Here is a 72,089-nt window from a genome sequence, read left to right on the forward strand (position 1 = left end):
GATTCACTTGTTGGTTCCGCAGTTGTTGTCGGGGATTCAGTTGTTAGGGATTCAGTTGTTGCTTCTGAAGTTGGTGGGGATTCGCTTGTTGCTTCTGAAGTTGTTGGTAGGGATGCAGTTGGTATTTCTGCAGTTGTCGGTGATTCAGTTGTTGCTTCCACAGTTGTTGCGGATCCAGTTGTTGTTTGCTCTGTAGTCTGGGATTCAGTTGTTGGGGATTCACTTGTTGGAGATTCAGTTGCAGTTAGTTGTGTTGTTGTTGTTTGGGATTCAGTTGTTGGTTCTGCAGTCGTTTTTTGCGATTCACTTGTTGCTTCTGCAGTTGTTGGGGATTCAGTTGTTTCCACAGTTGCCGAGGATTCACTGGTTGGCTCTGCAGTTGTTGTTAGGGATGCAGTTGTTACTTCCACAGTTGGTAGGATTTCAGTTGTTGTTTGCTCTGTAGTCGGGGATTCAGTTGTTGTTGGGGATTCACTTGTTGCTTCTGAAGTTGTTGGGGATTCAGTTGTTGTTTGCTCTATAGTCAGGGATTCAGTTTTTGTTGAGGATCCACTTGTTGCTTCTGAAGTTGTTGGGGATTCACTTGTTGCTTCTGAAGTTGTTGGGGATTCATTTGTTAGTTCTGCAGTGGTCAAGGATTCAGTTGTTGTTGGTTCTTTAGTTATTGCTGTGGATTCACTTGTTAGCTCTGCTGTTGTTGCTGAGGATTTACTAGTTGTTGGTTCTGCAGTTGTTGTTTGGGATTCACTTGTTGTAGGGGATTCAGTTGTTGGTTCTGCAGTTGTTGTAGGAGATTCAGTTGTAGGGGATTCAGTTATTGCTTCTTCAGTTGTTGTCGGGGATTCCTTTGTTGGTTCTGAAGTTGTTGGCAATTGAGTTATTTCCACAGTTGTCGAGGATTCACTGGTTGGCTCTGCAGTTGTTTGGGATTCACTTATTGTTGGTTCTGTAGTTGTTGGTTCTGCGGTTGTTGTTGGTGATTCAGTTGTTGGTTCTGCAGTTGTTGTCGGGGATTCGGTTGTTGCTTCTGAAGTTGTTGAGGATTCACTTGTTGGCTGTGCAGTTGTTGGTGATTCACTTGTTGGGGATTCAGTTGTTGCTTCTGAAGTTGTTAGGATTTCAGTTGTTGTTTGCTCTGTAGTCGGGGATTCAGTTGTTGTTAGAGATTCACTTGCTGTTAGTTCTGCAGTTGATGGTAGGGATGCAGATGTTATTTCTGCAGTTGACAGTGATTCAGTTGTTGCTTCCATAGTTGTTGAGGATTCACTTCTTGCATCTGCAGTTGTTTGGGATTCACTTGTTGGTTCCGCAGTTGTTGTCGGGGATTCAGTTGTTAGGGATTCAGTTGTTGCTTCTGAAGTTGGTGGGGATTCGCTTGTTGCTTCTGAAGTTGTTGGTAGGGATGCAGTTGGTATTTCTGCAGTTGTCGGTGATTCAGTTGTTGCTTCCACAGTTGTTGCGGATCCAGTTGTTGTTTGCTCTGTAGTCTGGGATTCAGTTGTTGGGGATTCACTTGTTGGAGATTCAGTTGCAGTTAGTTGTGTTGTTGTTGTTTGGGATTCAGTTGTTGGTTCTGCAGTCGTTTTTTGCGATTCACTTGTTGTTGCTTCTGCAGTTGTTGGGGATTCAGTTGTTTCCACAGTTGCCGAGGATTCACTGGTTGGCTCTGCAGTTGTTGTTAGGGATGCAGTTGTTACTTCCACAGTTGTTAGGATTTCAGTTGTTGTTTGCTCTGTAGTCGGGGATTCAGTTGTTGTTGGGGATTCACTTGTTGCTTCTGAAGTTGTTGGGGATTCAGTTGTTCTTTGCTCTATAGTCAGGGATTCAGTTTTTGTTGAGGATCCACTTGTTGCTTCTGAAGTTGTTGGGGATTCACTTGTTGCTTCTGAAGTTGTTGGGGATTCACTTGTTAGTTCTGCAGTGGTCAAGGATTCAGTTGTTGTTGGTTCTTTAGTTATTGCTGTGGATTCACTTGTTAGCTCTGTTTTTGTTGTTGATGATTTACTAGTTGTTGGTTCTGCAGTTGTTGTTTGGGATTCACTTGTTGTAGGGGATTCAGTTGTTGGTTCTGCAGTTGTTGTAGGAGATTCAGTTGTAGGGGATTCAGTTATTGGTTCTGCAGTTGTTGTCCGGGATTCCGTTGTTGGTTCTGAAGTTGTTGGGAATTGAGTTATTTCCACAGTTGTCGAGGATTCACTGGTTGGCTCTGCAGTTGTTTGGGATTCACTTGTTGTTGGTTCTGTAGTTGTTGCTGGTTCTGCGGTTGTTGCTGGTGATTCAGTTGTTGGTTCTGCAGTTGTTGTCGGGGATTCGGTTGTTGCTTCTGAAGTTGTTGAGGATTCACTTGTTGGCTGTGCAGTTGTTGGTGATTCACTTGTTGGGGATTCAGTTGTTGCTTCTGAAGTTGTTAGAATTTCAGTTGTTGTTTGCTCTGTAGTCGGGGATTCAGTTGTTGTTTGAGATTCACTTGCTGTTAGTTCTGCAGTTGATGGTAGGGATGCAGATGTTATTTCTGCAGTTGACAGTGATTCAGTTGTTGCTTCCATAGTTGTTGAGGATTCACTTTTTGCCTCTGCAGTTGTTTGGGATTCACTTCTTGTTGATTCTGCAGTTGTTAGGGATGCAGTTGTTTGTTCTGCAGTCGTTGTTGGTTCTGCAGTTGTTGTTGGTGATTCACTTGTTGATTCTGCAGTTGTTGTCGGGGATTCAGTTGTTAGGGATTCAGTTGTTGCTTCTGAAGTTGTTGGGGATTCGCTTGTTGCTTCTGAAGTTGTTGGTAGGGATGCAGTTGGTATTTCTGCATTTGTCAGTGATTCAGTTGTTGCTTCCACAGTTGTTGCGGATCCAGTTGTTGTTTGCTCTGTAGTCGGGGATTCAGTTGTTGGGGATTCACTTGTTGGAGATTCAGTTGCAGTTAGTTGTGTTGTTGTTTGGGATTCAGTTGTTGGTTCTCTAGTCGTTTTTTGTGATTCACTTGTTGTTGCTTCTGCAGTTGTTGGGGATTCAGTTGTTTCCACAGTTGTCGAGGATTCACTGGTTGGCTCTGCAGTTGTTGTTAGGGATGCAGTTGTTACTTCCACAGTTGTTAGGATTTCAGTTGTTGTCTGCTCTTTAGTCGGGGATTCAGTTGTTGTTGGGGATTCACTTGTTGGTTCTGAAGTTGTTGGGGGTTCAGTTGTTGCTTCTGACGTTGTTGGGGATTCACTTGTTAGTTCTGCAGTTGTTGTCGGGGATTCGGTTGTTGGGGATTCAGTTGTTGCTTCTGAAGTTGTTAGGATTTCAGTTGTTGTTTGCTCTGTAGGCGGGGATTCAGTTATTTTTGGGGATTCACTTGTTGTTGGTTTTGCAGTGGTTGGGGATTCAGTTGTTTCCACAGTTGTTGATAATTCACTTGTTGCTTCTGAAGTTGTTGGGGATTCAATTGTTGTTTGCTCTATAGTCTGGGATTCAGTTGTTGTTGGGGATTCACTTGTTGGTGGTTCTCCAGTCGATGTAGAGGATTCAATTGTTGATTCTGCAGTCGTTGTTGGTTCTGCAGTTGGTGTTGGGGATTCACTTGTTAGTTCTGCAGTGGTCAAGGATTCAGTTATTGTTGGTTCTTTGGTTATTGCTGTGGATGCACTTGTTAGCTCTGCTGTTGTTGCTGAGGATTTACTAGTTGTTGATTCTGCAGTTGTTGTAGGGGATTCACTTGTTGTAGGGGATTCAGTTGTTGGTTCTGCAGATGTTGTAGGAGATTCAGTTGTAGGGGATTCAGTTGTTGGTTCTGCACTTGTTGTCGGGGAATCCGTTGTTAGTTCTGAAGTTGTTGGGGATTGAGATATTTCCACAGTTGTCAAGGATTCGCTTGTTGGCTGCACAGTTGTTGGGGATTCAGTTGTTGCTTCTGCAGTTGTTGTCGGGGATTCTGTTGCTGGTTCTGAAGTTGTTGGGGATTGAGTTATTTCCACAGTTGTCGAGGATTCACTGGTTGGCTCTGCAGTTGTTGTTGGTGATTCACTTGTTGCTTCTGAAGTTGTTGGCGATTCACTTGTTGCTTCTGAAGTTGTTAGGATTTCAGTTGTTGATTGCACTATAGTCGGGGATTCAGTTGTTGTTGGTGATTCACTTGTTGTTGGTTCTGCAGTTGGGGATTCAGTTGTTTCCACAGTTGTTAAGGATTCACTTGTTGGTGGTTCTCCAGTCGATGTAGGGGATTCAATTGTTGGCTCTGCAGTCGTTGTTGGTTCTGCAGTTGGTGTTGGGGATTCACTTGTTGGTTCTGCAGTGGTCAAGGATTCAGTTGTTGTTGGTTCTTTAGTTATTGCTGTGGATTCACTTGTTAGCTCTACTGTTGTTGTTGAGGATTTACTAGTTGTTGGTTCTGCAGTTGTTGTAGGGGATTCACTTGTTGGTTCTGAAGTTGTTGGGAATTGAGTTATTTCCACAGTTGCCGAGGATTCACTGGTTGGCTCTGCAGTTGTTTGGGATTTACTTGTTGTTGGTTCTGTAGTTGTTGTTGGTTCTGCGGTTGTTGCTGGTGATTCAGTTGTTGGTTCTGCAGTTGTTGTCGGGGATTCGGTTGTTGCTTCTGAAGTTGTTGAGTATTCACTTGTTGGCTGTGCAGTTGTTGGGGATTCAGTTGTTGCTTCTGAAGTTGTTAGGATTTCAGTTGTTTGCTCTGTAGGCGGGGATTCAGTTATTGTTGGGGATTCACTTGTTGGTTTTGCAGTGGTTGGGGATTCAGTTGTTTCCTCAGTTGTTGATGATTCACTTGTTGCTTCTGAAGTTGTTGGGGATTCAATTGTTGTTTGCTCTATAGTCGGGGATTCAGTTGTTGGAGATTCAGTTGTAGTTAGTTGTGTTGTTGTTGTTTGGGATTCAGTTGTTGGTTCTGCAGTCGTTTTTTGCGATTCACTTGTTCTTGGTTCTGCAGTTGTTGTTAGGGATGCAGTTGTTACTTCCACAGTTGTTAGGATTTCAGTTGTTGTCTGCTCTGTAGTCGGGGATTCAGTTGTTGTTGGGGATTCACTTGTTGATTCTGCAGTTGTTGGGGATTCAGTTGTTGTTTGCTCTATAGTCAGGGATTCAGTTTTTGTTGAGGATCCACTTGTTGCTTCTGAAGTTGTTGGGGATTCACTTGTTAGTTCTGCAGTTTTCAAGGATTCAGTTATTGTTGGTTCTGTAGTTATTGCTGTGGATTCACTTGTTAGCTCTGATTTTGTTGCTGAGGATTTACTAGTTGTTGGTTCTGCAGTTGTTGTTGGGGATTCACTTGTTGTAGGGGATTCATTTGTTGGTTCTGCAGTTGTTGTAGGAGATTCAGTTGTTGGTTCTGCAGTTGTTGTCGGGGATTCCGTTGTTGGTTCTGAAGTTGTTGGGAATTGAGTTATTTGCACAGTTGTCGAGGATTCACTGGTTGGCTCGGCAGTTGTTTGGGATTCACTTGTTGTTGGTTCTGTGGTTGTTGCTGGTGATTCACTTGTTGGTTCTGCAGTTGTCGGGGATTCGGTTGTTGCCTCTGAAATTGTTGAGGTTTCACTTGTTGGCTGTGCAGTTGTTGGGGATTCACTTGTTGGGGATTCAGTTGTTGCTTCTGAAGTTGTTAGGATTTCAGTTGTTGTTTGCTCTGTAGTTGGGGATTCAGTTTTTGTTAGAGATTCACTTGCTGTTAGTTCTGCAGTTGATGGTAGGGATGCAGTTGTTATTTCTGCAGTTGACAGTGATTCAGTTGTTGCTTCCATAGTTGTTGAGGATTCACTTCTTGCCTCTGCAGTTGTTTGGGATTCACTTGTTGTTGATTCTGCAGTTGTTAGGGATGCAGTTGTTTGTTCTGCAGTCGTTGTTGGTTCTGCAGTTGTTGTTGGTGATTCACTTGTTGGTTCTGCAGTTGTTGCCGGGGATTCAGTTGTTAGGGATTCAGTTGTTGCTTCTGAAGTTGTTGGGGATTTGCTTGTTGCTTCTGAAGTTGTTGGTAGGGATGTAGTTGGTATTTCTGCAGTTGTCGGTGATTCAGTTGTTGCTTCCACAGTTGTTGCGGATCCAGTTGTTATTTGCTCTGTAGTCTGGGATTCAATTGTTGGGGATTCAGTTGTTGGAGATTCAGTTGCAGTTAGTTGTGTTGTTGTTGTTGTTGTTTTGGATTCAGTTGTTGGTTCTGCAGTTGTTGGGGATTCAGTTGTTGGAGATTCAGTTGCAGTTAGTTGTGTTGTTGTTGTTGTTTTGGATTCAGTTGTTGGTTCTGCAGTTGTTGGGGATTCAGTTGTTTCCACAGTTGTCGAGGATTCACTGGTTGGCTCTGCGGTTGCTGTTGGTGATTCACTTGTTGGTTCTGCAGTTATTGTCGGGGATTCAGTTGTTACTTCCACAGTTGTTGAGGATTCACTTGTTGGCTGTGCAGTTGTTGGGGATTCACTTGTTGGGGATTCAGTTGTTGCTTCTGAAGTTGTTAGGATTTCAGTTGTTGTTTGCTCTGTAGTCGGGGATTCAGTTGTTGTTGGGGATTCACTTGTTGTTGGTTTTGCAGTTGTTGGGGTTTCAGTTGTTTCCACAGTTTTTGAGGATTCACTTGTTGCTTCTGAAGTTGTTGCGGATTCACTTGTTGCTGCTGAAGTTGTTGGGGATTCACTTGTTGTTGACTCTATAGTCAGGGATTCAGTTTTTGTTGAGGATCCACTTGTTGTTTCTGAAGTTGTTGGGGATTCACTTGTTGCTTCTGACGTTGTTGGGGATTCAGTTGTTGTTTGCTCTGTAGTCAGGGACTCAGTTTTTGTTGAGGATTCACTTGTTGTTGGTTCTCCAGTCGTTGTAGGGGATTCAGTTGTTGGTTCTGCAGTCGTTGTTGGTTCTGCATTTGATGTTGGGGATTCACTTTTTAGTTCTGCAGTGGTCAAGGATTCAGTTATTGTTGGTTCTTTAGTTATTGCTGTGGATTCACTTGTTAGCTCTGTTTTTGTTGTTGAGGATTTACTAGTTGTTGGTTCTGCAGTTGTTGTAGGGGATTCACTTGTTGTAGGGGATTCGCTTGTTGTAGGGGATTCAGTTGTTGGTTCTGCAGATGTTGTAGGAGATTCAGTTGTTGGTTCTGCAGTTGTTGTCGGGGATTCCGTTGTTAGTTCTGAAGTTGTTGGGGATTGAGATATTTCTACAGTTGTCGAGGATTCACTTGTTGGCTGTGCAGTTGTTGGGGATGCAGTTGTTGTTTGTTCTGTAGTCGGGGATTCAGTTGTTGTTGAGGATTCACTTGTTGTTGGTTCTCCAGTTGTTTGTTCTGCAATTGTTGTTGGGGAATCACTTGTTGTAGGGGATTCAGTTGTTGGTTCTGCAGTGGTCAAGGATTCAGTTGTTGTTGGTTCTTTAGTTATTGCTGTGGATTCACTTGTTGTTGGTTCTGCAGTTGATGGGGAATCAGTTGTTTCCACAGTTGTTGCGGATTCACTTGTTGCTTGTGAAGTTCTTGGGGATTCACTTGTTGTTTGCTCTGTAGTAGGGGATTCAGTTTTTGTTGAGAATCCACTTGTTGTTGGTTCTGCAGTCGTTGTTGGTTCTGCAGTTGGTGTTAGAGATTCACTTGTTAGTTCTGCAGTGGTCAAGGATTCAGTTATTGTTGGTTCTTTAGTTATTGCTGTGGATTCACTTGTTAGCTCTGTTTTTGTTGTTGAGGATTTACTAGTTGTTGATTCTGCAGTTGTTGTAGGGGATTCACTTGTTGTAGAGGATTCAGTTGTTGGTTCTGCAGATGTTGTAGGGGATTCAGTTGTTGGTTCTGCAGTTGTTATCGGGGATTCCGTTGTTGGTTCTGAAGTTGTTGGGGATTGAGTTATTTCCACAGTTGTCGAGGATTCACTTGTTGGCTGTGCAGTTGTTTGGGATTCACTTGTTGGTTCTGTAGTTGTTGTCGGGGATTCGGTTGTTACTTCCACAGTTGTTGATGATTCACTTGTTGGCTGTGCAGTTGTTGGGGATTCACTTGTTGCTTCTGAAGTTATTAGGGATTCAGTTGTTGTTTGCTCTGTAGTCGGGGATTCAGTTTTTGTTGGGGATTCACTTATTGTTGGTTCTGTAGTTGTTGTTAGGGATGCAGTTGTTGTTGGTGATTCACTTGTTAGTTCTGCAGTTGTCGAGGATTCAGTTGTTAGGGATTCAGTTGTTGCTTCTGAAGTTGTTGGGGATTCACTTGTTGCTTCTGAAGTTGTTGGTAGGGATGCAGTTGTTATTTCTGCAGTTGTCGGTGATTCAGTTGTTGCTTCCATAGTTGTTGAGGATTCACTTCTTGCCTCTGCAGTTGTTGGAGATTCACTTGTTGTTGATTCTGCAGTTGTTTTTGAGGATTCACTTGTAGTTGGTTCTGCAGTTGTAGGTGATTCAGTTGTTGGTTCCACAGTTGTTGTGGATCCAGTTGTTGTTTGCTCTGTCGTCGGGGATTCAGTTGTTGGGGATTCAGTTGCAGTTAGTTGTGTTGTTGTTTGGGATTCAGTTGTTGGTTCTGCAGTCGTTTTTTGCGATTCACTTGTTGTTGGTTCTGAAGTTGTTGGGGATTCAGTTGTTTCCACAGTTGTCGAGGATTCACTGGTTGGCTCTGCAGTTGTTGTTTGGGATTCACTTGTTGTTTGTTCTGCAGTCGTTGTTGGTTCTGCGGTTGTTCTTGGTGATTCACTTGTTGGTTCTGCAGTTATTGTCGGGGATTCAGTTGTTACTTCCACAGTTGTTGAGGATTCACTTGTTGGCTGTGCAGTTGTTGGGGATTCACTTGTTGGGGATTCACTTGTTGCTTCTGAAGTTGTTAGGATTTCAGTTGTTGTTTGCACTGTAGTCGGGGATTCAGTTGTTGTTGGGGATTCATTTGTTGTTGGTTCTGCAGTTGATGGGGAATCAGTTGTTTCCACAGTTGTTGCGGATTCACTTGTTGCTTCTGAAGTTCTTGGGGATTCACTTGTTGTTTGCTCTGTAATAGGGGATTCAGTTTTTGTTGAGGATTCACTTGTTGCTTCTGAAGTTCTTGGGGATTCACTTGTTGTTTGCTCTGTAGTAGGGGATTCAGTTTTTGTTGAGGATTCACTTGTTGCTTCTGAATTTGTTGGGGATTCAGTTTTTGTTGGGGATTCACTTGTTGGTTCTCCAGTCGTTATAGGGGATTCAGTTGTTGGTTCTGCAGTTGTTGTAGGAGATTCAGTTTTAGTTGTTGGTTCTGCAATTGTTGTCGGGGATTCCGTTGTTGGTTCTGAAGTTGCTGTGGATTCAGTTATTGGGGATTCACTTGCAGTTGGTTCTGAAGTTATTGTTAGAGCTTCAGTTTTTGTTGTATCTACTGTTGTCCAATAATCAGTTGTTGTTAGGTGTTCAGTGGTTGACACTTCACTTGTTGACATATCTGTTGCTGTTGATGAAGCATAAATACAAATGTTATTTTTTAATTTATACCTGTAGTTCAGCTTTATTTTTCAATCTACATCCTCATTCATCATCACGAGCTAAGATCTATGTATTGCTGGATAAAAACCTCCCAATGTTTTTACCATTCTTAACGTTATTGCAAAGCCACATCGTTCCATCTCCAAGCTATTAAATCTCGATATCCCTGGTGTTTCCTCTCCCTTAACTGCCATTCCTTCACTATTCTCGCCCATTGCTCATTAACTTTTCTCTTGATTTCACCTGCCCAAGATCACTTGCTTTTCTGGATAGCTCATATTTTGTATTGAATATAATATAGCCTACCTTTCACCATTTGTTCAATGTTATTTGTTACTGTCCATGCTTCTGATTCTTGTCATAGCATTAGGTGAAAACTTAATTTTTGAATACGCTGGTATGTTGCTTTTAATTATTAAAAAAATATTGTTCCGAAATTTCTCTAACCTGCTCTCACTCACCTTTTTTTTATCTATCTTCAATAACTTCCCTCGATGTACAGGATCCTCTCTTTGTACTACACATCACAGTGATCATCACCCGTGACTTGAAGACTAATAGCCGTTTGCAGGCCAGATGCTGCGTGAGTCACTTTCAAAAGTGTTAAGATGACATGTGATAGTGTTCTGAGACACCCTGGCACATGGGGCACTACATCATAATAAATCATTCTCATATAATTAATATCGCCTGTGTTCTCCTGACTATTATTCTCTTTTGTTCAGTGAACTTGTGGTATGTGACTTTAGGTTTGGTCATATTTATCTTCATCTTAACTCTTCAGCTTTCCATGTTATATGTACACTTTCACAACCATTCTGATTCATAATTAGTTTATTTTGGGTTAGGTGGTGTAGTTGGTATAAGGCCAATTTTAACTATAACCCTTCATCACCCGACAGAGCAAATCAAATCAATGTTTCACATGGGAAAATATGCCAATTAATTTGGGTTTTCAGCAAAACTGGAGGAATGTTGAGAGATAAGTGAAATGTTTTATTTACAGTGTTTCAGATGAGACTATGTTCAGCATCATCAGCTGTTAACAAAAGCCCAGCTCTCAGCTTTCCTTGATTAGGTCTTCAGTAATTTAAATTGTTAATTTCCATTGGTTGTTAAAATAACTATGTCATCACCGAACTTATGCAAAGCTTACAAATGCGAATAACAAACCCCTAACACAGTGGCCAATACACTGTGGCGTTAAAAGGAAGACTAAATAGACACCGTTTCGGGCAATGGCCTCTTCATGCCATAGAGATAGAGAAGACAGAGAGAGATATCTTGGATGAGAGTTGGAGACTTTACATCATGCACAGTCAGGTTAATTCAACAAATGCTGCTGAAATTACAAGGAATTATTGGAAACAGCACCCCATTTGTAGAGATAAATGGATCTCATTAAACCATCTCTTATCATCAGTGCATGTATACCGTCAGTGACTGCGCCTCCCCTTTACCCCACCTCTCCGCAATAGGAATAAAGCCGACTGCTCGAGCCACTATTATTTGTGGATTGGGGAAATTATTCTTCTCTTAAAGACCCAGACTTGGGTGTACATTCCATGAGCAGAGTAACATTACACTCATAAAGACAACAACCCTTCCTAATATAAAAATCTAATATAGATATAAAATATAAGAATAGGTTTTCCCCTGTTAGTTTTGTTGCCAGAAAAAAATGGGAAAAAAATATTACGTATAAACACACTATTTTTATCATGATATTTTAGTATAAGGTATTCAGAGCTACCAAAGTCAGTAGCTTCCTGCTCCAATGAGCATCGAGGCATTGGTGCTCATCTCCCGTTTACAGTTCTGAGAAAGTGGTGGGAATTCCTTATTCCATTGCAGAGCCCAGTCTGGCCATAGGACAGCCAGTGTGGACTTCTTGCCCTTCAGAATGTTGGGTCATATACTGCAGACATCTCCTTGTCGGCATCCTGAAGCGTAGCCCTCTTCTCAGGGATGGCCCAGAAGGCTGCGAGGCAATCATCAAGAACCCGTAGGTAAAGCTCTCAACGCCTCCTCCTCCGTCCAGCCGACGGACCGGTACTCTGCTACAAACCGGCGGGTGAAGCCACTCCAATACCCCGCCACCACCGCCGTACATTCTCTAATCAAAGGCAATCTTCGTGGTTGCTCGGTGGCCCCTCACCTCGCCGCCCGAGTTGACATCGCCACCGCTGCTTCAGGCGTCCCCTCACGTGACCCTGTCAACGCTTGTCCCATCAATCATCATTAGCAACCACGAAGGTCCCACATTACCCTAACATGGCATTTTGACTGCAGGTATTGTGGTTAATGCAGACATGAATCCTCGTAAAAAGGTTTCAGTTTTGTTGCCAGAAAAAAGGGGAAAACCCCTATTATTACGTTTTGGTACTGGCAAAGGAGGTCTAATGATGGCCCTGCCTGTTCCCGTTACGTTCATTAGTAACCATGGTCCCGGGGAGCCGTACTGTCCCTACATCACCCCGTACTGTCCTTACATATGTATAATTATTATATAATTGTTAAACCGTTGTGCTTTATGCCCGTTTGCCTCTTTAAGATAATGAATTAGTCATTTCCCTCAAAACGTTAATTACAGCATATTTCCCTATCATATTTGCTTGTTTCATATGCGAACGAGTTTTTATAATCATGTAAGCTACGTAAGAATGTTATTCTTAATGCTTAAATAAACATTACATCTTTAATATGCCGTATAGATTTAAAGCTTTCGTGACTGCATGAATGACTCTTTGGTTCTTTCGGTAAAGTCACGTGACAAAGAGTAATGCTGTACGGACTTAAAATCTAGAAGACTTTAACAGCGTTAAATGTTCTATTTATTTACATCAATAATAATGTTAATACAGCATTTTTACCTATCATATCTACTTTTGATTATAGTCATACTTACAAACGAGTTTGGAGAATAACCTACACTTTATAACTGTTACTATGATTATTCTTGGTTCTTTCGGTAAAGTCACGTAGAAGGGAAACAATAAAATAATAATAAAAATATAAAACAATAAAATTCTCACGACGTTTCGACTGCAACACGAGCAGGAGGAGGAAGGTTCGTCTCCCAAGCCGAGCGTTTCCGGGTCCACCTTCATGATCCTCCCTCTGCCCCAGGGTGGAAAGATCCCCTCGCACGACGTTTGGGCCTTCAAGAGGTGCGGGGGGCCTACAGGACGTGTGGGGGGCCTACAGGACGTGTGGGGGGCCTACAGGACGTGTGGGGGGCCTACAGGACGTGTGGGGGGCATTCAGGACGTGTGGGGGGCCTACAGGACGTGTGGGGGGCATACAGGACGTGTGGGGGGCATACAGGACGTGTGGGGGGCCTACAGGACGTGTGGGGGGCATTCAGGACGTGTGGGGGGCCTACAGGACGTGTGGGGGGCATACAGGACGTGTGGGGGGCCTACAGGACGTGTGGGGGGCATTCAGGACGTGTGGGGGGCCTACAGAGAGCCGCTGTGCCGCTACGACGCCCTCACGCTGCACGACGGCGGCACGGCGGCGGCGCCGCGGCTGGCGCGCTACTGCGGCGCGGCGCCGCCCGGCAGCGTGCACTCGACGGGGCCCGCGCTGCCGCTGCTGCCGCGCACGGACGGCGAGAACGCCGCCACGGGATTCCTCGCCAGCTTCACGGCCCAGAGGCCCGCGCAGCCCGCAAGATGGCCGCCTGAGGCGCGCGCGGCCAGCAGCGGCTGGTGGGGCCGTTTGTGAGGGGGCCGAGGGAGCCGACGGAGGGGGCCGACGGAGCCGGGGGGGCCGGGGGGGGCCGACGGAGCCAGGGGGGCCGACTGAGTCGGGGGGGGCGACGGAGCTGGGGGGGGGGGGGGCGACGGAGCCAGGGGGGGCAACTGAGTCGGGGGTAAGCGACGGAGCCGGGGGGGGGCCGACGGAGCTGGGGGGGGCCGACGGAGCCGGGGGGGGGCGACGGAGCCGGGGGGGGGGCGATGGAGCTGGGGGGGGGCGACAGAGCCAGGGGGGGGCCGACGGAGGTGGGGGCGGGGCCGACGGAGCCAGGGGGGGGCCGACGGAGGTGGGGCCGACGGTGTCGGGGGGGGGGGCGACGGAGCCGGGGGGGGGGGCGACGGAGCCAGGGAGGGGCGACAGAGCTGGGGGGGGCCGACGGTGTCGGGGGGGGCGACAGAGCCGGGGGGGGGATACGAAGCCAGGGGGGGGGGCGACGGAGCTGGGGGGGCGACGGAGCTGGGGGGGGGGGGCGACGGAGCTGGGGAGGGGAGGCGACGGAGCCCGGGGCGGGGGGGGGCGACGGAGCCAGCGGGGGGGCGATGGAGCCGGGGGGGGGGGGGCGACGGAGCTGGGGGGGGCCGACGGAGTCAGGGGGGGGGGGCGGGGCGACGGCGCAAGCAGAGGGAGCCGACACTGATTCACTCACACCATGCACTAACTCACTCACACATCATACACTGACTCACTCACACATCATACACTGACTCACATCATACACTGACTCACTCACACATCATACACTGACTCACTCACACCATGCACTGACTCACTCACACATCATACACTGACTCACTCACACATCATACACTCACTCACACATCATACACTGACTCACACATCATACACTGACTCACACCATGCACTAACTCACTCACACATCATGCACTGACTCACTCACACACCATGCACTGACTCACTCACACATTATGCACTGACTCGCTCATCATGCGCTTACTCACTCACACATACACTCGCACAACCACTGACCCATTCACTCATCATACACAGGTTTACTCATTGTTTGCTGACTCACTCGCACATCATACACTGACTCACTCATCATGCGCTGACTAACACATCGTGCGCTGACTCACACATCATTCACTCACTCACACTGCCACTGACTCGCTCACACATCATACACTCGCTCACACATCATTCACTGACTCACTCTTCATACGCTGACTCGCACATCATACACTCACTTACACTGCCACTGACTCGCTCACACATCATACACTCGCTCACACATCATTCACTAACTCACTCTTCATACGCTGACTCGCACATCATACACTCACTCACGCTGCTGCTGACTCACACATCATACACTGACTCACATCATACACTGACTCACACATCATACACTGACTCACACATCATACACTCACTCACACATCATACACTGACTCACGCTGCTGCTGACTCACACATCATACACTGACTCGCACATCATACACTCACTCACACATCATACACTCACTCACACATCATACACTCACTCAGGCTGCTGCTGACTCACTCACACATCATACACTGGGAGTGTCGTGCTGCCAGCTATGGCTGCAGTTTTTTTGTCGTACGTGTTATGTATATCGTTTATTGTTAAATTTAAAATCACAGTTCCTATGATTACTGTTGTTACATTGTTTTTACAGCTTTATTTTGGTGATTCGAAAACATATGGTTAATCTAAATTGTCTTATGGTTGTTGTTGTTGGCTTGCACCACATTGATTTTAACACAGCGTTTTAACATGTTTTTTTTGTGTGGAATATTTGCTGGTTTATTCCAGAATGTTTCTGTTACGCGTTGTCGCTTTAAGGTGTTCTGTGTTCAAATTTTGTTTGTTGCGGTTGCACCCGACTTAAGAGCCGCATGGCTCACAGGGCTATACCTAGTAAATGAAACTTGAAAATTTGAGGTGTGAAAACCACAACAAGAAATTGTAAAAAAAGTGGCGGGTTTTTCTTAACGTTAGCACCACGGAGAGCGATTTGGCAATTTGTTCAGATGGACGAGTCCATCTATGTTCGGAAAAGAGGAGGGGGGAGACGAAAAATAATGGATGCAGTCTGAAAGCCACCTTAAGCGTGATAACGTAAAAAAACGCCACTTTTTTGAAAGTTTCTTGTGGTTTTCACACCTGATGATGATTGCTTGTGTTGCAGTCGAAACGTCGTGAGCATTTTATTGTTTTATATTTTTATTATTATTCTATTGTTTCCCTTCTACGTGACTTTACCGAAAGAACCAAGAGTATGAATCCCTGCAGTCACGAAAGCTTTAAATCAAAATGTTACTATGATTGTTGACATTTGCAACTTACATCCGTAATATGTAATTATTAAAGATTTACCTCAGAATGATACAAAGTTGTGTTCAATTCTTAATCACGTAACTCTATCCGTACAAGTTGTAGCCTTATCCCACTGCTCACTACCTCGTACAGAACATTCCATCTACCCAGTCACTTTATTTCACGTACCTGTACACAAGAAGTAAGGCTTTGACTTCAGCCCCTTTCTCACTGCTTAGCAACATCGCTGCTGTCAATCTGATGTTGGTTTCCCACCCAATTCCGGGAAGAGAGGGCAGGGGCCTAAGTTGTACCCTGCTTGGTTCAGCGTTGAGCTCTGATTAGCCAACTTGGGTGGGAATGTCGTTAATGGCATCCTGATTCATATTCTTAGCTCTTTCGGTAAAGTCACGTTGACTTTACTTTACCGAAAGAGCTAAGAATATGAATTAGTGCAGTCACGAAAGCTTTAAATCAAAGGCATCCTGATTGCTATTTTAATAGGGGGGGGGGGGGGGGGTGGTGCGACTTTAACTGACACCACGTCCCACACCTAGAACTCTAAATATCTGAAGACTCTAATGTAAATCTGGGGGGTGAGTAACATTCTGAAAGGGCTGTAAAGCTGAAATTCAGCAACAATATTGTACGAGTCCGGTACTAGACAATGGAGGGGAAGGAAGACCTAACATCGACTTGAAACAAAGTGGCTGCCATTTAGGATCGCCAAACTTTTCGGGGTAGCTTGTGAAATTGCACGACAAGAAGGGCTAGAAAGCTAACATTAGACACTGTTGTACAGAACTCTTATCTGTAAGCCGATTACCCAAGACCCTTTTATTATCGCCATCATCCATGGATTTTCCCATGGGTGGTGCGGAACGGCTTCAAATGACTCGCGAATATTTTTTCTGTGGTTAAGAGGGGAGTCACACTGCAAATCACTCCAATTGTTGTGGGTTGTCTGCAAAACTCTTGTATTTAAAGTACAAAAAAGTAATCGAGGAAGAGAGAGAGAGACACTGAGCACGGTGTGATCAAAGACCATGCCGCGGGCTGAACGTGCATAGCTCCCAAACGCAAGGCAGCATGCGCAGAGAGACACTCGCAGAGACACGGAGACGAGGTACACTCAGGGGCATGGAGCCATACGCACACACCCAAAGACAGAGATCCCCCGAATAGCCTTAAAACTATATTTTTTTATGAAGGCCGGCACGGCACATGAGGGAGTGGGTGGCCAGCATCACTCCCGGCCGCCTTTGTCTCCCAAGTAGTGATCTTTACACATCACACCAGATACTCATTTTTGGCTAAGTCGATCTAGGGGAACCCCAGTACCGGTTGAGATAATTGTCACTGGTGTTGGTCGTGAATAGAAATCGAACTCGGGTCACGGGGTTAGAAGCGCGCAGGGAAGTAGAGACATCGAGAGACAAACACTCAACGTTGAACTAGGAATGAAAGCAGCGCAGCCATATTCCCAAAGACGAACGCGTGCAATGAGTGCGCACTGCTGCTATCGAGATATGTGAACGCGATTTCAGAAGATGGTCTCATGCGGGAGTGTAGGAGTACAGTACAAGAATGGATATTTCTGAACTGCCCTCTGCTGCCCACCACGTAGCCCCACAGTGGCCTCTAACAATCTGTGATGATGACACCTCGCCATTTCTAGCTAAGGATGCAAATTCACGTGCTCCGCTGAAGATTAGTGTGAGGCAAGTGCAAACTGACAATGAAGGAGCTGCTGTCACCTCGAGGAGTGGCTTTCTGACCGCACCATTCTCTAAGATGACATTCTGTGCGAATGCTCCTGCGCCACTGGATGATCACTCCGTTCCTTCTCCTGAGTGGACGTCTCCGTCGGACCATTCACAACCGTTGCTGTCAATCTGCCCTCAGCCTCGCCCACCGACCGTTCGATTGAAGAATAATCAATATGGCGACCACGTAGCAAATTATTGCTCATGATAACTGACCGATGTTTAACACTCGACAAGATGCACTGCATGCATTCCTTCTGGACGTGTCTGTATACATACAAACTGCGCGTTATTAATAAGCGTAAAGGCCCATGGGGGCCTCCTGTAGCCCATCAGAGAGCAAGGTGTTTAAATATTCACGCGAGGCTCCCATAGGAAGAACCCATGTATTTACACTGCTGCATTAGTCACTCCTCGCGATTGGCTATAGCCAGGCCGCTAATGTAATTTTTCAGAATGCGTTGGTTTTCTCCACTCGGCTCCCCTCGGTGGGGAGTGGCATGCACCCCGAACTGGATCTGACCGATGTGAAATAAAGAGGCACATGGCAGCAGTTTAGAGTGCTTTATGAAAATGTACCGATGGAAGGCACCGTACCAATATGCGTGAAAAAGGATTTGTTAAATCAATGTATACTGTACGACCCGCTGTGGTATATGTATCAGGGACGGTGACAATTGCATTGGAACAAAAGCTGATACGTGTGCAAAGAAGCGTGGAGAGGTACGTGCTTGGAATTACATTAAGATGGGAAGAGGAAGACATTACCTTAGAGAACATGCACAAGCTAGAGGCGTCGCGTTGACAATTGATTGGCTACCAAAAGTCGTGGGGCCTGGTGGTTAGAAGGCGTGATGGCCATTGTCGAGACTAACGATGGAGTTGCAGCCTAGCGAGGGATCATGCCGGAGAGTTTGTCCGCTGTGTGGGCGAATCGATGGAATCAACTCATGCGCAGTCACCACGCGGATTGTTGCTTCGCGAGCCCATGCGGTAAGCTAATAATTATTTGGGCATTCGTCCAGCAGTGGATAGATCGTGACTGACGGTTTAGACAAGGTATCCGATGCCGTCTAGTGTTAAGTTGATTGTTGTATTGAATAACAATTCTTAACGGTTATTCATAACCATCAGCAATTGGTATTCATGGAATGCAACCTCGTCAACACTGGCATGGCAAGCGATTCCATAAGCTTGGTTCAAGTGACACATCACCAATCGTTGCCAAATTACAAAAGGAATTTACTAGGCATTGCCCAACCCAACATTCGTCATCATATGTTGATCACGTGGTGAGTCGTCATTTGGCCACATGGCCTGCCAGCATTGAACCAATTTCTCAACCACATTCATTCCATACACCCATCCATCAAATTCACCATGGAAGTGGAGAAGGATGGTAAGCTACCATTCCTGGATGTTTTGTTTGAGAAGAGACCTGATGGCTCGTTGGGACACTCTGTCTACAGGAAAGCCACCCACACAGATTCCTATCTGGAACCTGATTCCCACCACCATCCGGCACAGAAGAATTCCCTCATAAAAACACTACACTATAGGGCCTACTGCATTTCTGACCCACACCACCTAGCCAGTGAACTGGAACACGTACACCAGGCCCTCAAGATGAATGGATACACGGACCGTATTATCCGCAAAGCTTATTCTCCAGCCATGGAGAAACAACCCCCTGAGACACTTATCAAAACCATCACGTTACCATACACAGCAGGCGTTACCAAAAAGATGTTCAAAATCTTAAACAAACACAAGATCCAAGTCCGATTCAGTACAGTACACAAAATCCGTGATCTAATCCCATCTGTGAAGGATGTCATTCCTGACATGCAATATCCTGGATTCTACAAACTAAGTTGCTCCTGTGGTGATTGTTACATTGGGGAAACTAAACTGCATATGTCCGACCGTGTTCGCGAGCATATGTCCGACCGTGTTCGCGAGCACAAGGCAGATCTGAAACACGGCAGAACCAATACCTCCGCTGTGGCAGACCATTACTATAACGCTGTGAGTTCTCATGATATTGTTTTTTCCGAGACCAAGGTACTCAGCAAACCTTCGGGCTACTATCAAAGGTTTGTTCATGAAGCCACCCAGATATAAACATAGACATAACTTCAACCGAGAAGATGGATACAAATTGTGCAATCATTGGAAGGATGTTATTAACCAGGTAAACCTTGACTGCTTTATGGTGTTGCCTTCATATCCACATCTCCAGTTTCTTCAGCCTCCCACTCCCAGCCCCACTGACTTCCTCCCCCCCCCCCCCCCCGGCATTTTGCCGTGCTCGCCCTTTTCCTAATCCCTCTGCAGCGCTCCACTCCCCTACCCCACACCCCCTCTCTGCTGTGGCTGTCCCACCTGATAACAGACGCTTGTGTTGCGCCCGAAACGTCGTGATCTAATTTTACTTTATACCTACGTGACTTTACCGAAAGAACCAAAGAGTATAGTGGTACAATAATTCGTGTTTCACGGTTTTAATTCATACTCCAGCGTTTATGACATCAGCAATCATCAGTTAGCGGAGATGGACACGATGCAAAGCGTAATGTGGAGCGGCCAGAAGATACAATTAATATATATATTAAAACCACATCGTGACCAAACGTATAGCATAGTGCAAATCGTATTATTGGGTAAGCAGACGTCTTCAATCTCGACACACAACAACATCCGAGACAACAACTACGACACATCAACAACAACACAGCCGGGCGTGCGGCTTGGCGGTGGAGGGAGCGGCTCTCAAAGGAAAGGTCGCGAGTTCACATCCTGGTTGGGGGTTGACTCGGCCTATCATCCCCCTGAGATCCCTACAATGCGTTTGTGAGGAAGTCAATAGAGATTATCCTATGTAAATCCTCACCCCGCCATAATAATGTGGAATTTCCACCAGAAGCTCTGCACTGTAAACACAAGATGAGCCCCACTCAATGCTCAAATGCATCGGAACTCACAAAATCACTGTTCACTTTGACTCTTACACAAGTCCCGGAAAAGAAGCCAAAGCGTAAACTCACAAACGTATTTCAAAATCCAAAGAGGATGGAAAATGGAACGGAGAATAAGTGAGCAGGTCAGCGATTTTACAGCTACATGACTGATTGTGCGTTAAAGCAGCGATTATAGCAAAAATTCCTGAACAGTATCAACACAAGAGGGGGAGGGCGCTTTGCTTTAATTATATTAAATACAGAGGCCATCCCCAATTTACAATTGTAAAACTGTTAAAACTACTTTTATTTTACCAGGTAAGGCCCACAGAGCTACGTAGCTTTTTTTCAGAAGCGACCTTGGCCACAAATGACTGCCCAACAAAGTGGCTTGTCGTCGTCACGTGTAAATGTAAAGCAGCTAAATACTCTCAACGCGTGACGATTCTAAATGTGGAGGGGAAAACCGGAGGGTCCGGAGAAAAATCCACGCGACCATGGGGAGAACACGCAAACTCCAAACATACAGCAGACGTCAGGGTCGGGATCGAACCCACGAGCTCCTGTATACCAGGCGAGGTAGTTAACATCTCCTAGCCACTGCGGAATCCTACCCCCAGTATGTAAACAACTCAACACCGTTGTCGATAACGCTGCGGCCTTCAAAGGAATAGTAGACAACAGAAATAGTAGACAACAGGTATAGTAGACAACAGGTATAGTAGACAACAGGTATAGTAGACAACAGGTATAGTAGACAACAGGTATAGTAGACAACAGGAATAGACAACAGGTATAGTAGACAACAGGTATAGTAGACAACAGGAATAGTAGACAACAGGAATAGTAGACAACAGGTATAGTAGACAACAGGTATAGTAGACAACAGGAATAGTAGACAACAGGAATAGTAGACAACAGGTATAGTAGACAACAGGTATAGTAGACAACAGGTATAGTAGACAACAGGAATAGTAGACAACAGGAATAGTAGACAACAGGTATAGTAGACAACAGGTATAGTAGACAACAGGTATAGTAGACAACAGGAATAGTAGACAACAGGTATAGTAGACAACAGGTATAGTAGACAACAGGTATAGTAGACAACAGGTATAGTAGACAACAGGTATGGTAGACAACAGGAAAAGACAACAGGTATAGTAGACAACAGGTATAGTAGACAACAGGTATAGTAGACGACAGGTATAGTAGACAACAGGTATAGTAGACAACAGGAATAGTAGACAACAGGTATAGTAGACAACAGGAATAGTAGACAACAGGAATAGTAGACAACAGGAATAGCAGACAACAGGTATAGTAGACAACAGGTATAGTAGACAACAGGAATAGTAGACAACAGGTATAGTAGACAACAGGTATAGTAGACAACAGGTATAGTAGACAACAGGTATAGTAGACGACAGGGATAGTAGACAACAGGAATAGTAGACAACAGGTATAGTAGACAACAGGAATAGTAGACAACAGGTATAGTAGACAACAGGTATAGTAGACAACAGGGATAGTAGACGACAGGGATAGTAGACAACAGGAATAGTAGACAAAAGGAATAGTAGACAACAGGTATAGTAGACAACAGGTATAGTAGACGACAGGGATAGTAGACAACAGGAAAAGTAGACAACAGGTATAGTAGACAACAGGAATAGTAGACAACAGGAATAGTAGACAACAGGTATAGTAGACAACAGGTATAGTAGACAACAGGTATGGTAGACAACAGGAATAGACAACAGGTATAGTAGACAACAGGTATAGTAGACAACAGGTATAGTAGACGACAGGTATAGTAGACAACAGGAATAGTAGACAACAGGAATAGTAGACAACAGGAATAGTAGACAACAGGTATAGTAGACAACAGGTATAGTAGACAACAGGTATAGTAGACAACAGGAATAGACAACAGGTATAGTAGACGACAGGTATAGTAGACAACAGGTATAGTAGACAACAGGAATAGTAGACAACAGGAATAGTAGACAACAGGTATAGTAGACAACAGGTATAGTAGACAACAGGTATAATAGACAACAGGAATAGTAGACAACAGGTATAGTAGACAACAGGTATAGTAGACAACAGGTATGGTAGACAACAGGAATAGACAACAGGTATAGTAGACAACAGGTATAGTAGACAACAGGTATAGTAGACGACAGGTATAGTAGACAACAGGAATAGTAGACAACAGGAATAGTAGACAACAGGAATAGTAGACAACAGGAATAGTAGACAACAGGAATAGTAGACAACAGGAATAGTAGACAACAGGTATAGTAGACAACAGGTATAGTAGACGACAGGAATAGTAGACAACAGGTATAGTAGACAACAGGTATAGTAGACAACAGGTATGGTAGACAAGAGGTATGGTAGACAACAGGAATAGACAACAGGTATAGTAGACAACAGGTATAGTAGACAACAGGTATAGTAGACGACAGGTATAGTAGACAACAGGTATAGTAGACAAAAGGAATAGTAGACAACAGGAATAGTAGACAACAGGTATAGTAGACGACAGGTATAGTAGACAACAGGAATAGTAGACAACAGGTATAGTAGACAACAGGTATAGTAGACAACAGGTATAGTAGGCAACAGGAATAGTAGACAACAGGTATAGTAGACAACAGGTATAGTAGACAACAGGAAAAGTAGACAACAGGAATAGTAGACAACAGGTATAGTAGACAACAGGTATAGTAGACAACAGGAATAGTAGACAACAGGTATAGTAGACAACAGGTATAGTAGACAACAGGAATAGTAGACAACAGGTATAGTAGACAACAGGTATAGTAGACAACAGGTATAGTAGACAACAGGTATAGTAGACGACAGGTATAGTAGACAACAGGAATAGTAGACAACAGGAATAGTAGACAACAGGAATAGTAGACAACAGGTATAGTAGACAACAGGTATAGTAGACAACAGGTATAGTAGACAACAGGAATAGACAACAGGTATAGTAGACGACAGGTATAGTAGACAACAGGAATAGTAGACAACAGGTATAGTAGACAACAGGTATAGTAGACAACAGGAATAGTAGACAACAGGTATAGTAGACAACAGGTATAGTAGACAACAGGTATAGTAGACAACAGGTATAGTAGACGACAGGTATAGTAGACAACAGGAATAGTAGACAACAGGAATAGTAGACAACAGGAATAGTAGACAACAGGTATAGTAGACAACAGGTATAGTAGACAACAGGTATAGTAGACAACAGGAATAGACAACAGGTATAGTAGACGACAGGTATAGTAGACAACAGGTATAGTAGACAACAGGAATAGTAGACAACAGGAATAGTAGACAACAGGTATAGTAGACAACAGGTATAGTAGACAACAGGTATAATAGACAACAGGAATAGTAGACAACAGGTATAGTAGACAACAGGTATAGTAGACAACAGGTATGGTAGACAACAGGAATAGACAACAGGTATAGTAGACAACAGGTATAGTAGACAACAGGTATAGTAGACGACAGGTATAGTAGACAACAGGAATAGTAGACAACAGGAATAGTAGACAACAGGAATAGTAGACAACAGGTATAGTAGACAACAGGAATAGTAGACAACAGGAATAGTAGACAACAGGTATAGTAGACAACAGGTATAGTAGACGACAGGAATAGTAGACAACAGGTATAGTAGACAACAGGTATAGTAGACAACAGGTATGGTAGACAACAGGTATGGTAGACAACAGGAATAGACAACAGGTATAGTAGACAACAGGTATAGTAGACAACAGGTATAGTAGACGACAGGTATAGTAGACAACAGGTATAGTAGACAAAAGGAATAGTAGACAACAGGAATAGTAGACAACAGGTATAGTAGGCGACAGGTATAGTAGACAACAGGAATAGTAGACAACAGGTATAGTAGACAACAGGTATAGTAGACAACAGGTATAGTAGGCAACAGGAATAGTAGACAACAGGTATAGTAGACAACAGGTATAGTAGACAACAGGAATAGTAGACAACAGGAATAGTAGACAACAGGTATAGTAGACAACAGGTATAGTAGACAACAGGAATAGTAGACAACAGGTATAGTAGACAACAGGTATAGTAGACAACAGGAATAGTAGACAACAGGTATAGTAGACAACAGGTATAGTAGACAACAGGTATGGTAGACAACAGGAAAAGACAACAGGTATAGTAGACAACAGGTATAGTAGACAACAGGTATAGTAGACGACAGGTATAGTAGACAACAGGTATAGTAGACAACAGGAATAGTAGACAACAGGTATAGTAGACAACAGGAATAGTAGACAACAGGAATAGTAGACAACAGGAATAGCAGACAACAGGAATAGTAGACAACAGGAATAGTAGACAACAGGAATAGTAGACAACAGGTATAGTAGACAACAGGTATAGTAGACAACAGGTATAGTAGACAACAGGTATGGTAGACAACAGGAATAGACAACAGATATAGTAGACAACAGGTATAGTAGACAACAGGTATAGTAGACGACAGGTATAGTAGACAACAGGTATAGTAGACAACAGGAATAGTAGACAACAGGTATAGTAGACAACAGGAATAGTAGACAACAGGAATAGCAGACAACAGGTATAGTAGACAACAGGTATAGTAGACAACAGGAATAGTAGACAACAGGAATAGTAGACAACAGGAATAGTAGACAACAGGTATAGTAGACAACAGGAATAGTAGACAACAGGAATAGTAGACAACAGGTATAGTAGACAACAGGTATAGTAGACGACAGGAATAGTAGACAACAGGTATAGTAGACAACAGGTATAGTAGACAACAGGTATGGTAGACAACAGGTATGGTAGACAACAGGAATAGACAACAGGTATAGTAGACAACAGGTATAGTAGACAACAGGTATAGTAGACGACAGGTATAGTAGACAACAGGTATAGTAGACAAAAGGAATAGTAGACAACAGGAATAGTAGACAACAGGTATAGTAGACGACAGGTATAGTAGACAACAGGAATAGTAGACAACAGGTATAGTAGACAACAGGTATAGTAGACAACAGGTATAGTAGGCAACAGGAATAGTAGACAACAGGTATAGTAGACAACAGGTATAGTAGACAACAGGAAAAGTAGACAACAGGAATAGTAGACAACAGGTATAGTAGACAACAGGTATAGTAGACAACAGGAATAGTAGACAACAGGTATAGTAGACAACAGGTATAGTAGACAACAGGAATAGTAGACAACAGGTATAGTAGACAACAGGTATAGTAGACAACAGGTATAGTAGACAACAGGTATAGTAGACGACAGGTATAGTAGACAACAGGAATAGTAGACAACAGGAATAGTAGACAACAGGAATAGTAGACAACAGGTATAGTAGACAACAGGTATAGTAGACAACAGGTATAGTAGACAACAGGAATAGACAACAGGTATAGTAGACGACAGGTATAGTAGACAACAGGAATAGTAGACAACAGGTATAGTAGACAACAGGTATAGTAGACAACAGGAATAGTAGACAACAGGTATAGTAGACAACAGGTATAGTAGACAACAGGTATAGTAGACGACAGGTATAGTAGACAACAGGAATAGTAGACAACAGGAATAGTAGACAACAGGAATAGTAGACAACAGGTATAGTAGACAACAGGTATAGTAGACAACAGGTATAGTAGACAACAGGAATAGACAACAGGTATAGTAGACGACAGGTATAGTAGACAACAGGTATAGTAGACAACAGGAATAGTAGACAACAGGAATAGTAGACAACAGGTATAGTAGACAACAGGTATAATAGACAACAGGAATAGTAGACAACAGGTATAGTAGACAACAGGTATAGTAGACAACAGGTATGGTAGACAACAGGAATAGACAACAGGTATAGTAGACAACAGGTATAGTAGACAACAGGTATAGTAGACGACAGGTATAGTAGACAACAGGAATAGTAGACAACAGGAATAGTAGACAACAGGAATAGTAGACAACAGGTATAGTAGACAACAGGAATAGTAGACAACAGGAATAGTAGACAACAGGTATAGTAGACAACAGGTATAGTAGACGACAGGAATAGTAGACAACAGGTATAGTAGACAACAGGTATAGTAGACAACAGGTATGGTAGACAACAGGTATGGTAGACAACAGGAATAGACAACAGGTATAGTAGACAACAGGTATAGTAGACAACAGGTATAGTAGACGACAGGTATAGTAGACAACAGGTATAGTAGACAAAAGGAATAGTAGACAACAGGAATAGTAGACAACAGGTATAGTAGATGACAGGTATAGTAGACAACAGGAATAGTAGACAACAGGTATAGTAGACAACAGGAATAGTAGACAACAGGTATAGTAGACAACAGGAATAGTAGACAACAGGAATAGTAGACAACAGGAATAGCAGACAACAGGAATAGTAGACAACAGGAATAGTAGACAACAGGTATAGTAGACAACAGGTATAGTAGACAACAGGTATAGTAGACAACAGGTATGGTAGACAACAGGAATAGACAACAGGTATAGTAGACAACAGGTATAGTAGACAACAGGTATAGTAGACGACAGGTATAGTAGACAACAGGTATAGTAGACAACAGGAATAGTAGACAACAGGTATAGTAGACAACAGGAATAGTAGACAACAGGAATAGCAGACAACAGGTATAGTAGACAACAGGTATAGTAGACAACAGGAATAGTAGACAACAGGAATAGTAGACAACAGGAATAGTAGACAACAGGTATAGTAGACAACAGGAATAGTAGACAACAGGAATAGTAGACAACAGGAATAGTAGACAACAGGTATAGTAGACAACAGGTATAGTAGACGACAGGAATAGTAGACAACAGGTATAGTAGACAACAGGTATAGTAGACAACAGGTATGGTAGACAACAGGTATGGTAGACAACAGGAATAGACAACAGGTATAGTAGACAACAGGTATAGTAGACAACAGGTATAGTAGACGACAGGTATAGTAGACAACAGGTATAGTAGACAAAAGGAATAGTAGACAACAGGAATAGTAGACAACAGGTATAGTAGACGACAGGTATAGTAGACAACAGGAATAGTAGACAACAGGTATAGTAGACAACAGGTATAGTAGACAACAGGTATAGTAGGCAACATGAATAGTAGACAACAGGTATAGTAGACAACAGGTATAGTAGACAAAAGGAAAAGTAGACAACAGGAATAGTAGACAACAGGTATAGTAGACAACAGGTATAGTAGACAACAGGAATAGTAGACAACAGGTATAGTAGACAACAGGTATAGTAGACAACAGGAATAGTAGACAACAGGTATAGTAGACAACAGGTATAGTAGACAACAGGTATAGTAGACAACAGGTATAGTAGACGACAGGTATAGTAGACAACAGGAATAGTAGACAACAGGAATAGTAGACAACAGGAATAGTAGACAACAGGTATAGTAGACAACAGGTATAGTAGACAACAGGTATAGTAGACAACAGGAATAGACAACAGGTATAGTAGACGACAGGTATAGTAGACAACAGGAATAGTAGACAACAGGTATAGTAGACAACAGGTATAGTAGACAACAGGAATAGTAGACAACAGGTATAGTAGACAACAGGTATAGTAGACAACAGGTATAGTAGACAACAGGTATAGTAGACGACAGGTATAGTAGACAACAGGAATAGTAGACAACAGGAATAGTAGACAACAGGAATAGTAGACAACAGGTATAGTAGACAACAGGTATAGTAGACAACAGGTATAGTAGACAACAGGAATAGACAACAGGTATAGTAGACGACAGGTATAGTAGACAACAGGTATAGTAGACAACAGGAATAGTAGACAACAGGAATAGTAGACAACAGGTATAGTAGACAACAGGTATAATAGACAACAGGAATAGTAGACAACAGGTATAGTAGACAACAGGTATAGTAGACAACAGGTATGGTAGACAACAGGAATAGACAACAGGTATAGTAGACAACAGGTATAGTAGACAACAGGTATAGTAGACGACAGGTATAGTAGACAACAGGAATAGTAGACAACAGGAATAGTAGACAACAGGAATAGTAGACAACAGGTATAGTAGACAACAGGAATAGTAGACAACAGGAATAGTAGACAACAGGTATAGTAGACAACAGGTATAGTAGACGACAGGAATAGTAGACAACAGGTATAGTAGACAACAGGTATAGTAGACAACAGGTATGGTAGACAACAGGTATGGTAGACAACAGGAATAGACAACAGGTATAGTAGACAACAGGTATAGTAGACAACAGGTATAGTAGACGACAGGTATAGTAGACAACAGGTATAGTAGACAAAAGGAATAGTAGACAACAGGAATAGTAGACAACAGGTATAGTAGACGACAGGTATAGTAGACAACAGGAATAGTAGACAACAGGTATAGTAGACAACAGGTATAGTAGACAACAGGTATAGTAGGCAACAGGAATAGTAGACAACAGGTATAGTAGACAACAGGTATAGTAGACAACAGGAATAGTAGACAACAGGAATAGTAGACAACAGGTATAGTAGACAACAGGTATAGTAGACAACAGGAATAGTAGACAACAGGTATAGTAGACAACAGGTATAGTAGACAACAGGAATAGTAGACAACAGGTATAGTAGACAACAGGTATAGTAGACAACAGGTATGGTAGACAACAGGAAGAGACAACAGGTATAGTAGACAACAGGTATAGTAGACAACAGGTATAGTAGACGACAGGTATAGTAGACGACAGGTATAGTAGACAACAGGAATAGTAGACAACAGGTATAGTAGACAACAGGAATAGTAGACAACAGGAATAGTAGACAACAGGAATAGCAGACAACAGGAATAGTAGACAACAGGAATAGTAGACAACAGGAATAGTAGACAACAGGTATAGTAGACAACAGGTATAGTAGACAACAGGTATAGTAGACAACAGGTATAGTAGACAACAGGTATGGTAGACAACAGGAATAGACAACAGGTATAGTAGACAACAGGTATAGTAGACAACAGGTATAGTAGACGACAGGTATAGTAGACAACAGGTATAGTAGACAACAGGTATAGTAGACAACAGGTATAGTAGACGACAGGTATAGTAGACAACAGGAATAGTAGACAACAGGAATAGTAGACAACAGGAATAGTAGACAACAGGTATAGTAGACAACAGGTATAGTAGACAACAGGTATAGTAGACAACAGGAATAGACAACAGGTATAGTAGACGACAGGTATAGTAGACAACAGGTATAGTAGACAACAGGAATAGTAGACAACAGGAATAGTAGACAACAGGTATAGTAGACAACAGGTATAGTAGACAACAGGTATAATAGACAACAGGAATAGTAGACAACAGGTATAGTAGACAACAGGTATAGTAGACAACAGGTATGGTAGACAACAGGAATAGACAACAGGTATAGTAGACAACAGGTATAGTAGACAACAGGTATAGTAGACGACAGGTATAGTAGACAACAGGAATAGTAGACAACAGGAATAGTAGACAACAGGAATAGTAGACAACAGGTATAGTAGACAACAGGAATAGTAGACAACAGGAATAGTAGACAACAGGAATAGTAGACAACAGGTATAGTAGACAACAGGTATAGTAGACGACAGGAATAGTAGACAACAGGTATAGTAGACAACAGGTATAGTAGACAACAGGTATGGTAGACAAGAGGTATGGTAGACAACAGGAATAGACAACAGGTATAGTAGACAACAGGTATAGTAGACAACAGGTATAGTAGACGACAGGTATAGTAGACAACAGGTATAGTAGACAAAAGGAATAGTAGACAACAGGAATAGTAGACAACAGGTATAGTAGACGACAGGTATAGTAGACAACAGGAATAGTAGACAACAGGTATAGTAGACAACAGGTATAGTAGACAACAGGTATAGTAGGCAACAGGAATAGTAGACAACAGGTATAGTAGACAACAGGTATAGTAGACAACAGGAAAAGTAGACAACAGGAATAGTAGACAACAGGTATAGTAGACAACAGGTATAGTAGACAACAGGAATAGTAGACAACAGGTATAGTAGACAACAGGTATAGTAGACAACAGGAATAGTAGACAACAGGTATAGTAGACAACAGGTATAGTAGACAACAGGTATAGTAGACAACAGGTATAGTAGACGACAGGTATAGTAGACAACAGGAATAGTAGACAACAGGAATAGTAGACAACAGGTATAGTAGACAACAGGTATAGTAGACAACAGGTATAGTAGACAACAGGAATAGACAACAGGTATAGTAGACGACAGGTATAGTAGACAACAGGAATAGTAGACAACAGGTATAGTAGACAACAGGTATAGTAGACAACAGGAATAGTAGACAACAGGTATAGTAGACAACAGGTATAGTAGACAACAGGTATAGTAGACAACAGGTATAGTAGACGACAGGTATAGTAGACAACAGGAATAGTAGACAACAGGAATAGTAGACAACAGGAATAGTAGACAACAGGTATAGTAGACAACAGGTATAGTAGACAACAGGTATAGTAGACAACAGGAATAGACAACAGGTATAGTAGACGACAGGTATAGTAGACAACAGGTATAGTAGACAACAGGAATAGTAGACAACAGGAATAGTAGACAACAGGTATAGTAGACAACAGGTATAGTAGACAACAGGTATAATAGACAACAGGAATAGTAGACAACAGGTATAGTAGACAACAGGTATAGTAGACAACAGGTATGGTAGACAACAGGAATAGACAACAGGTATAGTAGACAACAGGTATAGTAGACAACAGGTATAGTAGACGACAGGTATAGTAGACAACAGGAATAGTAGACAACAGGAATAGTAGACAACAGGAATAGTAGACAACAGGTATAGTAGACAACAGGAATAGTAGACAACAGGAATAGTAGACAACAGGTATAGTAGACAACAGGTATAGTAGACGACAGGAATAGTAGACAACAGGTATAGTAGACAACAGGTATAGTAGACAACAGGTATGGTAGACAACAGGTATGGTAGACAACAGGAATAGACAACAGGTATAGTAGACAACAGGTATAGTAGACAACAGGTATAGTAGACGACAGGTATAGTAGACAACAGGTATAGTAGACAAAAGGAATAGTAGACAACAGGAATAGTAGACAACAGGTATAGTAGGCGACAGGTATAGTAGACAACAGGAATAGTAGACAACAGGTATAGTAGACAACAGGTATAGTAGACAACAGGTATAGTAGGCAACAGGAATAGTAGACAACAGGTATAGTAGACAACAGGTATAGTAGACAACAGGAATAGTAGACAACAGGAATAGTAGACAACAGGTATAGTAGACAACAGGTATAGTAGACAACAGGAATAGTAGACAACAGGTATAGTAGACAACAGGTATAGTAGACAACAGGAATAGTAGACAACAGGTATAGTAGACAACAGGTATAGTAGACAACAGGTATGGTAGACAACAGGAAAAGACAACAGGTATAGTAGACAACAGGTATAGTAGACAACAGGTATAGTAGACGACAGGTATAGTAGACAACAGGTATAGTAGACAACAGGAATAGTAGACAACAGGTATAGTAGACAACAGGAATAGTAGACAACAGGAATAGTAGACAACAGGAATAGCAGACAACAGGAATAGTAGACAACAGGAATAGTAGACAACAGGAATAGTAGACAACAGGTATAGTAGACAACAGGTATAGTAGACAACAGGTATAGTAGACAACAGGTATGGTAGACAACAGGAATAGACAACAGATATAGTAGACAACAGGTATAGTAGACAACAGGTATAGTAGACGACAGGTATAGTAGACAACAGGTATAGTAGACAACAGGAATAGTAGACAACAGGTATAGTAGACAACAGGAATAGTAGACAACAGGAATAGCAGACAACAGGTATAGTAGACAACAGGTATAGTAGACAACAGGAATAGTAGACAACAGGAATAGTAGACAACAGGAATAGTAGACAACAGGTATAGTAGACAACAGGAATAGTAGACAACAGGAATAGTAGACAACAGGAATAGTAGACAACAGGTATAGTAGACAACAGGTATAGTAGACGACAGGAATAGTAGACAACAGGTATAGTAGACAACAGGTATAGTAGACAACAGGTATGGTAGACAACAGGTATGGTAGACAACAGGAATAGACAACAGGTATAGTAGACAACAGGTATAGTAGACAACAGGTATAGTAGACGACAGGTATAGTAGACAACAGGTATAGTAGACAAAAGGAATAGTAGACAACAGGAATAGTAGACAACAGGTATAGTAGACGACAGGTATAGTAGACAACAGGAATAGTAGACAACAGGTATAGTAGACAACAGGTATAGTAGACAACAGGTATAGTAGGCAACAGGAATAGTAGACAACAGGTATAGTAGACAACAGGTATAGTAGACAACAGGAAAAGTAGACAACAGGAATAGTAGACAACAGGTATAGTAGACAACAGGTATAGTAGACAACAGGAATAGTAGACAACAGGTATAGTAGACAACAGGTATAGTAGACAACAGGAATAGTAGACAACAGGTATAGTAGACAACAGGTATAGTAGACAACAGGTATAGTAGACAACAGGTATAGTAGACGACAGGTATAGTAGACAACAGGAATAGTAGACAACAGGAATAGTAGACAACAGGAATAGTAGACAACAGGTATAGTAGACAACAGGTATAGTAGACAACAGGTATAGTAGACAACAGGTATAGTAGACGACAGGTATAGTAGACAACAGGAATAGTAGACAACAGGTATAGTAGACAACAGGTATAGTAGACAACAGGAATAGTAGACAACAGGTATAGTAGACAACAGGTATAGTAGACAACAGGTATAGTAGACGACAGGTATAGTAGACAACAGGAATAGTAGACAACAGGAATAGTAGACAACAGGAATAGTAGACAACAGGTATAGTAGACAACAGGTATAGTAGACAACAGGTATAGTAGACAACAGGAATAGACAACAGGTATAGTAGACGACAGGTATAGTAGACAACAGGTATAGTAGACAACAGGAATAGTAGACAACAGGAATAGTAGACAACAGGTATAGTAGACAACAGGTATAATAGACAACAGGAATAGTAGACAACAGGTATAGTAGACAACAGGTATAGTAGACAACAGGTATGGTAGACAACAGGAATAGACAACAGGTATAGTAGACAACAGGTATAGTAGACAACAGGTATAGTAGACGACAGGTATAGTAGACAACAGGAATAGTAGACAACAGGAATAGTAGACAACAGGAATAGTAGACAACAGGTATAGTAGACAACAGGAATAGTAGACAACAGGAATAGTAGACAACAGGTATAGTAGACAACAGGTATAGTAGACGACAGGAATAGTAGACAACAGGTATAGTAGACAACAGGTATAGTAGACAACAGGTATGGTAGACAACAGGTATGGTAGACAACAGGAATAGACAACAGGTATAGTAGACAACAGGTATAGTAGACAACAGGTATAGTAGACGACAGGTATAGTAGACAACAGGTATAGTAGACAAAAGGAATAGTAGACAACAGGAATAGTAGACAACAGGTATAGTAGATGACAGGTATAGTAGACAACAGGAATAGTAGACAACAGGTATAGTAGACAACAGGAATAGTAGACAACAGGTATAGTAGACAACAGGAATAGTAGACAACAGGAATAGTAGACAACAGGAATAGCAGACAACAGGAATAGTAGACAACAGGAATAGTAGACAACAGGAATAGTAGACAACAGGTATAGTAGACAACAGGTATAGTAGACAACAGGTATAGTAGACAACAGGTATGGTAGACAACAGGAATAGACAACAGGTATAGTAGACAACAGGTATAGTAGACAACAGGTATAGTAGACGACAGGTATAGTAGACAACAGGTATAGTAGACAACAGGAATAGTAGACAACAGGTATAGTAGACAACAGGAATAGTAGACAACAGGAATAGCAGACAACAGGTATAGTAGACAACAGGTATAGTAGACAACAGGAATAGTAGACAACAGGAATAGTAGACAACAGGAATAGTAGACAACAGGTATAGTAGACAACAGGAATAGTAGACAACAGGAATAGTAGACAACAGGAATAGTAGACAACAGGTATAGTAGACAACAGGTATAGTAGACGACAGGAATAGTAGACAACAGGTATAGTAGACAACAGGTATAGTAGACAACAGGTATGGTAGACAACAGGTATGGTAGACAACAGGAATAGACAACAGGTATAGTAGACAACAGGTATAGTAGACAACAGGTATAGTAGACGACAGGTATAGTAGACAACAGGTATAGTAGACAAAAGGAATAGTAGACAACAGGAATAGTAGACAACAGGTATAGTAGACGACAGGTATAGTAGACAACAGGAATAGTAGACAACAGGTATAGTAGACAACAGGTATAGTAGACAACAGGTATAGTAGGCAACAGGAATAGTAGACAACAGGTATAGTAGACAACAGGTATAGTAGACAAAAGGAAAAGTAGACAACAGGAATAGTAGACAACAGGTATAGTAGACAACAGGTATAGTAGACAACAGGAATAGTAGACAACAGGTATAGTAGACAACAGGTATAGTAGACAACAGGAATAGTAGACAACAGGTATAGTAGACAACAGGTATAGTAGACAACAGGTATAGTAGACAACAGGTATAGTAGACGACAGGTATAGTAGACAACAGGAATAGTAGACAACAGGAATAGTAGACAACAGGAATAGTAGACAACAGGTATAGTAGACAACAGGTATAGTAGACAACAGGTATAGTAGACAACAGGAATAGACAACAGGTATAGTAGACGACAGGTATAGTAGACAACAGGAATAGTAGACAACAGGTATAGTAGACAACAGGTATAGTAGACAACAGGAATAGTAGACAACAGGTATAGTAGACAACAGGTATAGTAGACAACAGGTATAGTAGACAACAGGTATAGTAGACGACAGGTATAGTAGACAACAGGAATAGTAGACAACAGGAATAGTAGACAACAGGAATAGTAGACAACAGGTATAGTAGACAACAGGTATAGTAGACAACAGGTATAGTAGACAACAGGAATAGACAACAGGTATAGTAGACGACAGGTATAGTAGACAACAGGTATAGTAGACAACAGGAATAGTAGACAACAGGAATAGTAGACAACAGGTATAGTAGACAACAGGTATAGTAGACAACAGGAATAGTAGACAACAGGTATAGTAGACAACAGGTATAGTAGACAACAGGTATAGTAGACAACAGGTATAGTAGACGACAGGTATAGTAGACAACAGGAATAGTAGACAACAGGAATAGTAGACAACAGGAATAGTAGACAACAGGTATAGTAGACAACAGGTATAGTAGACAACAGGTATAGTAGACAACAGGAATAGACAACAGGTATAGTAGACGACAGGTATAGTAGACAACAGGTATAGTAGACAACAGGAATAGTAGACAACAGGAATAGTAGACAACAGGTATAGTAGACAACAGGTATGGTAGACAACAGGAATAGACAACAGGTATAGTAGACAACAGGTATAGTAGACAACAGGTATAGTAGACGACAGGTATAGTAGACAACAGGAATAGTAGACAACAGGAATAGTAGACAACAGGAATAGTAGACAACAGGTATAGTAGACAACAGGAATAGTAGACAACAGGAATAGTAGACAACAGGTATAGTAGACAACAGGTATAGTAGACGACAGGAATAGTAGACAACAGGTATAGTAGACAACAGGTATAGTAGACAACAGGTATGGTAGACAACAGGTATGGTAGACAACAGGAATAGACAACAGGTATAGTAGACAACAGGTATAGTAGACAACAGGTATAGTAGACGACAGGTATAGTAGACAACAGGTATAGTAGACAAAAGGAATAGTAGACAACAGGAATAGTAGACAACAGGTATAGTAGACGACAGGTATAGTAGACAACAGGAATAGTAGACAACAGGTATAGTAGACAACAGGTATAGTAGACAACAGGTATAGTAGGCAACAGGAATAGTAGACAACAGGTATAGTAGACAACAGGTATAGTAGACAACAGGAATAGTAGACAACAGGAATAGTAGACAACAGGTATAGTAGACAACAGGTATAGTAGACAACAGGAATAGTAGACAACAGGTATAGTAGACAACAGGTATAGTAGACAACAGGAATAGTAGACAACAGGTATAGTAGACAACAGGTATAGTAGACAACAGGTATGGTAGACAACAGGAAGAGACAACAGGTATAGTAGACAACAGGTATAGTAGACAACAGGTATAGTAGACGACAGGTATAGTAGACGACAGGTATAGTAGACAACAGGAATAGTAGACAACAGGTATAGTAGACAACAGGAATAGTAGACAACAGGAATAGTAGACAACAGGAATAGCAGACAACAGGAATAGTAGACAACAGGAATAGTAGACAACAGGAATAGTAGACAACAGGTATAGTAGACAACAGGTATAGTAGACAACAGGTATAGTAGACAACAGGTATAGTAGACAACAGGTATGGTAGACAACAGGAATAGACAACAGGTATAGTAGACAACAGGTATAGTAGACAACAGGTATAGTAGACGACAGGTATAGTAGACAACAGGTATAGTAGACAACAGGAATAGTAGACAACAGGTATAGTAGACAACAGGAATAGTAGACAACAGGAATAGCAGACAACAGGTATAGTAGACAACAGGTATAGTAGACAACAGGAATAGTAGACAACAGGTATAGTAGACAACAGGTATAGTAGACAACAGGTATAGTAGACGACAGGGATAGTAGACAACAGGAATAGTAGACAACAGGTATAGTAGACAACAGGAATAGTAGACAACAGGTATAGTAGACAACGGGTATAATAGACAACAGGGATAGTAGACGCCAGGGATAGTAGACAACAGGAATAGTAGACAACAGGAATAGTAGACAACAGGTATAGTAGACAACAGGTATAGTAGACAACAGGAATAGTAGACAACAGGTATAGTAGACAACAGGTATAGTAAACAACAGGAATAGTAGACAACAGGAATAGTAGACAACAGGTATAGTAGACAACAGGTATAGTAGACAACAGGTATGGTAGACAACAGGAATAGACAACAGGTATAGTAGACAACAGGTATAGTAGACAACAGGTATAGTAGACAACAGGAATAGTAGACAACAGGAATAGTAGACAACAGGAATAGTAGACAACAGGTATAGTAGACAACAGGAATAGTAGACAACAGGTATAGTAGACAACAGGTATAGTAGACAACAGGAATAGACAACAGGTATAGTAGACGACAGGTATAGTAGACAACAGGTATAGTAGACAACAGGAATAGTAGACAACAGGTATAGTAGACAACAGGTATAGTAGACGACAGGTATAGTAGACAACAGTAATAGTAGACAACAGGAATAGTAGACAACAGGAATAGTAGACAACAGGTATAGTAGACAACAGGAATAGTAGACAACAGGTATAGTAGACAACAGGAATAGTAGACAACAGGAATAGTAGACAACATGAATAGTAGACAACAGGTATAGTAGACAACAGGTATAGTAGACGACAGGAATAGTAGACAACAGGTATAATAGACAACAGGTATAGTAGACAACAGGTATGGTAGACAACATGAATAGACAACAGGTATAGTAGACAACAGGTATAGTAGACAACAGGTATAGTAGACGACAGGTATAGTAGACAACAGGTATAGTAGACAAAAGGAATAGTAGACAACAGGAATAGTAGACAACAGGTGTAGTAGACGACAGGTATAGTAGACAACAGGAATAGTAGACAACAGGAATAGTAGACAACAGGTATAGTAGACAACAGGTATAGTAGACAACAGGTATAGTAGGCAACAGGAATAGTAGACAACAGGTATAGTAGACAACAGGTATAGTAGACAACAGGAATAGTAGACAACAGGAATAGTAGAAAACAGGTATAGTAGACAACAGGTATAGTAGACAACAGGAATAGTAGACAACAGGTATAGTAGACAACAGGTATAGTAGACAACAGGAATAGTAGACAACAGGTATAGTAGACAACAGGTATAGTAGACAACAGGTATGGTAGACAACAGGAAAAGACAACAGGTATAGTAGACAACAGGTATAGTAGACAACAGGAATAGTAGACAACAGGTATAGTAGACAACAGGAATAGTAGACAACAGGAATAGTAGACAACAGGAATAGTAGACAACAGGAATAGTAGACAACAGGTATAGTAGACAACAGGAATAGTAGACAACAGGAATAGTAGACAACAGGAATAGTAGACGACAGGTATAGTAGACAACAGGTATAGTAGACAACAGGAATAGTAGACAACAGGTATAGTAGACAACAGGAATAGTAGACAACAGGAATAGTAGACAACAGGAATAGCAGACAACAGGAATAGTAGACAACAGGAATAGTAGACAACAGGAATAGTAGACAACAGGTATAGTAGACAACAGGTATAGTAGACAACAGGAATAGTAGACAACAGGTATAGTAGACAACAGGTATAGTAGACAACAGGTATGGTAGACAACAGGAATAGACAACAGGTATAGTAGACAACAGGTATAGTAGACAACAGGTATAGTAGACGACAGGTATAGTAGACAACAGGTATAGTAGACAACAGGAATAGTAGACAACAGGTATAGTAGACAACAGGAATAGTAGACAACAGGAATAACAGACAACAGGTATAGTAGACAACAGGTATAGTAGACAACAGGAATAGTAGACAACAGGTATAGTAGACAACAGGTATAGTAGACAACAGGTATAGTAGACGACAGGGATAGTAGACAACAGGAATAGTAGACAATAGGTATAGTAGACAACAGGAATAGTAGACAACAGGTATAGTAGACAACGGGTATAGTAGACAACAGGGATAGTAGACGCCAGGGATAGTAGACAACAGGAATAGTAGACAACAGGAATAGTAGACAACAGGTATAGTAGACAACAGGTATAGTAGACAACAGGAATAGTAGACAACAGGTATAGTAGACAACAGGTATAGTAGACAACAGGAATAGTAGACAACAGGTATAGTAGACAACAGGTATAGTAGACAACAGGTATGGTAGACAACAGGAAAAGACAACAGGTATAGTAGACAACAGGTATAGTAGACAACAGGTATAGTAGACGACAGGTATAGTAGACAACAGGTATAGTAGACAACAGGAATAGTAGACAACAGGTATAGTAGACAACAGGAATAGTAGACAACAGGAATAGTAGACAACAGGAATAGCAGACAACAGGAATAGTAGACAACAGGAATAGTAGACAACAGGAATAGTAGACAACAGGTATAGTAGACAACAGGTATAGTAGACAACAGGTATAGTAGACAACAGGTATAGTAGACAACAGGTATGGTAGACAACAGGAATAGACAACAGGTATAGTAGACAACAGGTATAGTAGACAACAGGTATAGTAGACGACAGGTATAGTAGACAACAGGTATAGTAGACAACAGGAATAGTAGACAACAGGTATAGTAGACAACAGGAATAGTAGACAACAAGAATAGTAGACAACAGGAATAGCAGACAACAGGAATAGTAGACAACAGGAATAGTAGACAACAGGTATAGTAGACAACAGGTATAGTAGACAACAGGAATAGTAGACAACAGGTATAGTAGACAACAGGTATAGTAGACAACAGGTATGGTAGACAACAGGAATAGACAACAGGTATAGTAGACAACAGGTATAGTAGACAACAGGTATAGTAGACGACAGGTATAGTAGACAACAGGTATAGTAGACAACATGAATAGTAGACAACAGGTATAGTAGACAACAGGAATAGTAGACAACAGGAATAACAGACAACAGGTATAGTAGACAACAGGTATAGTAGACAACAGGAATAGTAGACAACAGGTATAGTAGACAACAGGTATAGTAGACAACAGGTATAGTAGACGACAGGGATAGTAGACAACAGGAATAGTAGACAATAGGTATAGTAGACAACAGGAATAGTAGACAACAGGTATAGTAGACAACGGGTATAGTAGACAACAGGGATAGTAGACGCCAGGGATAGTAGACAACAGGAATAGTAGACAACAGGAATAGTAGACAACAGGTATAGTAGACAACAGGTATAGTAGACAACAGGAATAGTAGACAACAGGTATAGTAGACAACAGGTATAGTAGACAACAGGAATAGTAGACAACAGGTATAGTAGACAACAGGTATAGTAGACAACAGGTATGGTAGACAACAGGAAAAGACAACAGGTATAGTAGACAACAGGTATAGTAGACAACAGGTATAGTAGACGACAGGTATAGTAGACAACAGGTATAGTAGACAACAGGAATAGTAGACAACAGGTATAGTAGACAACAGGAATAGTAGACAACAGGAATAGTAGACAACAGGAATAGCAGACAACATTAATAGTAGACAACAGGAATAGTAGACAACAGGAATAGTAGACAACAGGTATAGTAGACAACAGGTATAGTAGACAACAGGTATAGTAGACAACAGGTATAGTAGACAACAGGTATGGTAGACAACAGGAATAGACAACAGGTATAGTAGACAACAGGTATAGTAGACAACAGGTATAGTAGACGACAGGTATAGTAGACAACAGGTATAGTAGACAACAGGAATAGTAGACAACAGGTATAGTAGACAACAGGAATAGTAGACAACAGGAATAGCAGACAACAGGTATAGTAGACAACAGGTATAGTAGACAACAGGAATAGTAGACAACAGGTATAGTAGACAACAGGTATAGTAGACAACAGGTATAGTAGACGACAGGGATAGTAGACAACAGGAATAGTAGACAACAGGTATAGTAGACAACAGGAATAGTAGACAACAGGTATAGTAGACAACGGGTATAATAGACAACAGGGATAGTAGACGCCAGGGATAGTAGACAACAGGAATAGTAGACAACAGGAATAGTAGACAACAGGTATAGTAGACAACAGGTATAGTAGACAACAGGAATAGTAGACAACAGGTATAGTAGACAACAGGTATAGTAAACAACAGGAATAGTAGACAACAGGAATAGTAGACAACAGGTATAGTAGACAACAGGTATAGTAGACAACAGGTATGGTAGACAACAGGAATAGACAACAGGTATAGTAGACAACAGGTATAGTAGACAACAGGTATAGTAGACAACAGGAATAGTAGACAACAGGAATAGTAGACAACAGGAATAGTAGACAACAGGTATAGTAGACAACAGGAATAGTAGACAACAGGTATAGTAGACAACAGGTATAGTAGACAACAGGAATAGACAACAGGTATAGTAGACGACAGGTATAGTAGACAACAGGTATAGTAGACAACAGGAAGAGTAGACAACAGGTATAGTAGACAACAGGTATAGTAGACGACAGGTATAGTAGACAACAGTAATAGTAGACAACAGGAATAGTAGACAACAGGAATAGTAGACAACAGGTATAGTAGACAACAGGAATAGTAGACAACAGGTATAGTAGACAACAGGAATAGTAGACAACAGGAATAGTAGACAACATGAATAGTAGACAACAGGTATAGTAGACAACAGGTATAGTAGACGACAGGAATAGTAGACAACAGGTATAGTAGACAACAGGTATAGTAGACAACAGGTATGGTAGACAACATGAATAGACAACAGGTATAGTAGACAACAGGTATAGTAGACAACAGGTATAGTAGACGACAGGTATAGTAGACAACAGGTATAGTAGACAAAAGGAATAGTAGACAACAGGAATAGTAGACAACAGGTATAGTAGACGACAGGTATAGTAGACAACAGGAATAGTAGACAACAGGAATAGTAGACAACAGGTATAGTAGACAACAGGTATAGTAGACAACAGGTATAGTAGGCAACAGGAATAGTAGACAACAGGTATAGTAGACAACAGGTATAGTAGACAACAGGAATAGTAGACAACAGGAATAGTAGACAACAGGTATAGTAGACAACAGGTATAGTAGACAACAGGAATAGTAGACAACAGGTATAGTAGACAACAGGTATAGTAGACAACAGGAATAGTAGACAACAGGTATAGTAGACAACAGGTATAGTAGACAACAGGTATGGTAGACAACAGGAAAAGACAACAGGTATAGTAGACAACAGGTATAGTAGACAACAGGAATAGTAGACAACAGGTATAGTAGACAACAGGAATAGTAGACAACAGGAATAGTAGACAACAGGAATAGTAGACAACAGGAATAGTAGACAACAGGTATAGTAGACAACAGGAATAGTAGACAACAGGAATAGTAGACAACAGGAATAGTAGACGACAGGTATAGTAGACAACAGGTATAGTAGACAACAGGAATAGTAGACAACAGGTATAGTAGACAACAGGAATAGTAGACAACAGGAATAGTAGACAACAGGAATAGCAGACAACAGGAATAGTAGACAACAGGAATAGTAGACAACAGGAATAGTAGACAACAGGTATAGTAGACAACAGGTATAGTAGACAACAGGAATAGTAGACAACAGGTATAGTAGACAACAGGTATAGTAGACAACAGGTATGGTAGACAACAGGAATAGACAACAGGTATAGTAGACAACAGGTATAGTAGACAACAGGTATAGTAGACGACAGGTATAGTAGACAACAGGTATAGTAGACAACAGGAATAGTAGACAACAGGTATAGTAGACAACAGGAATAGTAGACAACAGGAATAGCAGACAACAGGTATAGTAGACAACAGGTATAGTAGACAACAGGAATAGTAGACAACAGGTATAGTAGACAACAGGTATAGTAGACAACAGGTATAGTAGACGACAGGGATAGTAGACAACAGGAATAGTAGACAATAGGTATAGTAGACAACAGGAATAGTAGACAACAGGTATAGTAGACAACGGGTATAGTAGACAACAGGGATAGTAGACGCCAGGGATAGTAGACAACAGGAATAGTAGACAACAGGAATAGTAGACAACAGGTATAGTAGACAACAGGTATAGTAGACAACAGGAATAGTAGACAACAGGAATAGTAGACAACAGGTATAGTAGACAACAGGTATAGTAACCAACAGGAATAGTAGACAACAGGAATAGTAGACAACAGGTATAGTAGACAACAGGTATAGTAGACAACAGGTATGGTAGACAACAGGAATAGACAACAGGTATAGTAGACAACAGGTATAGTAGACAACAGGTATAGTAGACAACAGGAATAGTAGACAACAGGAATAGTAGACAACAGGAATAGTAGACAACAGGTATAGTAGACAACAGGAATAGTAGACAACAGGTATAGTAGACAACAGGTATAGTAGACAACAGGAATAGACAACAGGTATAGTAGACGACAGGTATAGTAGACAACAGGTATAGTAGACAACAGGAATAGTAGACAACAGGTATAGTAGACAACAGGTATAGTAGACAACAGGTATAATAGACAACAGGAATAGTAGACAACAGGTATAGTAGACAACAGGTATAGTAGACAACAGGAATAGTAGACAACAGGTATAGTAGACAACAGGTATAGTAGACAACAGGTATGGTAGACAACAGGAAAAGACAACAGGTATAGTAGACAACAGGTATAGTAGACAACAGGTATAGTAGACGACAGGTATAGTAGACAACAGGTATAGTAGACAACAGGAATAGTAGACAACAGGTATAGTAGACAACAGGAATAGTAGACAACAGGAATAGTAGACAACAGGAATAGCAGACAACAGGAATAGTAGACAACAGTAATAGTAGACAACAGGTATAGTAGACAACAGGTATAGTAGACAACAGGAATAGTAGACAACAGGTATAGTAGACAACAGGTATAGTAGACAACAGGTATGGTAGACAACAGGAATAGACAACAGGTATAGTAGACAACAGGTATAGTAGACAACAGGTATAGTAGACGACAGGTATAGTAGACAACAGGTATATTAGACAACAGGAATAGTAGACAACAGGTATAGTAGACAACAGGAATAGTAGACAACAGGAATAGTAGACAACAGGAATAGCAGACAACAGGTATAGTAGACAACAGGTATAGTAGACAACAGGAATAGTAGACAACAGGTATAGTAGACAACAGGTATAGTAGACAACAGGTATAGTAGACGACAGGGATAGTAGACAACAGGAATAGTAGAGAACAGGTATAGTAGACAACAGGAATAGTAGACAACAGGTATAGTAGACAACGGGTATAGTAGACAACAGGGATAGTAGACGCCAGGGATAGTAGACAACAGGAATAGTAGACAACAGGAATAGTAGACAACAGGTATAGTAGACAACAGGTATAGTAGACAACAGGAATAGTAGACAACAGGAATAGTAGACAACAGGTATAGTAGACAACAGGTATAGTAGACAACAGGAATAGTAGACAACAGGAATAGTAGACAACAGGTATAGTAGACAACAGGTATAGTAGACAACAGGTATGGTAGACAACAGGAATAGACAACAGGTATAGTAGACAACAGGTATAGTAGACAACAGGTATAGTAGACAACAGGAATAGTAGACAACAGGAATAGTAGACAACAGGTATAGTAGACAACAGGTATAGTAGACAACATGTATAGTAGACAACAGGAATAGCAGACAACAGGAATAGTAGACAACAGGAATAGTAGACAACAGGAATAGTAGACAACAGGTATAGTAGACAACAGGTATAGTAGACAACAGGAATAGTAGACAACAGGTATAGTAGACAACAGGTATAGTAGACAACAGGTATGGTAGACAACAGGAATAGACAACAGGTATAGTAGACAACAGGTATAGTAGACAACAGGTATAGTAGACGACAGGTATAGTAGACAACAGGTATAGTAGACAACAGGAATAGTAGACAACAGGTATAGTAGACAACAGGAATAGTAGACAACAGGAATAGTAGACAACAGGAATAGCAGACAACAGGTATAGTAGACAACAGGTATAGTAGACAACAGGAATAGTAGACAACAGGTATAGTAGACAACAGGTATAGTAGACAACAGGTATAGTAGACGACAGGGATAGTAGACAACAGGAATAGTAGACAACAGGTATAGTAGACAACAGGAATAGTAGACAACAGGTATAGTAGACAACGGGTATAGTAGACAACAGGGATAGTAGACGCCAGGGATAGTAGACAACAGGAATAGTAGACAACAGGAATAGTAGACAACAGGTATAGTAGACAACAGGTATAGTAGACAACAGGAATAGTAGACAACAGGAATAGTAGACAACAGGTATAGTAGACAACAGGAATAGTAGACAACAGGAATAGTAGACAACAGGTATAGTAGACAACAGGTATAGTAGACAACAGGTATGGTAGACAACAGGAATAGACAACAGGTATAGTAGACAACAGGTATAGTAGACAACAGGTATAGTAGACAACAGGAATAGTAGACAACAGGAATAGTAGACAACAGGAATAGTAGACAACAGGTATAGTAGACAACAGGAATAGTAGACAACAGGTATAGTAGACAACAGGTATAGTAGACAACAGGAATAGACAACAGGTATAGTAGACGACAGGTATAGTAGACAACAGGTATAGTAGACAACAGGAATAGTAGACAACAGGTATAGTAGACAACAGGTATAGTAGACAACAGGTATAATAGACAACAGGAATAGTAGACAACAGGTATAGTAGACAACAGGTATAGTAGACAACAGGTATGGTAGACAACAGGAATAGACAACAGGTATAGTAGACAACAGGTATAGTAGACAACAGGTATAGTAGACGACAGGTATAGTAGACAACAGGAATAGTAGACAACAGGAATAGTAGACAACAGGAATAGTAGACAACAGGTATAGTAGACAACAGGAATAGTAGACAACAGGTATAGTAGACAACAGGTATAGTAGACAACAGGAATAGACAACAGGTATAGTAGACGACAGGTATATTAGACAACAGGTATAGTAGACAACAGGAATAGTAGACAACAGGAATAGTAGACAACAGGTATAGTAGACAACAGGTATAGTAGACAACAGGTATAGTAGACAACAGGAATAGTAGACAACAGGTATAGTAGATAACAGGTATAGTAGACAACAGGAATAGTAGACAACAGGAATAGTAGACAACAGGAATAGTAGACAACAGGTATAGTAGACAACAGGAATTGTAGACAACAGGTATAGTAGACAACAGGTATAGTAGACAACAGGAATAGTAGACAACAGGTATAGTAGACAACAGGTATAGTAGACAACAGGAATGGTAGACAACAGGAATAGTAGACAACAGGTATAGTAGACAACAGGAATAGTAGACAACATGTATAGTAGACAACAGGTATAGTAGACAACAGGTATAGTAGACAACATGAATAGTAGACAACAGGAATAGTAGACAACAGGAATAGTAGACAACAGGTATAGTAGACAACAGGAATAGTAGACAACAGGTATAGTAGACAACAGGAATAGTAGACAACAGGTATAGTAGACAACAGGTATAGTAGACAACAGGAATAGTAGACAACATGTATAGTAGACAACAGGTATAGTAGACAACAGGTATAGTAGACAACAGGAATAGTAGACAACAGGAATAGTAGACAACAGGAATAGTAGACAACAGGTATAGTAGACAACATGTATAGTAGACAACAGGAATAGTAGACAACAGGAATAGTAGACAACAGGAATAGTAGACAACAGGTATAGTAGACAACAGGAATAGTAGACAACAGGTATAGTAGACAACAGGTATAGTAGACAACATGTATAGTAGACAACAGGAATAGTAGACAACAGGAATAGTAGACAACAGGAATAGTAGACAACAGGAATAGTAGACAACAGGTATAGTAGACAACAGTAATAGTAGACAACATGTATAGTAGACAACAGGTATAGTAGACAACAGGTATAGTAGACAACAGGTATAGTAGACAACAGGAATAGACAACAGGTATAGTAGACATCAGGTAACATTGCAGCCGATGGCCCTTCACAGCACACGGAGAAGTCGGAGACAGAGTTGACGATAAGAGTTAGAGACTTACATTTAAGACAATTTTCATGAAGAACAACGATTAAATTGACGTATAGTTACACTAGTAGAGACAATCCCCTTCAATAAAAGTATCAAAGGCACTTGCAAATGTTTGAAATTCATACGAAATTAGAAGCAGGGTGAAAGAAACAAGTTTCGCTATTTTTTTGAGTGTCTTTTTAGTTCTTGTTATCAAAATGTACTGGGAAAGCAAATGTCTTATGCAAACAAATGTGTGTTCCAATAGGGGCTACACCATATATGAGCCCAAAATCCATAATTTTCTGCCAATAATACAGGAGGTGTTAAGATGTTGAAACACCTGATAGACATCTATTACAAGGCATCAGTTCTGCAATAACCACACATACTTGTGGTAAAACATGCAATCAAATATGATTTGGTTATTAGACATTGTCCAGAGACAGATAGGTACTCGGTTTGAATTGGACGTAGCCTTCCATCACGTGACTTTGAAGAACGTAGCTTATGATTATCGTAATTTTCCCTAAGACGCAGTCGCCAGAAATTCCATGCCTGGGTGGGGTAGAGCTACATGCATGTGGGGTGGGGTAGTGCTACATACGTGTGGGGTAGAGCTACATGCATGTGGGGTGGGGTAGTGCTACATACGTGTGGGTAGAGCTAGATGCATGTGAGGTGGGGTAGTGCTACATACGTGTGGGGTAGAGCTACATGCATGTGAGGTGGGGTAGTGCTACATACGTGTGGGGTAGAGCTACATGCATGTGGGATGGGGTAGTGCTACATACGTGTGGGGTAGAGCTACATGCATGTGGGATGGGGTAGTGCTACATACGTGTGGGGTAGAGCTACATGCATGTGGGATGGGGTAGTGCTACATACGTGTGGGGTAGAGCTACATGCATGTGAGGTGGGGTAGTGCTACATACGTGTGGGGTAGAGCTACATGCATGTGGGATGGGGTAGTGCTACATACGTGTGGGGTAGAGCTACATGCATGTGAGGTGGGGTAGTGCTACATACGTGTGGGGTAGAGCTACATGCATGTGGGGTGGGGTAGTGCTACATACGTGTGGGGTAGAGCTACATGCATGTGGCATGGGGTAGTGCTACATACGTGTGGGGTAGAGCTACATGCATGTGGGGTGGGGTAGTGCTACATACGTGTGGGGTAGAGCTACATGCATGTGAGGTGGGGTAGTGCTACATACGTGTGGGGTAGAGCTACATGCATGTGAGGTGGGGTAGTGCTACATACGTGTGGGGTAGAGCTACATGCATGTGGGGTGGGGTTGTGCTACATACGTGTGGGGTAGAGCTACATGCATATGGGGTGGGGTAGTGCTACATACGTGTGGGGTAGAGCTACATGCATGTGAGGTGGGGTAGTGCTACATACGCGTGGGGTAGAGCTACATGCATGCACTTGCACTTCATTTTTATAACTTTTGTTATTATATTTGTTTGTTTACTTAAGATAACCTCGCCGAGTCTTACGGCTCTTTTTCAGGAGGCTCCTGCCAAGTTCGTCGCAGTAGGGAGGAGATGTCGCTGCTGCGGCTGTGTGAAGCCAACCGAGTAATCTGCAGGTTAATGTTGAGTAATGGGACGTGTGGCGAGTAGCAGTTACATTGGTGCGTATGTTTTTATTTAATTTGTAGAGCTGTTACGATGCAGCATTTAACACTGCAGCTGAACTATTGGTAATGATGTATTTTGCATATAGCGTCGTTGATGCTCACAAAGCTCAACAAGACAACGGTAATACAATACAATAAGAAAAATTTTCCCCCTCGCAAGACACATAGCACACCCAAAGCAAGATCAATGCAGCAAAGAGGATCGCTGATTAAATAACTCGGTGATGGACAGGCAGCGGGCAGCATGCCATTCCATCAGTGAAAGGGAATCATCACCGTCTCCTGTCCTGCAGTCAAGTGCCCTGTCAAAGAACGTGGTACCACATCAAACCAGTGGTGGTTCAGGACTCTGGGTTGGGGATCCACAAAATCCGCCTCGAGTTTTGAAGTCGCTGGTGATGATGCATGCGGGTGGATTAATTGAGAAACCAATACACTGGCAGCGGCTTGCTACAGAGACACATAGATTCACACAGAGAGGGCCACAGTCTTGCATGGATACCCACATACTCGCATACAGACCCACATACTCACATAAAGACCCACAAATTCACTTACAGACTCATATTTGCTTAGAGACCCACAGACTCCCTTTGAGACCCATAATCTCGCCTAGAGATACAGTCTCGTCTAGAGAGGCCCTTTACGCAGAGCTATCACTGGTATTGGTGCAGAGGCTCCAGTTAGTGCAGAATTCAGCTACCTGGATGATCCGGCGGATGATCCGATCTGAACTCATTACGCCCGCACTCCGCAGCTTGCACTGGCTACCAGTCCGCTTCAGCATCCAGTTCAAGGTTGGGCTCCGAACCTACAAAGCACTGCATGGCTTGGCCCCGATCTATATGCAAAACCGAATCTCCCTCCAATCCTCAGGCACATTCTGTACACTCCGTTCCACGAGAATGACGAGACTCTCCCAGCCCAGGATTGTTCATCCGACGTTGAGGGGACGAAGTCTTCTCGAGCGCAGCCCTAAAAATCTGAAACTCCCCGCTGCCTGCCACCGGACATCCAAAATGCGCCGATTGTCCTCTCAATTCCGTACTCTGTGCAAGACACATCTACTCACACTCGCCTTCCCATATCTAACTTTTCTTACGCTATTCGTTGCACGCTGTTGTACTTTATTTTGCGCAATTGACTCTGCATTTCAATTTATTTTAAAGTAAAAACATTAACGCAAAGAACAATAGATTATCATCTACGAGTATTACATTGGGCGTGCAACGTGAGAAGAAAGGGGTCTTACATATCAATGGGGCTGTGCAGAGACACAGGAGAACGGCGCGCAGCAGCGAAGATGTCGGAGTTTCCATTGTGGATTCGTCTCAGCAGCCCCCTGTCTTCTCATGCAGTCAGTCGTTGGTCTCTCTGCCTCTGCCTGGTCTCTCTTGCCGACACTAAATAAGTCCACATACCGCGGCGTGTGCAACCTTGTGCCCGCGGCTCTCCAGACTCGAAAGCTCACACTGGTCAAGGGAATATCTGTCACACCCTTCGATACAAAGACCGTTCACGTCACCTACAGAAAATGCCGATCACTCGAACTGGTACGGAGTCTCAAGGCCATCCTTTCAGTTGTCCTACAGAGACAGGTCCTGCCATGGGAATGGTGAATTTCCACCGCGAGAGACGAGAATATTCCCACGCTCGACTGCCACAGTAGTTCACGGTGGTTTGAGTAACTAAGACGAGCGCTGCCACCACGCCGTGACTTCCATTGTGCATTGTGATCATCACAATACCCACCCACCTGATTAAGCACTGTATCCTGCTGCATACAAGTGTTATTAGTCTTCTCGCTTTGTTTCCGTAGTTTTTTTTACCACTCCAAAATAAAAGCTGAGAAGCTGGCGAGTCAATGTTGCCTGTTCCATCTGCCCAATCTATACTGCTCTGTCTGCCTTCAGATAATGGTGTGTTTACGCACTATGTTGTGTGATTGTATAGCAATGATAGTGCCAATATGATGCTTACATAATGACCATTTATATATAAAAAAATTAACTTGTTGTGCTGGCAGATGTATACAAATATAATTATTACAATTGCAGCCCTTGTCAATTACAGCCCTTGTCAATCCAATGCTGGATGAAGCCCTCCCCCATGCCGTGTAGGTCAAGGGAGTTTATTGACCATACTTCATCGCGCTGGTCAGCGTGGGCTAGTGAAAGGGAGGCCCTGGACCAGTTCAGATGTCACTCACCACGGCTGCTAGCCATAGCCAGGAACCGAACTCAGGTTGCTGGTTCATAGTCAAGTGTAGACATCGCTATGCTGCCGCTCCTGCGTAGTTGAAAAATATCAAATCTTCCAACCGATGTCACACGTTGGTCAAAGCTTCTGAAACGAGTCACATCACCTCTGATTATGCCGGTTGGTTATGTACGATGCGAAAGAAGTTCAACATACATACATCACAATGTGGTCATGGAATTGTGTCCAAATGGCTCTTCCAACGTTGAACGGGGAACTTTAATCAAACGTTGGTACGACGCTGTCGTCACGAGGAGTTGTTGGCGGTCCATCATCACGACAGTCGACGTGTGATGTATCGCAGAGTAACTATGTAGTGGCTGTGTAAACAGTGAGTTCTTACGCTCGTGTCAAATTTTGTACGCACAAACGCAACCAATAATATACCTTGTGAACGAAAAGCTGGTATAAATAATCAGGCCATGAATTGACACAAAAAAAACACTCAACACATTCGTCAACAGCGCTGCGTGGTCTTAAAAGCAAACGATCAAGTAGGTGACGCTTTAAGCAATTGCGCTTTTTTTCATAGTAAATGAAGTGCATTGCCTGAAACGTCACCAATTATTGTTTTATTATTATCTTTAAAGGCCACGGCGTTATTAACGAACGTGTCAAGGTGTTTTCGTTAACTGTGCACACTGCCAACGCAGCAGCAAGCAGCAGCAGCATCACGGGATAATGAGGCTCTGAGTGGAATCTTGGCTGGGGGCATCATTGACGGTGTCGCATGCGACTCGTGCTGGGGTTGGCTCTCTCGACTCGCAGAGCGGGTTCACGGCTCGCAGGTTAGGGCGCAGAGACCCACACCCCCCGCTCCTCCCCTCCGCAAACAAACAATGAAGCGGGGGCGAAATACACGGTGACTAAATAACAACACGGAATACATTTTAGAGTGTGCGGCTTTATTTACAATGAGATGTATTTTGGCAGACGTATATTTTTTAGCAGCTACTCATCTTCAGACTTTTAAATTCATCGTCTCACATCGCACAGACCAGTTACCTCCCAAGTACAAAAACAGTTCAAAATCTCGCTAAATATAAAAATCATTATTCAACCAATCTCCAGTGTTCATCACAAACCTCCGACAGATCAATCAGACCAACAGATGTATTTGCTCTCAACCCACTCTGCTCCAACTAAACGCACATCTCTCCAAGCTACAACCACTTATCTCACGTGAGGATGGTCGCGGGGCGAGGTGGTGGCGATGGTGGTTGGGAATTGATCTAGGAACTGTGTTGCGTGCTTTTAAATATATTTTTTAAAAATGGATTTTATACTTTTTCTACAATTATATGTGCCGTGTTCTGTTTATGCGTTCCATGTAACAGCACCGCGGATGGTCGATTTATGCCAGAGAGGTGCTACAGATCAATGCAAAATGAACATTCACTTGCCTTGGAATCGCGTTTGTGTCCAAACGCAATTACCGGCCAGACTCCCACGCCAGGAATAAAGTTGTGCATTAAACAGTGACATTAAAGAAAATGTTTAAAACATCAGAGATGCAAAGCTATTTAGTGTATGATGAGCACCATGTAATAGTGGCTGTCCTACGGATATATTGTCCCCCGTCATAGGAATGTGGAATTTCCACTACTGGCTAAGGATCGCCAAAGGAAATGAGCGTGGCTCGATGCCGATAGGAGCAGGGAGGAATCGCTGCGATTGAGCGAACAGCGGTTGCCGTTTGATGTCCACGTTTCAGTGAGCGACGAGGAGTGATTTCTCCACGGAGAAATGGCGAGCGTTGTGAGCCGAAGGGGGAAGGCCCACGTGCTCACCGCTGGCTCGAGACGTCTCACGGCCGGGTTCGACATCACCGCTCGACGCTGTCTCGCTCAGAATGGAAAGGGCTGCACCGGCAGACTCGGCGCTTCAAGTACTCGACCCGTCCGCTCCACCATCCCTCCAGAGATGTTGTAAACGCTCGTAACGAGAATTAATCGGACATGGCGCTCTGATGAGTCAGGGTCGTGTACATCTTCAGCTAAAATAATATCACCATCAGAATATGTATTTATACTGGAGGAATCCAAGCTTTTTGTGAAGCTTTTTTTCATAGATGTCCAGTTAGACAGTCCAGTAGGACATCTGCGAACCTAATAATAATAATAAAACGGAAGGCAAGTTAAATTGCGTGACTTGCCGAGTCTTTTCACGAGAGCAACTCCGCGGTTTCCGACACAAACGCGGAGGATTTGTAGGAGGTTCGGTTTAAAGGAGGCGGCCATCCCCATCAGCTTCAGGATTGTCCCTCAAGAGGTAGCGATCGTGGGGACCACCGTAGGAATCAAATCTGTAAATGACGAGAAACACAATCGTAACAGACAAATAGTACAGGCCGGGAAATCTCGAGTCTCACAACAACAACAACACAACGACGTGAGCGACGCGGACTCGGCCTTTGTGCATTCAGCATTTGAGAAGTTACTTGGCCCCATCATGCCAATGTGTGGAGTGTGGGCACTCCACACACACGGTTCCCAGAGTCTGCAGCTGTGAGCATTGGTGACTGTACTGCGCTGATGAATCCTAATGAAGACGGGACCCATCTACCGTTGTATATCTCTCTATCATTTCTGCTGCTGCTACAAGTCGATCACATTTGCGCAGATACAGTATATATATATTACTCTTGACTTCATGTGACTTTACCGAAAGAACCAAAGAGTATGAATTCCTGCAGTCACGAAAGCTTCAAATCAAGACTGATACATTTTGTTATAGTCACCTCTGGTAAGAGGAGCACAATGCACTGCTCAGGGACTGCTGATGGGCTTTGTGCAGAATGCACAAAGGCGTCGTGTATTTTGTACGGACGATTCTGTGTCGTAGTTATGCAAACCAGTGAACAGGGCATATACATTTCAAACAGTCGAGGAAATATAATTTTTAGAGATACATTGGAGCACTAGATTCTTGTTACACATATTATTGGTTCTTTCGGTAAAGTCACGTATTCACCTGTAATCATATACCCTTGCCGAGACACAGGGGAGGGATCTCGCCAGGGGCAAGTGATGCCTTTAACCAGTCCTGGCACACAAAGACAAAAATCCCCCGGATAGCCTTACAGACTGTTGGGGCAAGTGCTATTAGCGAGCACCTATGAAGGCCGGCACGGTGGCACACGATGTGGTGGGTGGCAAACTCCTTTGCCTCCCCAGTGGAGGCCCATGACCGGTTCAGATAATCGCCACTGATGTTGGCCGTGGGCGTGAATCGAATTCCGGTTGCCGGGTTCGTAGTGCAGCGCGCTAACCGCTACACTACCGCTCCCCACATCCACCCACCCACACACTGACCCGCAAGGTGAAGTATGGTTAAAAACAACCCCTTGGTCCACCACGACGGATTAGCTGCTTGATAGCGGCCAAATACATTTCCCCGTGCGCGTCACGACACACCGACGGCCAAGAAAATACTTCTTGCTTTGGGGAACCGTGCGCCGATTCAGCGGTCGCTGAAGATGTCGTCCCACGGCCGTTGTTGTTCAGAGACGCGAGCGACGTGCTGCGATCGATGACCACGAGGTGCCGGGGGGGTCCCGCTACCGTCTCGCGTGAGGGACGCGAACGGCGACCGGAGTTGGGAGCGCGCGTCCCATCGCTCGCGGGTTCACAGCGAGCAGCGCAGGGGGTGGGGGGGGGGGCGGGACGCGCTCGCGTCCATCCGTGCGGTACTCAGAGGCTATTTGGCAGTCACCAACGCCGGTCGGTGGCTTGACCGTCTCATTGGAGGCGGCAGCGAGGCCGTGCCAGCCCTGTGGAGCAGTGGCGGGCAACCCAGGCGAGTCGCTGGGCGCCACGCGAGCGGCCCTCCTTCACCTGCGTGGGCCGCAAGCTCGGACACGGCGCCTGTGCGCTCATCACGAGCTCACGCGTCACCTCGCAGAGACACTGCGACCAGGCCGCCGCCGCCACCACCGCCATGGCTGCGCTGCTGTAGGGTGACCTCCCCAAAAGGCCGTGCGGCTGATGGGATGTGTAAAATATTCCCGTTATATTTTATCCAGAGGGACAGATATGGCGAGGAGGCTCGTTGTCCACTTATTACTTTGGGCCTCAATGTGAAACAAACGTTAATAACTATTATACGCTGGAGAGAGTGACTGCGCAATCCGCCCGAGCCGCTCGTGATCCCTGCTCTCAGCCCCTGTGTGCGCGCGAGGAAAGTCTGCGACGCCCATTACGCAAGTGTACTATTTTAGTTTTTCCATTTTGCCTGGCTCCATCTCTGAATTTTGAAACGTATTTTTCGCAACACGTTTCACCTGCTTAGAAACATTGAGAAGGGGATGGGGGCATCCCACCAGGTGGGGGCATCCCACCCATTCCCCTCCAGCCACCCCCCTTCCCTCCTTTCCCGCTGACGTGGGGTTGAGGCAGGCGATGGAATTCCTTCGTCACGTCTGGCGCGGATTCAGCGGCGGCCGCAGGAATCCGTCCACAGGAATCCGTCCACAGCGCGAACATTTCATCACCTGGGGGCGGCGGGTGACTGACGTTGCGTGTCGCTTGCCTCTCACCTGCGTGCGTCACGCCAGGCCCGATTGAGTAACAAGCACATTGCCGTCCAAAAATAAACTCAAAATTGTCTCCCAGCGTTGGTACTTATCTCCACTCAGGGCCCCTGGTGGGAATTCCACATTGACGTGGTGGGTGCCAGTCCAACCAAACGACAACCACGCGCTCATCAGTTTCCCTTTAGAAAGAGCCTCCTGTGTTTGTCTTCACAATGATTCAACGCGTATCGTTAACAGCACCGTGCGCCGAAGAGGAAACGCATACCACAGGTGGCGTCTTCTCCTTGGACAGCGGCCGTTCTTCCCAGCAGACAGACGAACAACTCATAGGCACTGAGTGGACAACTGATGGGGACTGCACGATACACCGTGGGGCTTCAAGAGGGAAACTTGATTTTAAGAATGCTTTCCGATTGGACGGTCTTAATTTTGGTGAGGTATTCAGTCACGGTGGTCTCCGCACGTCATCGCCGGCATCCCACGCCGACTTGTGATGCGACAATCCGTCCCACTCCAGCACACGAGCCGAACTCATCGCTCCGTCTCCACGGCGGGCGTCCTTGCGGGCGTGTTCTCGCCTTTATCCGCTACTACGTCTTTAGTTATTGACCATCAATGACCGACCGTTCTGGCGACGTGTCCTACACAAGCCCATTTGGTTCTCATCAGTCAACACTTGAATGCACACACACACGTACATGGACAGCCATTCTGTAAACCCACTCCCGGATGAGGGTCTCCCCGTGCCGTGCATATCGTGGGGGTCGTTCATGGATGGAACTGCAAAACACGGCAAGACTCAAACAATGGAAGACGGGCAACACGAATTAAACAGGGAACATGAGACGGGTGGTAGAAATGCGACAAACGTAGAATAAGTTCGAGAATCAAATCATGACAGCGAATCGCAACCATTAAAATTTGTGGACAACCCAAATACACGACCGCATTGAATGCAAGGGTCACAATCTCATTCCTCCTACAAAGGGGCATTTCAATACACGTGGGGCAAGACAATAATCGAAGTCGGCTTATTGGTGTGCTTATTCGTATTCATGAGAGAGTTTTCATGGTAAATGAGTGTCTGCTGAAAACAAACCACCGAGAAGAATTGGTGCGTTTGCTTAAATCGCAAGTTTGTGGAATGTGAATTTCACCAAATGTCAAGAATGAGAGACTCACAATTTACGGCTAAAATTTTTAAAATATTTTGCCTGTGGCTGTTGAACTTTAGCGGCTATCACGAGCCAGTTGCTCGCCGAGAAGACGGCTCAGATTGAAACGCATAATTATCACAAACAGTAGAAAACTGCCACCTGCAACCAGAGCATCTTACGGTTGCAGGAAATCGCGCGTGCACGTCCCAAAAATAATTTCTCGAGATTTTCGCGTAAAACGTGGCCATAAAGCAACAACGATTTAACCAAATTCACGGGAAACGAGGAGTCAATTACTGTCATTGCAACCACGGCCTCTCAACGTGTACAGTAGAACGCCTCTTACTGACATCGTCGCCGATGTAGCCGCGGCTCCTATCACCCACGACGACCGCCTCTCGTATGAGCCGTCTCATTTGGTCCATTAACCTGAGGGGTTACCCACCTCCCTGTGCAATTCAGAAGAGTCCGTCCGGGCCATCCATCCGTCCACATGTCCGTACAGACGTCCATCCGTACGTAGGTCCATCTGTTCATCCATCCGTCCCTTCGATCGTTCATTCGTCCGTTTGTCCGTCCGTCACGCTCCACACCTCCCGACACTGTACGTCGAAGGAAACAAATTAAGAGACGCTAACAATGTTTCGCTTGCCGAGGAGATTCCCAGAAACATTATCACCTTCATGAATTTCCAACGTTTTGATCGCGCGTTATCGAAAATAAAATAACAATTCGGAACATCCAAAAGCCCCGCCATTTGTACATGACGATGTCTTCTCAACGCTTCAATGTTCGAACCGGAGGGAGTGGTTAATGACTGCTTGCCAATAAGCAACTGGGATTTCACATTTATGTGCAACAGCTCAGATTCAATGTGCATTGTGCGGCGTGCGACGAGCAGAAGTTTGCATGGTCGAAGTAGAGTCGGGCCCCATCTGACCCCACAATGCCAGCTCGCGTCCCGTGCGGTGTTTGATGTGACCATCGACAAGGCAACAGGGTCATTCACGAGCAGTGGGCAGCAGCCACCCGGACCTGTCTCGACACGCAGTCGCCTGTACGTCGTCGCATTCTCTAGAGCCAGAGGACTACGGGATGGCATTGTCGACATCCTGAACACCAAAGGACAAGGGAAGATCAAAGGTTATCAAGGAGTATTCTACCTACAACATAGTCTCCCTGCAAGTCCTATAAACTACAGTCTGTTCTCCTATAACGCAGTAGTTGTTGCGTTCCTGAAGAATACCGTGTTATGGAAAAATCGCGTTATACTAATTAAAAGACAATATAGAGTAATGCGCAGTCTACGGTAACTCCGTCGTGAGATGCGTACGCAGGCTGTACAAAGACCGAGGCGCGTGGGTAGCATCCAGCAGCATCCCAACGCCTTGTGTGATGGTGCTACACCGAGGCAGCCGTACAGCCGCTTTTTCCTACTCACGCGACGTCGCTGCGTTCACTCTATCGCGTTATATCCAATTCGCATCCACGTTCTAAAAAAAAAAAATGTGTTCCCCAATACATGCAACGCGCTATATCCAATTCGCGTTATGAAAACACGCGTTACAGAACAGACTGTACTTCCTAGCGTACATATATACACACTAAAAACGTATAGAAATTGCAGGGGGTTCATACCAAATCTGTATCGTTTCGTATTTCACTTCAACTATATCCTGCGGAAAATGCGCGGGCAATGTTCCTGTGGTGTTTATTCTGTGATGAAGAAGGGCCATTGCCTGAAACGTCGCCTCTTATACTAATGTGTCCTCTTGGGACCAGTGTTTTTGAGGAATGCGTTGAGGTTTTGTTATTCGGAATGAAATGCGTGAACTCTGCGGTCAGTACCTAAACAGGAATCGATGTTTGGATGCAAGATTTGGGCGAAAGCGTCGGTGTTAACCGGTCTAGTCTTTCGAGGCAGTGGGGAATACGTTTTCGTACACCATTCAGTGTGCTTCTCGCAAGGGGCTTCCTCTCTCTACGCTCGCTGCGGTGTCTCTGCAGAGGGGAACCGGCATTGGCCGTGGGCAGCAGCTGCTGCTGCAGGACACGCAGGTTGCCTGCTGACGCCTCCACACTCACAGTCCCACCGCTGGTTACACGTCCAAGAAAAGCCACAAGGATCGTCGTGAGTGGAAGATAATTGCAAATGAGCCAGACGCTTTTAGCAGCCAGTTGCCCAATGGCACCTTATTGCGGTGAGTAATGGGGGGGGTGGTGGTTGGGTGGGTGGCTTGTCGGCTACACAACCGCTTGGCAAAGGTTGAATTCTGCACTTGTGGCTGCAGGCTTGCACCTTGGAATGCAACAGAAAACTAATTTAAACAAATTCTTTAAACTACACGAACCTCTGAACAAAGTTGAATGTTTTATTTGTATTTCTGTTAGGCTTGTTTAGCCAGCAAAGTCTCACCGAGGCTCACGAGTCTTTCTCAGGAGGGTCTTTCCAAATGTTCGCTGTTGGAGGCGATGACTGCTCTTTGTGTGATCCCAACTGGGCCAATTGTGGGTCATTTTTTTCTTCGGATTTTTTTTAAACGTCACGAATTGAAATCACAATACTTCCCAGATGCAATCTTTCAAACTGAAATATAAAATTAACCTGTGGTTGGGCGAGGAGGTGTCCAGTCGAGGACAATACAGCAAATGTGAAACAATCAAATTCTGGCTTGTACGTCCACTTACAAATAAAGAATCATTGTAGTCCATGCACTACGTCCTATACACTTTTAAATCAGCAGATTTAAACTCGACCAGTTTCAACCTTCTGGGCTTCATCAGCAGAGCTCGTGTTTAAGTGCCGCATCGTAGCGACGCTGGTGCAGAACCTGTACGGTAATCATTATTACCCTATAATGATTCGCTTTTATATTACGTCAGAACGATTCGTAATGTGCATCTGCGCCAGAAGCATTCCTTTACACAGAAACAGAATGTAAACCAGTTAAGCCTGAGGCTTTTTGGTTAAGAGAACCAAAGCCTTTTGAAGCGTCCGTTTCCAAAACATCATTCTCTGACAAGTTTGTATTTTAAAGATCATCCAATCAGTGCTATCGTGGGTTGATCTTTGACAACAATGAAGAGAATAACTCTTGTCAAAAAATACTTAAAAGTTTGCCGGGAATGGCTGAGTCCGCGTTGCGAAATTTTCCAACGCGGTTCTAAAATAGGAAGTCGGCGAACACGGTAATTCACGCGACGTTGCAGTTGGTCCAGCGAGCTCGACAAACCGTGAGCGAACTTAAACCGTTAAACATCACCTGGCCTTTCTCACATCAGCAGTCCACCAACATTAACACTCTCATCCATTCACATCAACACTCTGTATTATGGATTACCACTCTTCAAATCGTGGCTATTCAGCATCCATTCCCTGCTGGGGAATCTGAATGCCTGCGGAGTTGGCCAAACATCCAAACAATGCAGGACCACAGAGCTTGGGCGATTGTTGGCGCCAAATTTTGTCTGCCTTCCTTCCCGCTTGTCTGTGGTGTCCCCGCGGCTTGCTGGGAACAAAGACGGCGCGCGGAGTCAGAACTGAGACGAGGATCTGAGCTGAAGATTGCACGTGCGACGCTGCAGAACAACAATGCACCACGACAACCTTTCGTCAATCCACTGCTGCATCAAGGTCTCCCCAATGTCGTGCAACTCGTGAGGGATACTTGACTATACTTCACCACGTTGGTTGGTGCGGGGTTGCACTACGATCCCGGTATCCCGAGTTCGATTCCTACTCCAACACTAGTGACGAATATCTCAACGGATATCTCAGCCTCCCCTAGGTCGACTCAGCTTCAAGTGAGAACCTGGTGCGGTGTGTAAAATGTCAGCACTGGGGAGACAAAGGGGGCCGGGCGTGGTGCTGGCCACCCACCCTCTTGTTTGCCGTGCCGGCCATCATAGGTTGCTCGCTAACAGCGCTTGCCCCAACAGTCTGTCAAGGCTATACGGGGTATCGTTATCTATGTGTCATGTAGGTTGGGGCTCACAGACATTACTTGCACAGCTGCGTGAAGAGTTTTTAAAACCATGTAGGGATGATTGCAATGATGGTCATATCACACCGATTACACGGCAGCTCAAAATGTTAAATTTACGTTTATTCAGTGACTATTTGCAGCGCCTTTCTCCGGTGTAAACAGCCACTTTTGAAATGATTAAATATGAGTACTTGAATGTCATACAAAGGTTACATTCTTTGAAAATTGTTTTACTTTTTGTTTAAAGGCTCTTTGGCCAAATTGACATATATTAATGTGTTCAACTATTTGTTTCATTCCCTAATGTTCAGTGCAAGTTCAAGAGCGATGATGCATGAGTTACCACCCCACTGCCCTCTGACCCCGGCCGCCTGACTGGGACTGCCGGCCACGGCTGACGTCAGCAACTACCGCCTGGGCTCCGAGTTCACCAACACGACGTGTGCAGCGTCGGTGTCGTGTGGTCAGACAACCACAATGACTGACAATGCGTGGGGAGGTCTTCATACAGGTCTTCGTTGGGTTTTCTACCTCCACAACCACCACCACCACCACAACAACAACCACAACAACCAACACAAACTGCAACAACCACCACCACAACCAAAACGCTTCTCTTTCTACCGGCATGGCTCCACTTTGTAATTCCCTACTCCCGTCGACGTTTCTTTCCCACCAAGCTCTGACAGCAATCAGTTCGCTCAACTCCAGAACTGCGTTCCTCCACTCTCATCTGTCACTGTTTTGATCGGTGCTGTTTGTTGCTGGCCGCTTGACGATTTGGACCTTTGGGGCCCTGTGCTCAGCAGCTGAGTTTAAATCAAACCAAGGAAGTGGTGTTTTGAGACATGCCTCTGTTTGCGGAGGACAGGAAAACACCGTGCCTCATTATTCTCTATTACTATTTGTCTTGGGACACATCGTTCCGATTAATTCGTGCGCCCCTCAGGGGCAGTTATAAATTACTCAGTATCGTCATCACCACTCCCACCGGCACCATCATCATCACGTCATAAATCACACGTCCTGGGTATTAGCATTGGGGAGTCCGACGAGCAGAGGCTCGGGCCCAGTGGGGAACGGCCCCGCAAGGGGACAAAACCTCAAACACTCTGAACGTGACAATCGCCACAACCTCACACTCTGAACGTGGCAAGTGGCACAACCGCACACTCTGAACGTGACAATTGCCACAACCGCATACTCTGAACGTGACAATTGCCACAACCTCACACCCTGAACGTGACAATTGCCACAACCTCACACCCTGAACGTGACAATTGACACAACCTCACACCCTGAACGTGACAATCGCCATAACCTCACACTCTGAACGCGACAATTACTACAACCGCACACCCTGAACGTGACAATTGGCACAACCTCACACTCTGAACGTGACAATCGCCACAACCTCACACTCTGAACGCGACAATTACCACAACCTTACACTCTGAACGTGACAACTGGCACAACCTCACACTCTGAACGTGGCAAGTGGCACAACCTCACACTCTGAACGTGGCAAGTGGCACAACCTCACACTCTGAACGTGACAATCGCCACAACCTCACACCCTGAACGTGACAATTGGCACAACCTCACACTCTGAACGTGACAATTGGCACAACCTCACACTCTGAACGTGACAATTGGCACAACCTCACACTCTGAACGTGACAATTGGCACAACCTCACACTCTGAACGTGGCAAGTGGCACAACCTGACACTCTGAATGTGACAATTGCCACAACCTCACACTCTGAACGTGACAATTGCCACAACCTCACACTCTGAACGTGACAATTGCCACAACCTCACACTCTGAACGTGACAATTGCCACAACCTCACACTCTGAACGTGACAATTGGCACAACCTCACACTCTGAACGTGACAATTGGCACAACCGCACACTGAACGTGGCAATTGGCTGCCAGGTGGTGCAAGAGCAATGGATCCCTGAGGCTGGTTGTGTGGAGCTGTGAGTGTCCCCCCCTCCCACCACGTCGTCAGTGTGCGGTTTCTCCAGATTGCTTCGGTGCCCCCCTCCCCACAGGCCAAATGGTCATTCGTGGAATTGTCCAAATATTCCAATGTGGGACCCCCCCCCCCCCCCGACAGAGTTTTGAGACTCTAAGAACGCTTTCTTGGGTAAGTAAAGTGCATTGAAGTAAAGGAGACATTGGGAATCAATCGAAGAAGCCTCTCGACCATCACTACTCGGTGGCACACCTTTAGCTCCCTGCCAAGTGCTCCACCCACACAGTAGGTTAGCACGGTTGGCTACGTACAGCGTAAAAGAAGTTCAACATACATATAAAGACAAATATACCCCTATAGTCTGAATAGACTGTTGGGGCAAGTGCTGTTAGCGAGCACCTATGAAGGCTGGCATGGTACACGAGGGGGTGGATGGCCAGTACCACGCCTGACCGCCTTTGTCTCCCGAGTGGTGATGTTTACACACCGCACCAGGGACTCATTTGAGGCTGAGTCGACCTAATGGAGGAGGTCCAGGACCGGTTCAGATAATCGTCACCGGTGTTGGCCGTGAGCGGGAATCGAACTCGGGTCTTCGGGTTCGTAACGCAGCGTAGCGCTGAACGCTACACCGTCGTTACCCAGACACGCACGCACCCCACGTCACTCGCTCTCTATTTATCGCTTTCGATCCTCAATGTGGATTCAAGCCAAACGACCGCCTCGTGTCCATGGCCCGTGGGAGCCGTGCTGATGTCTTCGCCAGGTCAGGTCGGAGGGGCCTGGCCACAGCTATCCTGGTATAGTTGTGTAGGTATAGTTGTGTAGGTATAGTTGTGTAGGTATAGATGTGTAGGTATAGATGCCTACAAAAGGGATTTCTTTTTTTGGAGGGGGCTTGACATTTTATTTGGCGGGAGGGGGGTCGACAATTGTTGTAAACTTGTTGGATCAACTTTAAACCCCACATCTGGGAGGGGGGTTAACTTTCTATAACTTTTTGATTCAGGCCTTCTGAAAGTCGTTGATAATTTAGTTGCCGGACAAAGGGAACGCCGGGCTTTTATAATAGAAGCGAGCGGCACGCTGGTTCGGTGGTTCTTGAAGCAGAGCCGGCCATAGGTCAACAGGCTCTCCTCGGGAAATCAAATTCTAAATCTGATCGGAGATGTGGGTCGACAGAAAGAATGCCACGCAATATTACACACTCATCGCTCACTCCTAAATGTCACCACGATCTCGGAAGCACAGCAGGATGGAACCTGGTGGTGTGCACCTGTATGGGTGACCACCAACGCCGGGGCTTGCCAGGTGTTGTAGTCACGGGGCTGCGAGGGGCGGCGAGGGTCTCCCCCTCGTGTGCTCGGTTGTCTCCGGGTTCTCCGCATTGACCGAATTCGGGACCCTGCTGAAAAAAGTCTGGAGGCTCGGTGAGGATCATTCCGGTTGATTCGACCGACCTTGTTACTGTTACGGGAACCCACGACAGTCACTGCACTGCCTGGCACTGCACTGTGGTGTCCGTCTATCCGCCCGAGGACACTACTCTTTTTTCTCTCTCTCATTAAAACTACAAACGGCTTCCCGACACCAATGCCCAGATCTGTATGGCTCTTGAGCAAAGCCGGCAACCGAATACTTAAATAAATAAATATAACTTGTAACATTGCACCGCGTAGCTGAATCCTGCTGCTCCACTAACAAAGGGTTCCCAAAATACGCAACTTGACATTATTAAGCAAAGTGTTATTGTGCTGACCGGGTCTATATTTTCAAACCACAATGTGACACCGCGAACGATAGGCAACCGCGCAAAAGTGAAGATCGAGGTTGTTTAGAGCACGGGTCCTCAATCCCCGGGCCGCGGACCGGTACCGGTCCGTGGCCTGTTAGGAACGGGCCCGCACAGCAGGAGGTGAGAGCCGTGAGTCCACGCGTGGCCCGCCCCCATTATTTTATTATTTACCACTTCCGTCCGCGCCTCTTTCCCACAAGCTAACCCTAGGCAATATGAGTAAAAAACCAAACGTCGCTGGAGAGCTTCTTTGAAAAGGGGGAAAGACCCAATGATGAACCCCCCCCCCCGCCCCCCCCCCCGGTCCGGGAAAAAATTGTCTTCCACGAAACCGGTCCCTGATGCCAAAAAGGTTGGGGACCGCTGGTTTAGAGCACCCGCCCTCGACTTCCTGCGACGTGAAAAGTTGATATTTTTCTTATTTTTACACCTGCGATGAAGTTAGTTGCGAGGAAGCGGAGCTTAGACACTGCCCTGCTTCCATCCAGGGGTCACGTTCGGATCCCGTTCTCCTTTTAACTGTCAAGGATCCCGGGCGCGCGTCTCTATCGGCGCTGCGTTCCGGGTGGACCGGTTCCGTCTGCTGTAATTGCCTCCACTTTTCGCGACTCGCACGCTGCCTTCCAGAGCCCCCTGGGTACCAGAGATGTCGGGAGTTGTCCGGGGTTGTGTCGAGGTGGGGATGGATGGGCGGGGCTCCTTCCTGCCTGGCGCAATCCTCACGATGCCTCCAAACATTCCAATTCACACATCGCCCCTTTGCGTTGTTTCCAGAAATGGTGGTGGAGCGGCCACACCTCCCAAGATGAGGCGGTGCGTACGTGAGGAACGTGAGGGGCGCGTGTTGGCTGCGAGGGGACGGGAGGGCTGCCACCTTACAGACCAACACAACAAACAAACAGCACGGACAGCCCACGGGGGCACCTTGAATGCTAAAACCACATGGATTTAAATCGTTAGAAATAATCCACAACCGCAAACTCGTAACCACATTCATCTTCGAAAGCCTCACCGATTCTCAGGATTCTGTTTCAGGAGAGTCCTGCAACATTCAGATGTTGGGCCACCTGTTTTATATGGAGACGGGGCATCAGGAGGAGAGAATATGGGGCACGTTTGGTAGGGAAAAGGGAGACCTGGAGAGAAAAACAAACACAGCTGGACGAAGTAACGAGCCAGACGCAGAGGAATCATGGCATCTCTGTCGTGAGAAATATGAGACAGTCAATCAAACTAAGCAGTAACTCATTCTGTACGATGCATCACTGACTTTTGCGTTGGTCCACGTAGTAGCGATCTGGCCAAATTGTGTCGTTAAGACCCTCCACCACCCGACACAGCCAAACATGTTAAATTGTGGAGGATCTTAACAACACAGATTTGGCCAGATCGTGAAACGGCCTACCCCTAACTCTACCCCAAAACTGTGAAACCCAAGTTCGAACCCGGTATCTCAGCGCTGCGAGCTCAGCGTCTCTAACAACTAAGCCACCCAATCATGACATGATAATCATCACCAGCCAGAATCTATCCACTGCCGCTGGATTAAGGCCTCTCCAGACTATCGCCATCTCCACGGTCCTTCAATGCAACCACCCTTCCAGCTCCTGCGTGCACACTTGCTGATTGTATAGCTCCATCTCTGCAGTGGACGTCCTCTCAACCAAAACCTCCCATTGGGTAACAAAAACGGAGGTCATTTTTTTTCCAAGTTGCGCAATTTGCTCGTCGCTATTTCTGTGGGACCGCCGGGGGAAGGGCGTACGGATGGACACGGGTGCGGCTCGCGATCTCTGACCCCCATGGTAGCCTGCGGGGTTTAGGTATGGGCGAGAGGGAAAAAAACAACCGGACCTGAAAAAGAAATGCGACGAATTGTGATGAATCTCCATTTACATTCCTAACTTTGTGGGGGATCCCGGCGTTCGTTTGCACCGGCGAGAGAACGAACCTCGCCCACCCGACCGCTCGCGATTCCCACAACCCACGCGTGCGCAGGGGTGCGTGGAGTTCACGGGATCGCGCGGCTCTCAGTGCCGCCGGGCCGCAAGTGGGATCATCTGTCCGGAGCTGGCATGTGAAGGCTTTCTCCGGGTTTGCCAGCTTCCGCCTTCCACGTGCCAAACACTCAGGGCCCGAGGAATTGTAGGGAAAAAAACATTCAAATGCAAGACCCTGCTCAAAAAGAGTCATGATCCTTTGTGAGGTTTTCCCAGAAAAAGGGCATTATATATACACTGGGTATCCCATGGCATGGAATGGAAATTCCTGCTAATTATACGAGTAACAAATAAACCTTCTCACTTGCTGCATCATAAAGGTATTTAAATAATTATAGATTTAAAGCTTTCGTGACTGAAAGGATCCATACTCTTTGGTTCTATTCACGTAAAAAAGAAAATATATATAAATATATATATAAATAAATAAAAATTCACGACGTTTCGGCCACAACACAAGTGGCCTTCATCAGGTGAAGGGAGCAGACTGTCTAGAGGACAGCGCTGGAGTGAACACAGCCAAGCTCAGACCGCGACCTTTAAGCTGTGTGAGAGGAAGCAGAGCGCCTTGACAAAGGAATAATCATAAAAAATAGCATTTAATTGGCGGACTTAGCATGATGAACGATGTACAGGGGGGGAGCAAGTGCAGACCGGCGAGGGGGGGGAGGGGGGGAGTTTACATATTGATGGTGTGAAAAGGGAATTTAAGCAGCTGCTGAAGTGAGATATATCTGGCAAAGGAGGATTCCTGTAATTTTTCAAAGGAGGTAGTCTGTCATTTGTTATATAGCTCGCATAGATTTTTCAAAACCATTTTGTCAAGATGATGAACGCCAGCAAATCACGCGAAGAATGAAAAATGTTTAAACCCAACGAGAAGTTCGTCGACATAGTAGTGCAGCTCGCGCGGCACGCGGTCGCCCGGGCGACCCCGGGTGTTGTGATGTCCCCGCCGCTCCCTGCCCGCTAGCGGGGCCGTGTTTTTGTGAGCAACCCGGCAGAGCTCACCGGAGGCGTCGCTACCGTGGTTGGGTGGCTGATTGACGGCGACCCAGGGGGCGTGGGAAGCGGGTGAGGCGGAGCGAGTGAGGCTCGGTGAATCGGCGCGTTTTCCCCAAGGCCCGGGTACTTTATAGTTCAGACCGGGCCAGTGGGACGGACGCCTGTTGCATTTCCCCGTCTGTTCTCCGAACCGCGTGTCCCTCTCTCCCCGTCTCTCCCGGCACGCACCTCTCTCTCTCTCTCTCGCCGCCCTCTCCGCGAGGAGCGAACATCCCGGGAGCGCGTTCCCTCCTCTGGCTGCCACGCGATCGTCAGCCTCGACCGGCGGCCCCTCTGGCGACGCGTCCAGTCGAGGCCCCACCACCGACGTTCAGCGAAGCCCAATGCGCCGCATCCAACACGCGCGCTCTCTCGTCCACGCCGCCCTCTTGCTGCCCCCGACGTCTAATCCCACGCATGCGCCTCTCCGCACCTTTTTTTGCTGTTCCACCTCTTCAGCCTGCGTGCAAATTGTTGTTTTGGTTTTTTTTTCCCAACGGTTCACATCGTCCGGAGAGGTTCCGCAGTCGTTAGCGCACTGCACAAGGAACCCAGCCGCTCGAGTTTGATTCCCGAACACGGCTAGCCGTCAGCGACGAGTGGTATCTGAACGCTCTATGCCCCCCCCCCCCTTCAAAGACCCGCACTGAGCAGCGTGGTGAAGTTTGGTCAGACAAAACCCACGTGAGTTTAACACGTGGTAGGCTTTCGCCACCAATATCATCCATAACACAGTTTTGTTTGGGTTAGATCGCGTAAACATACATGTGTTGTTAAAGCCGCCACCACCCGACATAGCCAATTAGTAATTCATGATTAATTAATGATTAATTAATCCCCCCCCTCCCACTTCGCACTAGAAGTGCTCACAAGTGACGTCATCACACCTACCCCTCTATTTAAGGAACGAAACAGGAGGATTTCTCCACAAATCTGGCTGTCGCCTGATGAAGCTAGTTGCAATTACTGGCAGAGCCAGGATTTTCAGGTAGGGGGCGGGGGGCAACCCCTCCAGCAATGCAAAATTATAGAAGAGTTGTTAGTAAGTAAGGAGTTGTTAGTGTGTAAGGAGTTGTTAGTAAGGAGTTGTTAGTAAGGAGTTGTCAGTAAGTAAGGAGTTGTTAGTAAGGAGTTTTTAGTAAGGAGTTGTTAGTAAGTAAGGACTTGTGAGTGTGTAAGAAGTTGTTAGTAAGTAAGGAGTTGTTAGTGTGTAAGGAGTTGTTAGTAAGGACTTGTTAGTAAGGCGTTGTTAGTAAGTAAGGAGTTGTTAGTAAGTAAGGACTTGTTAGTAAGTAAGGAGTTGTTAGTAAGTAAGAACTTTTCAGTGTGTAAGAAGTTGTTAGTAAGTAAGGAGTTGTTAGTAAGGAGTTGTTAGTAAGGAGTTGTTAGTAAGTAAGGAGTTGTTAGTAAGTAAGGAGTTGTTAGTAAGTAAGGAGTTGTTAGCAAGTAAGGAGTTGTTAGTAAGGAGTTGTTAGTAAGTAAGGAGTTGTTAGTAAGTAAGGAGTTGTTAGCAAGTAAGGAGTTGTTAGTAAGGAGTTGTTAGTAAGGAGTTGTTAGTAAGTAAGGAGTTGTTAGCAAGTAAGGAGTTGTTAGCAAGTAAGGAGTTGTTAGTAAGGAGTTGTTAGTAAGTAAGGAGTTGTTAGTAAGTAGTTGTTAGTAAGGAGTTGTTAGTAAGTAAGGAGTTGTTAGTAAGTAGTTGTTAGTAAGTAAGGAGTTGTTAGTAAGTAGTTGTTAGTAAGGAGTTGTTAGTAAGTAAGGAGTTGTTAGTAAGGAGTTGTTAGTAAGTAGTTGTTAGTAAGGAGTTGTTAGTAAGTAAGGAGTTGTTAGTAAGTAGTTGTTAGTAAGTAAGGAGTTGTTAGTAAGTAGTTGTTAGTAAGGAGTTGTTAGTAAGTAAGGAGTTGTTAGTAAGGAGTTGTTAGTAAGCAAGGAGTTGTTAGTAAGGAGTTGTTAGTAAGTAAGGAGTTGTTAGTAAGTAAGGAGTTGTTAGTAAGGAGTTGTTAGTAAGTAAGGAGTTGTTAGTAAGGAGTTGTTAGTAAGTAAGGAGTTGTTAGTAAGGAGTTAGTAAGTAAGGAGTTGTTAGTAAGTAGTTGTTAGTAAGCAAGGAGTTGTTAGTAAGGAGTTGTTAGTAAGGAGTTGTTAGTAAGTAAGGAGTTGTTAGTAAGGAGTTGTTAGTAAGTAAGTAGTTATTAGTAAGGAGTTGTTAGTAAGTAAGGAGTTGTTAGTAAGTAAGGAGTTGTTAGTAAGTAAGGACTTGTCCCTTGCTTGTTACTCGACGCGTGTGCGGCGATGGCGCAGCCATCGATCGAGGGTCGAATTCGAGCCGCGTTGTGTGATCGGCCCAACGCGGTTCGAATTCCCCAATAATATGAATTCCTGCAGTCACGAAAGCTTTAAGTCAATATTTAATTATATTCGTGTTGTTAGTGTCGGTGACTTCTGCTGGCCACGACGAGACAAAGTTCGCGTGGTTTTGCTGTTCCTCATGCGTCGAAGGAGCGGAGACCACGGTGGTTTATGACAGCAATCTGTGTTTTTGTCTCTTGTTGTTGTTGTTGTCGCTGCTGTGCTTACACACCACGGATCTCCCGTGTTAAATAGCCGGCAAACTGGCTGAGCGGGATCATCCGTGCACGAAATTAAATCAACTTATACCGCCGCAATAGCTCTTCTGTACGCTAGGCGGCAGTGTAAACACTCCTACCCAACCCGAAAGATCATGGCTCTTAAGCGGTAAACGTTTTCAGAATCGATTACCGGTTACCGGTTCGGGACGTCGGGAAATATTTCGCCGGGGGTGTTATCCGTGAGCAGGCGGTGCCACAGAAGAAGTCAACTTCACCCCTGCGAGGTCGCTGCTTCAGCCGCGGCGCCGTTCGTGTAGAGGCGCGCGCGCCTCGCTCCGCCAGAGGGCAGTGTGGTCATTTAGCCCGGGTCGCCTCCAACTCACCTCCACGTGAACATCTCCCTGCGATGAAGAAGGGTCATTGCCCGAAACGTCGCCATTTATATACAGTTTCCCTTTCGGGGCCACAGTGTTGTTATTGACGGATTTGTTGCGGTTTTGATTTTTTATATTTTTAGTGCGCAACTGACAACGCAGTCCCATCCATCTTTCCGTCCGTTCAGTGCGACGTGGAGAAGACCACAGCCCGAATGCACCAGAGTGTCGGTCACGTGATCCCCTGACCACACTCCACCACGCTGGTCAATGCGGGTTTAGTGAAGACGGGAAGCATAGACGCGGGGTCATCGAAGTGCAGTACAGCAACAGTTGTTGTTGCACTGCCGTCTGGTGTCAGCCACCAAAGCGCGCAGTCCTCACGCAGAGCGTGGCTCGAGCGCCCCCACGCGCGCTCGAAGCTGCTGAGCTTGCGAGGCCGGGCGACCTCCGGGTGATCGGTGAGACAATTGAGACTCACCGCACTAAACTCAACACGCAGAGTCCAGCAGAACGCACGGACGGCATCGTTGGATTGGCGACTTTGCTCGAGCGCGCACCGAGCAAAGTTAAAGTTCAAGACACAGCCACGGTGGTGCGACTGTGGCCATGCAACCAAAACTATGAACAATTAAGACCCATAGAGATACAGATATATATACATAGAGACACGGAGCGATACATAGAGACCCATTGATATAACATCTTGACTTAAAGCTTTCGTGACTGCAGGAATTCATATTCTTTGGGTCTTTCGGTAAAGTCACGTAGATCGGTTCAAAGAAAATCATTTGTTATTTTTGTTATTTCGAGGCTGCTGAGATAGGTTCAAAGAAATAACAAAAATAGCAAATTATTTTATTTGAACCGATCTACGTGACTTTACCGAAAGACCCAAAGAATACCATTGGTATACATTCAAAACAACCTCAGTAGTGTGATTGTGGCCATGCAACTCACACTATGGAGCCTTGAGATAGATAATGCTACTTAAGTTGCAATCGGTTCTTTATCGCTCACATGGGGTGCCTTATTGGGCAATGTATTCACTTCAAACTTCCCAACAATCAGACGTGAAGTGCCATGGGCAATGTGGAGACGTGCTTAGCGCAGCGATCTAATGCAGTGAGCCACTCTCACGCATTGAGCCACTCTCACGTGGTGAGCCACTCTCACGCGGTCAGCCACTCTCACGCGGTGAGCCACTCTCACGTGGTGAGCCACTCTCACGCGGTGAGCCACTCTCACGCGGTGAGCCACTCTCACGCATTGAGCCACTCTCTGATCGCCATTGCACAGCAGACGGCGCAGGCAGTGAGTGG

The 72,089-nt window shown here is 44.2% G+C and overlaps 1 protein-coding gene across 1 annotated transcript; it reads right to left on the minus strand.

Annotated features, from left to right (window-relative positions):
• Positions 1–2,473: 2,473 nt before the first annotated feature.
• Positions 2,474–51,766, minus strand: LOC116946846 (uncharacterized). Its single transcript, XM_032962043.2, is given in 3 exon segments — positions 2,474–2,689; positions 2,691–9,355; positions 50,324–51,766. Coding segments are annotated over 3 exon segments (6,807 nt in total). The 5' UTR covers positions 50,391–51,766; the 3' UTR covers positions 2,474–2,614.
• Positions 51,767–72,089: the final 20,323 nt, after the last annotated feature.

The sequence above is a fragment of the Petromyzon marinus genome, chromosome 28 (assembly GCF_048934315.1).
Source record: "Petromyzon marinus isolate PM22_M1 ecotype Great Lakes invasive population chromosome 28, UKy_Petmar_22M1.pri1.0, whole genome shotgun sequence".
NCBI lineage: Eukaryota > Metazoa > Chordata > Hyperoartia > Petromyzontiformes > Petromyzontidae > Petromyzon > Petromyzon marinus.